This window comes from Cyrtonyx montezumae, unplaced genomic scaffold (assembly GCF_038088225.1).
Source record: "Cyrtonyx montezumae isolate F1298 unplaced genomic scaffold, pur_monq_1.0 scaffold_3, whole genome shotgun sequence".
NCBI classification, from domain to species: domain Eukaryota; kingdom Metazoa; phylum Chordata; class Aves; order Galliformes; family Odontophoridae; genus Cyrtonyx; species Cyrtonyx montezumae.
The window spans coordinates 94,664,970-94,718,547 of NW_027072034.1; the positions used below are offsets into that span (position 1 = coordinate 94,664,970).

The 53,578-nt window shown below is 38.6% G+C and overlaps 1 protein-coding gene across 3 annotated transcripts; it reads right to left on the reverse strand.

Annotated features, from left to right (window-relative positions):
• Positions 1 to 8,853: 8,853 nt before the first annotated feature.
• On the reverse strand, positions 8,854 to 42,337 carry BMAL2 (basic helix-loop-helix ARNT like 2). Of its 3 annotated transcripts, none has more exons than XM_065742429.1 (17): positions 42,216 to 42,337; positions 34,185 to 34,329; positions 32,918 to 32,953; positions 29,219 to 29,257; positions 26,664 to 26,821; positions 24,145 to 24,224; positions 23,298 to 23,390; positions 21,748 to 21,865; positions 20,789 to 20,920; positions 18,940 to 19,180; positions 17,827 to 17,933; positions 17,083 to 17,233; positions 15,874 to 15,929; positions 14,986 to 15,094; positions 11,964 to 12,051; positions 10,197 to 10,305; positions 8,854 to 9,298 (listed from the first exon to the last, which is right to left on the reverse strand). In XM_065742429.1, the coding sequence occupies exons 1-17, from the start codon at positions 42,295 to 42,297 to the stop codon at positions 9,165 to 9,167; spliced, it is 1,878 nt and encodes a 625-aa protein (XP_065598501.1). In that variant the 5' UTR covers positions 42,298 to 42,337; the 3' UTR covers positions 8,854 to 9,164. The 3 variants fall into 3 exon arrangements, with proteins under 3 accessions (XP_065598501.1, XP_065598499.1, XP_065598502.1); XM_065742427.1 differs by having other exon boundaries at positions 20,789 to 20,932; XM_065742430.1 differs by lacking the exon at positions 32,918 to 32,953 and having other exon boundaries at positions 20,789 to 20,932.
• Between the last annotated feature and the right edge of the window lie 11,241 nt (positions 42,338 to 53,578).

A 53,578-nucleotide genomic window follows, 5' to 3' on the forward strand; every position in this document is an offset into this window, starting at 1 on the left:
CGTTCAGGACCCGCCTGGACGCCTACCTGTGCAACCTGGGCTAGGGAGCTGCTGTGGCAGGGGGTTGGAATGGATGATCTCTAAAGGCCCCTTCCAGCCCCTACAGTTCTGTGATGGCTGTTCACAACACACTGATTTTTGACAGATGAGCAGATGATTGGTTACCATTAACCATGAGCAGATGTTGGTTTCAGGTTGCCTCCTGCTGCACCTCCTTTTCTGAGGCTGGAGTTGCCCTTGGACCAGAATGGTTCCTTGTGAATTCCTGCCTGTGTTACTTGCACAAGACAGAGAAGCAAATTCTGCCATAGCTGTTCCCATGTGCTTTCTAGTAATTGGGACCAACGTTCAGCAGAATTAGAGAAACTGACACACATTCTTCTGGCTTGATGTGAGTGCTGTCTTTGTCTTCTGAATACTCTGGGTGACTTTCAGTGACGGCACAGCTCAGCTCAGTTAACTGGCTTGTGTGCAACTCTGATGGATCTGAGAGACCTCTGTAGCCTTCATTAATGTGCAGGGACAGTGAATCCACAGCTGCCATCAACAATGTGCTGCACTGCAGAATTACATCTTCTGTGCATCGTTACCCGGGGCTGAGCACACAGCTACATGGAAGGCAGCTGGGTGGGCTATTGTGAGACAGGAAATACTATAGATAGCAGCACTGCACTGTGCTCACTTTTAGCACAAAGCACATCTTCACTTGCCATTTTCTCCAAAACCTTAAAGACATCAAGTCACAGTTAGGCTTACTGTCGATCTGACAAGATTTAAATATAAACAGCAATTGCTGTAACAAGTGTATGGCTAATGTGCACACAAGTTCATATTTTCTTCAGACAACCACAGACCAACTCCATATGCTCGCTTCCTAGCTAACAGCTGTGTCCCAGCTATTGATTAGACTTTAATTAATCAAGCTGAAAAACTGTATTTCTGCTTGCAAGTGCAGTTTCAGGTCTGGTTCACTGTGCTTATTCTGCTGTAGTTACAGATGAGTTACTAAGAAAATTGTTAGGAAGGGAGATTTAGATTAGATGTCAGGAGGAAATTCTTCACTCAGAGGACGGTGAGGCGCTGGCACAGAGAAGCTGTGGGTGCCCCATCCCTGGTGGCAATCAAGGCTGGGTGAGGTGGGGCCCTGGGCAGCCTGAGCTGGTGGGTGGCAGCCCTGCCTGCAGCACAGGGTTGGAACCAAGTAGGTTTTATGGTCCCCTCCAACCCAAGCCATTCTGTGGTTCTATGCCTGTACCATTACTTTAAGTCTGCAATATTCCTCATCAGGTAAGAACCAGCAGCATCAACTTGAAGTCCAGCCACTCTAGTGTTATCCAGTGCTCCTTTGCATGGCTTTAACACATGGTATAACACATGGTACAACTCATTAACAAATTGGCAAGAAATTTCCATCCCATCAATCCCTGGCTATGAAATCAATTTCTTTACATTGGAACGACAATAGCTATCTACTCTATACACTGTTCATAAATGTAGCCTCCAGCATGACAATAATTAGATTTCTGGCAATTATTAACTCTCCACGTCCTGCTTCCCCTGGCAAACCAGCAGAATAGTTCCCCTTTTCCTTTTGTGCTTTATAGTCCCTCATGCCGTACAGCAGAGAGATTAATCTCCAGAAAAGGCCTTTGAAAGGTGGAGTACTTTGAGCCTGGATTTCACTAGTAGCAGTGAATTCCAAAGGTTACACAGGCTGCCTGCAGCAGAGCAGCAGGTCTACGCAGCTATCCCAGGCACTGGCTAGGTATTTAAAGTGGATGTTTGCTGAATCCAGTATCCTTCTACATGCAGTGTAAGGCTGGATAAAAATAGAGTGACGGAAGCACTCACTGCAATCTTCCTTCTTTCTCTACGGGTTTACAAAATCTTCTGCATCAGTGTCTATCTTTGAATACATTCATTCCTTTGTCTATAGCAGCCTGCTGTAGGTCTTGTGAGGCTGAGGACAAAGAAGTGAGGGCAAATGAAGTTCTAGACACAGCAAAGTGCTGGAGTCCATCCATCTGACTATCCCTTGCCAAGAAACAAAGCTATGGCACACAGGATAAACCCCACTGAATCCCTTTACCAAAAGCACAGGATTTTGTGAGCAGTACAGTTTCTCGTGGCGATGGTTTCAGCCTTATTAAGCCACGGAAAATAGCAAACAGGTTCTTGACTTCGGCTCTAGATTCTGACTGGCTTTGAAATAAGAATCAGAGGAAACATGGTCCCCAGTTTCCCCAGTTTCTTTCATCTCAGCCCAGCATTTTCAGTTCCCTAAGATGATGAGAAGGAAAGGCCTCAAGTTGTGCAGAGGAGGCTCAAGTTAAAGCAAATAATCATATGCATTTTGATACACTGACTAAGCACAGTCCTGTGAACAGCAAAAATATGCCGCCATTTTGATAAATAGCTTTCAAGATTTCAAAAAAAAAACCATCTTTTTTTTGGTATATTTGTGACTCCTTTTTCACTGGATATCCTGTTCGCTCAATGTGGCCCAAGAGGGCAAAAAGACAGGACACCCATGGTCTAAAGGCACACCAGTGTATATTTTTTGTTTGATTTTGAAGAATTACAAGAGGGATAGGCCTCCACTTGCCAAGAACGTATGGCTAGAGGTGGCACCCTGCTCAAAACACAATGCAAGTGGGGAACCAAACTCGCTCCTCTTTCGTGGAAGGCTGAAGGAGAGAAGCACATGCAGTGATGGTGATGTAAACCTCAACTCATCGTTCTTCATTTTCTTTACAATTTAGGAGTACGTGCTAAACTCATCGACTTGAAAAAGAGCAGTTTCAGCACTGAATGGCCAGCCTTCACCTCAAGCTAGATTACAGGTCCTGCGGTCATGTCAGGACGCTCCCATTTGTAACAGCACAGCAGAGAATTGTGCTCCCTTCTCCATTCCCATTTTGGCCTTGTGGATCTAACTACTAGTGGCACGAGTTGCAACAGGCAGGACTGGAAAATGTTTTCATTTCCATTTATAGGCTGTAGGAAAGAAAGTTAATTTAATTGCTAAAAATACACAGCAATAACAACTAGAACACTGAGAGCTAAGAGGCAAAATTAAAAAGCCTCAAAGTGGGATCTTGAGCATACAAAAGGGAAGTCACATCTGCCTGGTAAAGTTTGCAGCTATTTATGTACAGCTCTGCTTAAGCTAAATGATGGCTGAATTCACATTTGTCCTGGTTTTGCTCTTGTGCCAAGTTTCCTATTTCCATACTAGAGGCTCTGCTTAGCCAGTCATTACTGTTTGCATTTGCTCTGAAGTTTCAGCAAGCGCCTTCTGAGCTACATACACAAAGAAGAGTTTGCTGAAACATGGTCACAAGAAAATGCTATTAATCCCTTTCCTAATGTTAACGAACGTAAGCATTTCTTTAAGACAAATTTAACTAATATAGTTGCACTGGAAGTTTTAAGGTAAGGTTTAAAATTGAGGTGCAGATCACTTCTATCATTTTAAAATCCAATTTTACCAATATCTCAATGTGATTTTGAAGCTGTCAGCCTCTGATAAAACATTATTTTTTAATTATATTTTTTTCTCTTTTTTCTTCATTTATTTGTTCACTTTTTGGTGGCTTTTTTGTTTGTTTGTTTGTTTTTCTTTTTACTCTACTTCTATCACAGAGTTACTGTGCTGGCGTAAAGCAGTTAAAACTTTCACTCAACCATTGACTGAAGAGGCAATTTAATCTGTGGGGTTTAACTCTACGTTACACGCTCCCAATGCAATTTAAAAACCATTCATAAAATGACACAGAACCCCAAGAGAGCACAACACATCCTCTGCAGAAACAATGAAGAACCTTTTTGCTGTTAACTAAGTCACGTGAAGTGTGAGCTTATTTTGTTATTTTGACATAAATATTCTACCTGCCTTCAGAAAGAAGTGACAAAGCTTTGCTATGATGATCTCATCTGTAGCATATATGAATTAAACGTGTATGTTTATTTATATATCTTGTATATATCTATTCATACATATAAGATCCATATATTATTCTAACATTAACTGCAGAGAAAGAATAGATTAAAAACTACAGCCTGGCTGTAGAAAGGATTTAGGCCCAGGCAGTTCTTCTTCTTGGAACTTTAATTTCAACAGTCTTGCTGCAATTACTCTTAATAGTGATCCTGGTCATGCTACATCCAGAGGCAAAGAAATTCACTGATGGTTGCAGAGTCAAGTTTGCACTCAGATGTAGGTAGTATAAATCAATGAAAATGCTGAAGTCCACTAAAAATCCTACAAGCTTGGGCCTCCATTCTCAGTGAAACTCAACTTTCAGAAGAAACAAAGTCACAAGGAACAAATAAGTCTGCTCATCACAGCTCTTCAAAGGGCCGTATGAAGTCTCTCAGGTTGTTTCACTGCAGGAACAGCTTTACCACACAACGCCATACACGAGATTGCGCCGTTTTTCACTGCATTATAGACAGAAGTGCTCACAGATTTCCCTGCGTAGCAGTGACTGAATTAAAAATAGCTGTTAATGTCTGATTGCTTAGGAGGAAAATACAATCCCATTATCCCCTACAGCCCATGCCCAATCCCTGCAGCAGTATGTTACTTCATGACACACAGGCAGACTGAGCTGAGTAGCAGAACAGATTATAAGTTCTGTGATGATGACAAATCCCTGCCATGAAAATCTCATTACTGGGCGATTTCGGAGTTCAATCTTCCAGAGCTCTGAGCAACTGTGACTCTGCATTTGTTTTGGTGGAACGGTCATTGGGATTAGCAAATGTCTCAGCAAATCCCAGTTCTGTGCACCTTGTTCCCTATAACCCTGACTGTAGGCTCTCCTAAGCAAGGTACCAGCATCAGACTGAGGGCAGCAAAATGGGGAGCCAGAAGTGGTAATTCCCACCCCTTCAAAAAAGGGCCCCCTTTATGACACTGCTCCAGGAGCACAAGTTTCAACCAGCCCAGCTCCTATCTCTTTTCAGACTGATAAGGTTCAGATTCCCAAATCAATCATTACAAAATGCAATTGAGGGTGGATTAGTGCAATAGGTTTGACTACTCAGTGAAACTGATTGCGTGAAAAGGCAGCAGCTGCTCCATTTTTCTCCTAAGGGAGAAAAATGTCCAGCTTGGTACTTCAGAATGTTTTCCCCTCAGATTGCTACCAATAATCCTCTTCAGCATTTTTAAAATTACTACCCCTTATGCTTATCTAAAGCTGAAGTAACATTCAAGTGATTGCGATAAGAAAGCTTCCTGGAATCAGTAAATAAAAATCCCACATGACCAAGATGGAGACAGAAGAACCAATGACCCAATCTCCTCTGCTTTACCACAGCCACTGAGATCCCACTGCACAGCCCCAGCCCCAGCATTCCTCGCCTGCAGCATGGTAGAGAATTACATTTTAGATTATTAATGGCAGTAGTTGTCCTGTCTGCTGCCTTCTTTTCTTTATTGAAAATGTATTTTTCCTGCAACTCTATGTGGAGATTCACTTCATTTGATCTTTTTGTTTATCTGCACTCTCCCGACATTGGACTCTTTCCCATGGCTTTCCACCAAAGCAACTGTAAGAACTCTGAAATAATGACCTCTGATTTCTGAGATACATAACACATGTTTTTATACTGGAAACTCGATGTTCCTTCCAGAACTAGGATATAAAATGCCCTAAAGGTTATAACAGACTAAATACATGTTGTTTTTTTGCAAAGACAACCTATGAACTTGCTGCAATCATTATAATAAACCACCGGCAAGATGGCTGTAAAGAACTGGGATTTAAGATTGAAAGCTGTAGGTTCATAAAGGGGTACCACCATAAAACTCTGAGAAGTCATGAGAGAGACAGCAGGGACAGGAGAGAAGACTGATTGCTAACATTGCCAGAGCAAGAGGCAGTGACCCACAAATGAACTAGTAATCCAAAAATGAAGCTAGCAGGAGCCAAAGCAGATAAGAGCAGCCCTTCCTGCAATAGCAAGGATGTTTCCATGAGCTCAGCGCAGGTAGCTCAAATAGATGCATTTGAAATACATCCCTTGGGGTTTGCCAAACAGATACCAAGTGAAGCTGTGGAAAGCCCCCAAGCTGAAAGCACTTAAAGCTGTCACTGTGCTTTTCCTATTCTTCATTTTCTTTAGGAGTCAGCTCGTGCCCACGGCTGCTCCCTGAACAGGGCAGCCCCACCCAGCACAGCAGTTCTGGTGCCCCACACAGAAGGAAGCCCAACCAGCCCTGTGCCCTACAGAACTCATTTCTTCAGCACAAGTGTTCAGCAGCTGACTGTATCTTGCTGACCCAGTGCTAAGTTCACCTGCCTGGTTTGGCATGGCTTTTTTTCCCCAAGAATAAGAGATTTTTCATCTCTTTAATAATAACAAAAGCATCATCTGTTCCCAGGGAAGAGGTATTCTTAAAGGCTTGACAAATCAGATGAGCTCAAAAGTATGAGGATATTAAGTAACCACTTTGCTTACTATCCCATTTTGATAAGACAAAATCTAAGCATGGAGCCACTCCAGTTGAAGAATTTGTATCAGCAGAATCTAAATTACTTTTTTTGTAAATCTTAAAGCCTCAGTCTTCTACGTAGTTTAGCCTCACCTATATATAACACTTATGAAAGAAGCAGCCTTTGAAGTTAGATTTGTTTAAAATCACTACAAACTAATTGAAATGCTGTAGTATTCAAAGATTCAAAGTGGGCAGACTCACAGCTGAGCACAATAATATTTTATCAACCCGATTTAATCTCATCTTCTGATAACCTGTACCATATCAAGCAGTCTGTCATCTTACTAGAACAGTGTTGTAACACAAACAGAAATGAGCATATAAGTTATCTCCGCTGCATTCAGAAGTGCAGATCAATTTCACCTCTTCCTACATCATAAATATCTACAAATGGCACTTTTTGTTCTAGGACTGCTTTAAACCAGAAAATTTGGAAATGGTAAAGGGAGAATCTAAAAATGAATTGTGACACACAATGCTGATTACTGACCGCAAATGATTTCCTTACTTTTTGGTTGTTGTTGTTTTTATTTGTTATGGAAATGCGATAAGAATCCAGAAATAGTGGCTTAACCCTGTTAGATTATATAAATCTTGTGAAAGAACTAATATGCTTCTTCAATAACAACACCTGCATCATTTCCAAACTAATTGGATAAGAAAGAAACTATACTGAAGAGGCTCTGTATAGCTGTAAAGTCATTTACCTATTTCTCTGTCTTAGCCACAGTACTTGTTTTATTTAGAATTTATTTTTACCTCAATGGTCATATTCATAAAAAACAGGAAACATTTCACAATGGCAAAACTTGAAATTCTTAGTTGACAATTAGTACAAATGCAGTTCTAACAATTATTAGAAAATGTCTGTGTTGCTGTTCTTTTTTTCTCCATTTTGCTGCATGACACAGCCCCAAAATACTTTTATATGAAGAAATAAAACAGTTTATTCCAATAAAGCTGAAGAACAGATAATTTTGGCCCCAGGTCTTTAAAAAAAAAACAAAAAAAAACTGTGAATGCAAGAAGTCACATGCAGGGTCAGTGCAAAATATTTACAGAGAATAAAAAAGAAAAAAAGCCCTAATCCAACAAACCATTCTAGAAAACGCAGACAAGGTATCACCAAAAATTCATCATTTCTGAAAGAATTCATATCTATAAGATATAAAGCTGCTTTGTGAAAGCATAACAAGTCGGTGCAGACGCATTATGTGCTCATTCATGGAAAGGTGGCATCCGACAGTAGAAGCGTGACATCTGGCGGCTGCTTAGAGAGAAGCCATGGGTTTGTTCACCCTTCATCCTGCCTTTGTAAGATCTGAATGGGCTACTTTCCTGCCTCCCACCTTTAGACTTCAAACAAAGGTGACAGTGCTTGTGGCGGTGCCTACGGTTAAGTTTTAATATTTGTATTAAACAAGGACCACAGATACCAAATGCCTTTCAATGCTTTCCTTTTGTTACACGAACTTAAACAAAAAACTTTCAAAAAAATCTATGTTCTTATGATATATAATTCACACACAAGCTTGTCTATACCATTAATAAAAAAAATCAATGTTACATATTTATGCTATATTGTTTTAATGCAATCTATTAATTGCCATGTTCTTGAGTAATCTGCTGTAACTGGGATACTGGTCTTAGAAAAGCTGTCCCTCAAAAGAAGACTATTTCATATAGCACTACATTACACGAGTCCTTTAGAAAGTCAGAGACTTGGAAATAGAAAACCACCCTAATCTCCCAGAACAGAAATACTAGACAGGATAGTACAGAATTTTAACTGTTTTTCACCAATAGTGCTACCCTCATTCTGGAACTAAGACAATCTATCCCAACTTCTCTAGTTAATAAATAATCTGTGAGGAAATCAAAATGCTCTATTACAGCCACAGCGTTACTTTCCTTAGGTTCTACGCACTGTCCCTCTAATAAAACATGAGAAATAATACAACGTAGCAATTCCGATTTTCTCTCTCTTTCCTCATACCCTTATCAGGTTTGTGTACTGGAGAAATGACCAAAATGATTCTTCCCAAAGCCTTTTCTTCGGATTGGTACGATGATCTAATCATAATCCATGATCCCAGACGCGTATGCTTCATTTTCACCTTTGACTACAAAAATTGCACTTTAGAAAAGAGCGAGGAATCAAAAACTGCATCATTTCAGAATTACAATACCTGATTGTAAAACTATACTGTGTGCATATCATAGTTCCAATGAAATATAATGGTTATAAATATTTTTAGACTCTAAGTACACTAGGCTCTAGAGAAAGAGACGCAGATAATCCATGCTGTCCCATTCAAAGCAAAAAATAAATAAAAGATTCAGTGTTAAAACTAAGAAAAATATTTCTGTATATTGTACAGTACCTTTTGGTTAAAGCTTCTTAGAAAAAATATACGCATTCCAGTTACAGACAGTTCAGTATTAAAATTTCAAAGTTCCCATCATGAAAAAAAATATTGCATTTTTTCCATAGTCGCAGCAGAAACTGTCACTCTGTGAACAAGGCTTCAGTCTTTAAAAATATATTGATAGTACATAGGAATTCAAATGAAACATTACAAAAAATACAGTACTGAGGATGTTCGGTTGTTGTGCATTAAGGATTTTAAATTCCTTCTCATTCCAAAAATTGAAACTAGAGAGCCCATTGTATATCACTGAGTTCAGCTGGATCCCCAAGTCCTCCATCGGCCTCCAAGTAATTCATGAGAGCAGTCATGGCAGTGTCATCATTTTCACATATTGCAAAGTCCAGCTGAGAATTGCCACCTAAAAATTGAAACATTTATGTATGCAGTACAAAACATGAATAATATGGTAACTCTCCTAACAGATTTGTTTTTAAACACCATCTTTCTCTGAAGTTCAGGCAAGCATGTACAGTAAACGTTACAAAAAAAAAATAAAACAGAAATAATGGCCGTATGCAGACAGTTAAAGTCTAGCTACTGTAACTGGTTATCCATGCAGTGAAGTTCATGTCGCTGAAGTAGAAGGGTGTTTCCTACTATGTTGCCTTGCCTATCTTGGGTGAACGCTCTTTCAAATCCTTGTTTGAAGATCATAGCTCAACTGGAGGAGAGTTCTAAGTTATAAAGCTCCAGTAACTGATCATAAATGACAGATGGAAAACATTCTGAGAGCTGAGGTACAGGACAAGCACAAGTATGACTGCAATGGTACTTTTCCCTTTCACATCAACAACAGAATACTATATCCACACAAACTGCTGACTTAGTGCATGCTCAAAGGAGAGATGAAAAAATTCTGACTCTTCATAGTTAGGAGTTAAGAAAGAGATAATATACAAAAAGGATAACAGTTGACAAATTTCAACCATCTCTTTTGTCACTGCACTACAGTACCTTCCTTTATCCATCTCTTTCTTCCACAGAGAGGACTCATCAGTACACTAATATGGTGGAATACAGGAAATGCACAGCACATTTCTGTTGAAAAATGTTATTTTTGTCATGAGAATTAATAACTGATAAATTTTTGCTGATCCTCTTCTGGTGACATCCCTGTTAAGAGTCTCTTCAACTTAAGAAGACACTAACAAATCTCTCCAAATTTTATAATTTCTCCATGGTTGTTTATTAGTGCACTAAAAAATGTAAAATTATTATAAATATCTCCCCTGCAGCCAAAGAGAAATAAATCTTACCAAGGAGAGGCTCATTACTGGGAAATGGAATAGCACCTTGGTTTTGTTCTGAAGTCTCCAGGACTTCTGCTTCTGAAGGACATAACTGAATCAACTCTTTATTCGGCACCTGAAAGAACAGAAGTAATTCTAAATTTAATCATAATTATTACATTACTGAAGCAGTAGGAACACATTATTAAAATAAAAAAATATTATTAAAATTAATGTAAACTGCTGCCAAAGCATTGAGAATAAAATAAGAGTCAGTAAAACATATGCATCAAGGCAGAGCTATTACATATAAAAAGCTTTTTTATTCCCTTTCTTTTTTAAACTAGAGTTCACATAGTCCCAGCCTCTGCTTAAATGAAAGGTGGTACTGTCAAAGCTACCTCACAGTTTTGGCATCAGCTCCACTGAGTGTTTAACAATCAGTAAATAAAGCCAGCCCAAGATGCACTCCGTATACAATCTCAATGTCTAGTACCGTAAACTACAAATTCCCAGTGACATCAATCTGTGTCAGTATTGACACACTCTTGCTAAAATATAAAAACTCGTATATCTTCTATATGTTATGTGCATTATGCTATATGAATTATGAACTCAAGTATCTTCTATTACTACTTTGCATCTTGTTACTATAGGGATGGTGGAAGTCATCCAAATACAAATGTATCAGCAAAAAAATATTTTTCAATTTATTTCCATGTAGGACTCATATATACAATTTAGCAGAACAGATGTCTTGGGTTGCCTGCCTTACATATATTCTGCTAGGAAATTATAATAAAAGTTGAAATGATTTACCAAAGCATTTTAAAGCAAATAGGATATCAAAGCTTAGAACAAAGGAAAATGTCAATGAATACAACTAAGTTATCCTTATGATGAGATGCTGTGTGCCAGAAAGAGTTCAGTACACGCAAGTCAACTAATTCTTTGGAAGACAGATCTGTAGTAGGGAAAAGGGAAACTGAGCATCATAAAAAAAAGGGAGAAAGCCAAAACAATCCCTAGTACAAAACAGCTTTGTTATGCAATGAAAGAGCAATGGAAGGATAGGGTGGTTTTAAATGGAAAGAAATTGACATTCAAAGAAGCGTAGATGTTTGTTCATACTGTGCACAACATACTAATAATGATTCACAATACATGTAGGTAACAATAAATATTTCTTACATAGCTTTAGCCAGTAACGATAATGGATTTAAAACCACTATGTTCTATCTACTTTTTTAGAAGACCACTCGAGTTCCTTCTAAGTACAATTTTTAAACATTTGAAAACTGGGAACATAGATTTTTCAAAGGGCCTTCAGGAAACCAAAGGTTAGAGCAGAGAAAAATTGTTTGAGGAAAAAGCAAAAACTGGTATTTTACTTTTAGGTTGTCAAACTGAACTCCAGCAGGTAAGAAACATTTTTTCATGATTGCTCAGCAAAAGTTTTAAGGCAATACAAAGTTCAGAAGAGCCCTTACCACGTGAATCACACACATCAAATTAAGCACACTGTATAGTTTCAGCAAAGATCCTAGCAAATGGGCAGTGACTGCAGTCTTCTTAACTTCAGAGAGCGGCCCCTTGAGGTTTGAAGTGATGTCCCAGTAACTAAGGCTGGAATTTCTGCTGCTGTCACGTCTCATAAAAGAAATTCTCACAGTTGCCATGAAGTTGGCAGTACCTAACACAGTCTCACAAAACCACAAGTCAGAGTACTGTGTTTTGGGCTTTGAGCCATCAGGCAGTAACCCTTCAGTTTTTTACAGACATTGATATACTCACATTGCTGCAGTTTACAGTTAAAGCTGGAGATGGTGACTTTCTCAAGAGATGCGATGGACTTAACTCCCCAGGTGGTGAAGAATGCAACCTAAAATTGAATATGTACATCTGACTTACCAATTTACCAAGACACATTGATCATGAAATGAAAAACAGCCTGCTGTAGAACCTGCCAGATCTCTCCTCCCCAGTGATGAGGCATGAGCCAGCAAAACTGAGACGATATCCTAAATTCTCCTGAAGATTCTAAATTCTCTTGCTCTTGTTTTGATAATGCAAAAAGCAGAAGAGATCAATAAAGTCCATTGCTCTTAATTATTTGAGCACACTTTTTTTTTCCTTAAGTCATCAACACTGACAAACAAAGCAAGGTTTCACTTATGCACACTGGAATAAATAGGTACATTTGAAATACATACCAAACATAGACAACATAAGCAAGTTCTGCTAAATGGTGGAGGGAAAACTAACAACACATTCTCTCATCCTCCCTTACTAAACATGCCAGATATGAAAATAACATTGGAAATGCTGTACCAGGGCCATCTGGGTTTTTGTTCCTGTCTCCACTTGCCCTTCCTGACACCCAAAGGACAAGGCTGTAGAAGTGGGGCACTCTGAATGCTTCAGTTTCCACTCAGGTGCAAAATGTAGTAAAGAAGGAAAGATGGGAAAAAGGTGAATAAACAGCCTACTTAAAGTAAGCGTTGTTGCTTGACTAGAATATTTAATAGTCCCCTGCACTCCTAAATCCACTGTACAATTTGGTAAGCTGCACTGCTGTCTGTAAACGCTGGGACAGGAAGATCAGATTGAATAACTTCTAGCATTGCTGAAACTGAAGTGATCGTTCCTCAGATGCTAAACCAATTCAGATATGCTCACAAGTAGAGGTGTAGATGTAGCCCCTATATTTTATTAAACTCGGTGATACTTAATGCACAGTTCTAAAGTCATCTGTGTCTTATGGATATAAAAATGAGAAAGGAAATTCAGATACTATATGATTATGTCTGTAGTCACAAAATTACTTAAAAGAGCTGATGTTAACTTCTTTTGTCTAGCTTTATTTTCAGCTGAAGTCAGGGCACCTAAACCAAGAATATAACGCTGATGTTAGAAGCTCTAGAGTAAGTGTCAAGACAAGATCTATGCTCAGGCCTAGACATTTGCCATCAGAGATGAGAACTTCTGCCAACTTACTTTGGTCTTCAAAAAATTTGACAGAATGACTCTTTCCCTTTATAGGTGGTACTGATTGGAAGACATAAAGAATGGTATTACTAAAGTGTAACATTTTGCCTTCGATGTTGATGCTATCAGTAGGATTTTCTGGGGGTTGTCAGTGCTTTTCCTCCTCTTTTGCGGATAACATCAGTAACCTGTCAACGTGCTGCAGATGGATTTGTTTTTATCGCTTCTGATGCATTTATTCCTTTCTTCCTTTCATTCAGAAGGAAGAAGTGCCTGTGCAATTTGGCTATTCTAGTGAAGAGATGTGACTTCATTGCTGGAAAGTGATACCGAACTACGGGAAACAGAAAAATCTACCACTGTGACTCATCACATTTTCAGGCTCTGGACATGGTTTTCACTGTTTCAGAAAATTAAATATTGTGTTCTGATGAAGAGACAGCTGAGAAGACAATCACATTATGAGGAGATAATTGTAATCATGGAATACAGCATGCCAAAGAGGAAACCATGCTTAAACAATCTGATAATCTTTTGCAGTAAGGCGACTAGCTTGGTGGAATGAAGGAGCTAGCAGTGAATGCTCTGACTTTAGTGAATTTTTAACACTGTCCCCCATAACATTCTCACAGAAAAGCTGACAAGTCAAGACGCCTATGAAAGTCTAAGATAGTATGCAAAATAGTAAGCTAAGGCATATTAAAACTATTCCTTACACCTCTACCATTGTTTACAAAGCTGGTGTACTTCTCACTGGAAGCTTTAATATTACTGCCATCCTTAAGGCGTGATCGTAAATGTGCTGCTGGAAAAAAAACTACACGGGATCTTGGAATACACTGCATTTAAAAGGTTTCCTGTCATTTCTTTACCTGGACCTGGAAATAAGTGATCTGAAGTCAGAAGGATGGCTTCATTAGCCAAAGCTACCATTTAGATGACTGCTACTATCTTGATAAGATGATAGTACCATTATGCTACTATACCTGACCTTAACAAAAGTGGTTTGAACTTCTGATGAAGCCTCGATTCCTGAAAGCTGTGCATGTGAACCCCAAAAGCTCTGGAATTAACTGACTCAAAGACCTTCTAAAAATATTCTTAAATAACAAATGCCAATATAGTGTCATTGTTATAATAACTCTTTGTCTATAAGCAAACACAGGCACCAATGTGGATGCAACATACAAAAGACACAGAATATATTCGCATTAAAATTATGTTTCTTCCTTTGGAATTCATTTGGTCTGTGGTGAAACAAGTTAGTCTTAAAAGGCTCAGTCTTTAATTAACAGCTTGAATATGGCATGGATTTCCATTTGGAATGATGCAGTCATTTTTTTAATCTACAGCTGGGTACTGGAGAGCAGTTGAGCTATCACTTTAGTCTGTTCAGGACAGCCAGGAAGAAATAAAACAGGCCATGAAAGCACTCCACTGGGTACTGCTTCAAAGAAATCTCTGTTTGCAGAGTGAAGCTATCAGAAAAATATAAACAAACACCACACACAGGCAAATAATTTTCCAATCCCTAATGATTCATCTACTCATTTTAAATTCAAATGAAGGACCACTACAGTAATACTTTTGAAGTCATAGTTATATAGTTCTTTTATTATTGCATCCCTAGGACAAAGCAATTTATCAAAGCCAGTGATGTATTAGGCCATACATTAGCTTATAATTTGTATCATATAATGCCATTGCTCAACCAAAACATATTTTACGTATGTAATAAAAATAAAATTTGAACAGTCCCCACATAATCACATAACTCTTCTCCATTTTTACTTAAAACCCTAACATACGATTATTAAGTGTTTATTACCTTTGCAATTCTAATATTTCATTTGCAATTTCAGTTCCTATACTTCCAGCACCAAGAACTGTTCCAGAGGACATTCCGGGTACACTCACTAAAGGCTGTTTTACAGCACCTACAGTTAATAAAATAAAATCTTAAGTTTGTAGCAGCTTCATTATACAGCAAGGAACAATCACCTTGAGGATTCATTTTAAACAGGTTTTGTTCTAATCACTTATTGTCAGGAATGAAATTCTATAAAACACTAATCCTATGGGAACTGCTTTAAGTCTTATTTGAAATACAAAGATAAGCGAATAATATTAATTTGAAAACTGACAACCTTCAGCAGCATAATTACTAGCTTAAATCATTATCTCTATTCTCTGTCAGACAATTAAAAAAATGATGAAAAAATATTGTATTTTTACAAATGTTATACTTCAAAAGCAAATATTTTACAAAAACTTAGTATCAAGATAAAAGAAAACCCCATAGAACCACAGCACTTATGCAGAGCAGAGAACTGTTAACAATATATATATGTTACCCTTTATTCTGTAGCTAAACTCAGCTCACCTGCATTTCTGCAGAAAACCAGAAAAAGCACGAAGAGACTCTGTGATAGAAGCATCATGTTCTATCAACCAAAACCCAAGTCATATCAGAAGTACTAGAGGGAAAAGACATGCTGCAAGCCTTTCTTATCACAGTTACACAAATGACATGAATTAGAATTCCACAACTAACTAGAATTACTTTTAGAATTACCTCATTAGAATTACCTTTAAAATTATTTTCCCTTGCATATTAACTTAGCATTAAAAAAACAACCCTGGACTGAATAAACCTGAAGTTTCAAGGATTGCTCATTTCATTACACCTATGATAACTGGGAGAAGCAATACTTGCCTTCTGCAGGCTGGGAACCATAGGAGATCTGTTCTTCATCAGACTCATTGTGACCTCTAAGATTTAAACAAAAAAGGAAACAAAAAAAAAATCAAACAATTTCAATGGTAAAATCCATGTATTTCTATTCTATTTCAATCAGTACTTTACAAAGGAAAACTAACATACTCAATCTAGTAATAAAATGAGATATTCCTTTCATATTTCAACGTTCAATCCTTTCTACATTTCTTTCTGAAGCACTGAGTTAAATACTAATTTACACTCATTCCCAAATGATAACTAAGGCCAATATAGTTGTGTATGTTTCTTGATGAGAACAAGACTACCATTTCTACTTATAGAAGGGAGAGCCATTAATCAGAAACAACTGCTAATAGGACAGATCAGCAGCTGCCTTCTACCAACAGCTGCTGCCTACCTCCCCTCCTCTAGCTGCAGATGCTTGGATCTCCAAGGCAGGCAAAAGTGCCTTCTGGCTGTTGGCAGCACAGACTGCTTTAACTGCTCTTCTCTGTATTTGTTGGGGAAAAATGACAAGGGCAAAACAGATAGGTAATATTGGCTTAAGACGTGAACCAACTATAGAACGGGCAAAAGGCCCCCCTGACTACCTGGTCTAATGGAAATAAAATCACCTTTGTCTCCCTCCAAAAACCAGACTTGTTGATAAAGATGCTCAGCATCATCGAACAATTCAAATTATTCTTCCATCACAAGGCACAGGGAATAAAATGTAAAAAAGTAACGATGAAACACACACACTACAACTGCCTTATGGGCAGCTCCCAGGCAACCAATTTGGAGGGTATCTTTTTGTCCTGAATTACATTTCCTATGATCTACCAGTTATGCTTCTCCTTATTCTAACACATGCAAACTTAAAAGCTCTGAAGGAAAAAGAAATAACGTCACTTTTCCATTTATTTGTACCTATTCTCTTCAAAGATCTTTCTTCCTTTAATAAGAAACTCTTTCCTCTAATTTTTCTATTAGTAAATTGCACAGCTTTCGTAGTTAAATTCACAACCTGAGCCTGAAATCAAAATCAGCTGGTGCAAATGCAAAAGGTTCTTCCACATGACTCAACATCTACATGCACTGTTGGTACTTTCTAGTCCTGTTCTGCTTAAATGGGTTGTTTTCTATTAATGCTAATTGTTATTAAGACAAAAATAAACACGAGGAATCATATAATGAATTACTTACAATACTACAGTGTTGTTTGATACAATGTACTCCAGTTCTTTGGTCCACGGATTCATGAAACTAAACCACTGACTCTTTAGAGTAATAAAACTTCCATCTTTCGCTCTAAATTTGTAGGAATTTGTAAATACTTTTTCTTTATTCTGCAACACTAGATAAGAAAGAGGAGTTATAATCAATATATTCATACTTCCCAAGGACAGAGTTGAGCTGAAAGAAAAAAATACCTGTTCAGTGGTATCATAGAAACAAAATGTTTTTGATAATCAGAAACTCAAATTAAATGCCAGGAAAATGTTCAGGATAAGACCTCAAATTAAATTACTGTTTTAACAATGCTACTAATCTTAAATGAGAGCCCATGTACTAAGTCTCTGCAGGCTCCTGATTTGGTGAACTTTCATCCATGGTGTCTTTAATTACACAATTAGGCACATTTGCTCTTCAGGACTCCTTTATCCTTATAATAAAGAACTGAAGCACAGGGTTGAAAGAAGCATTATTCCCTTGCAATTAAAGCACTGCACCAAGATTCAAGACAACAGAAGATCGTCTTGACAAGATCCTTGATAACAGAGAAGAAACTCCCTGGTTTTCTTACACACTTTATGAGGGCACGTCTTAATGCAGACACAGAAAGGGGCAATGCTAACACTGTTTAACTTCATTAATTCCCAGCTTCTGAGTTTTTGATTTGCACTGTTTTCTCACAGCAATTACATGGGAGAAGCAATCATTATGTACCTTCTTTATGTTTTTCAGCTAGATGATTGTGATCATCTTGATGGCAATACTCGTAACATGAAGTTCCTAGAAGCTCTTGTGGCAGATACCCTAAAATTGCTGTTGCACTGTTAGAAATAAAAAGATGAACTGCAGTGGATTCAAACATTTGCAAAGCTTGATTTCTTCAGTATCAGACAAAGCAGAAAATGAATAGATGGTTATGTTCGTGTTTGGGAAAAGATACTACATGAGGATAGCTCTAAAACAATAGCAAATAGATTGCAGTTTACTTTGGATCTGTTTACAATGAATAATACAGGATAACTAGATTGTGTAATGAGTATCAATTCAAAGACAAAGTAACAGTGTTTTAAACATAAAACTGTTTGTATGCACAACTTAAATGAACACAAAGTACTTTTGTAAAAAGTAAAAGATTATTATCTGTTCCAATTAGCAATCAGAGTACTGAACCCACATAATGAATCATTTAAAAAATTAATAGTTTAATTCTGCACTACTATATTAAGGAATAGGTTTGAACTGACACTTTTAGATACGCGATGAGATGGCTAAAAGCAAAAGTCTTCTGGTGACAATGATGAAACTCAAAATGTGAAGAGGTAATAGTCTGTATGACAAACAAAAATCTGTTTTAGAAAAGTTCAGAAAATAGGAACTTGGCTTACACTTTTAATGAAATAATTTTGTAAATCATTTAATGTAAGGTATTTCTCCAAATATTAAGACCTAAAGTAGCAGTTATTTTTTGGTGAAGGGCTTATTACTTTTTTTCTCTGTCAGTGCAACTCATAAACAACTATAAGTTGCAGGTATAGCGATGACACTTGAAATTTTTTATTATGAATACTTAAATATTTGACTGTCAGTTACAACGCACTTTCATCTCGCTAGCTTACACTTTTCTAAAGGACAGTACCCTTATTTCACTATGTTATGTTTTATGTTTAACAAAACAAACCCCAAGGACTAAGACTCATGAAAAAACTCTTCATGTGTACAGCATCTAGAAATTCTATCCTGCTTGAAAAATTGCAGTGCTTTCTGAAAAAAGTTTACAAAACTTAATTAAGTCATGTTATTTTCTCTTCGTGAAAGGAGAAAACTTACCGCTGGTCTACATAAACAAATTTTCCATCCATGGCAAATCGTGTAACAAATTCTGTTGCTTTGACTTTTATCTCTCCACTCTTTTGTGGAACAATGTAAGGGTGTAACCTCCCAATTGCAACAAGACAGTTAAAGTTACTACTGTTCTTTTCTACATCATTTTCCTCTTCTACTCCCACCTCGCTAGGAGGCCAGTTCTTCATATATCCAGTACAGTGAATGGTACAATACTTCTTGTGATCTAATAAAAAGAAATAAAATATGCAGTCATGGTTCAAAATGTAATTAAAAAAACTTTCACCATATGAGCAGCTATCATATTTTATGGATACTTACAACAACTGTAGAAGGCTATGGATAATTTTACAGTGCGTTTTAAAATTAATCTTGTACTACTTAATTTTGGCTTACCTGAAGAGAGCACTTCTAACCCTATATAAGATTTAGGAAAATAAATTATAGGCATTGGCAGTGCAACATCACAGGAAACACAACAACAAAACAACAACTTGTTTCTCCCTTATTCTCTCCAATGTTTCTCCCTTATATGGTTTATGTGCTGTAAATCAAAATAAACTAAAGAAGCATTCTGTAGCTTCCAAATCGATTTATCTTAAGTGAATGCTATGATCTTAACATACTTTTATTACAATTACTAAAAGAATCAACGAAGAGAGCAACCCAAAATATCCTAGATTACTTTCTATTTATCTCAGATATTTGAATTCCTCAATTTTTATGGAAACATAAATATTAAAAAACATTTAAGTTAAGCATACACTATCATTCATTTCTATGACTGGTAGAAACTTTTTGTCTTATACGATATCCCAGCACTCTCAACATCCACAAAGATGATGTATCCTATAGTTACTATATTTCCCCAAAATTGGCAAGGTAATCTTAAAATCTGTATTTTACCAAATTATGATTGACATAGATATGACTGCCTTGACTCTCTATGGAAAACATCAATCAACTATGTAAAATGAAAAACTGAGTTATCCTACTGCAAATGTCAGTTCCCCAAATTTTTAATGTGATCACTCTAAATACTATCTCACCAAGTTACTTAACACATCAAGGGAGACAGAATTCCTCTGACTTACAATGACAGACCTATTTCAGAATATATTCTTGTATGATATATTTCAGCAGAAACAGGTTACATCAAAATAAAAAAATAGGAAGATTTCTGCAAGCTCATTTGTTTGGGGTTGTTTTTTTTGCCAAAATTGATGCCAAGATATTAAAACAAAAGGAAGTTACATTTTTAAAAAAGATTCAGTCACAGAAAACTTGATTAGAATATACTGCTCTACAGGCATACCAAAAACTAAATTTAAACTATGAACTAAATTGAAAGTATTGGAAAAATAAATATAACTATACTGATAAACTAACTTTATTATTACAAAAAAAAAGTCATAATTTGTAAGAACACACAATACAGAATGTAAATCAGATAAAGTTTTTACTTGCTTTTTTTCCTCCAAAACAGCAGATTTTGCAGGCCTGATTCATATAGTTATCTTCAAGACATATGTTATTTAGTTTAACTCTTCCGATCTGCTCCAGTGCTTTCAAAAATTTGACTAGAACAGATCATGTCTCCTAAACCAACAATGCAACCCAGGTTCCTTCCTCCCTTCCTCTTCTCAGAAGTAAACGGGGAGGAGAAAGAGTACAATTAGGCTATTTTTCAAAACATGTCTCCAGTACGTACTTATACTTCTCTACAGCTACTATGTGAAATCAGTCATAATTAGAAGGGTCACACTAACAAACTTAAATATACCGAATTTCAAGACAGAAAGCCCCCATCATTTCAGCTACGCTGTTTGAATACCTTTCTTCTTTGGGTTGGGCAAGCACTCCTTCTCTTCTTTGACTGTGGTCCTACTACATTTTATCCGACAGAAGAAGGAACGTCGAGCACCAGAATTCAGCCGAGCTGGTCCAGCTTGAAAATCTGTATGTACTTGCAAGCCAGCTTACAAAAATTTAGTAAAGTAGTTAAAGAAAACAAAAAAAAAAAAAAATCCAAGAATAAAACTCTGCTGAGTCCAAGGCCTTATCTTCAGTTTCTCATATGTCTTCCTTACTGTTTAGTTGCCTAAATTTTGTCCTTATAATTACAAAAGAAAAAATGCCAAATAACTTTAAACAAGGCAAAGAAAACATGGCTGTCATACAGATTTCAAATCTAAATGGATTTACAAAACTGAATTTAATTTGCAGTTAACATTTTGAATCATATTGTAATAAATATGCTTTATTGACTTTCAACTTCTACTTGGTACACAAAAAAAGTGCAAAGATGCCTACAAAAGCCCACTATAAAATAGTTAATAGCTGCAGAGTACATAATGCTTTCCACATTAGAAATAACTGTAAACAGATTTGGTTAAATTAGGATTGACACTTAGCATTTTCAGAGAAGACAGTGATTCTTGATACTGAAGTATTTTATTCCATGTTCGACTACATCAGGTCTTTTGTATTGACAAGACCTATCAAATACAAGAAAAAAAAGTAGTATGCCTGGTAGGAAGAATATTAGACTATAACGTGGTTCAACAATACTAAATTCAATCACTCTTACTACCTAAAGTTCTTTTCCATGCTGATTTTCAAACTGGAAGTGATTTATAAGCATCAGATGAGCACTAAAATATGTTTTTTCATAGAAATTCTATTTCAAGCTTGTACAACCATACATACATGATTGTTTCCTTCATAAGAACTGTTTTACATAACATCTCTTTAAAAATAAAATAAAATTGAGTGCATTCAAATATGACTTACTTTTGCCATCTACAAGCTTTTCTCTGGGAGAGATATCTGAAGACGAAAGTTGCTCCTTAACTTTGGCAACATCTTTTGGATGTAAGTAATCAAATAAACTTTGTCCAATTAAACTGGTCTATTTATAAAAGAAAAGAAAAAACCCCACAGCTTTAGAACATGGCACTGTATATTACAGATCTCACGAAAACAACATTCTGTGCTACTGAAAAAAAAAAAAACTACCTTGTAAAACATCACCTTATTCTTAACTTTTATACATCAATTTGCATTTAATTTTCCATCATTTTATTATTATTTTTATCAAAACAGGGTAGAAAAATACATAATCTCTACCTTCCCTTTCAAAAAATACTCAATTTGGTTGAATATTCAAAAAGATTGATTGTTGTAAAAGAGAACTGTTTTTTTCTTATGTGCAAAATAACTACCTTCACAGATTATTTTGGGGATGGGAGAATAAGGGGAAGAAATAGGAAGGAATCAGTGGTATCTAACAACTCTGAGCTCTCACTTAGTTGGACAAAACAGCACTGTAAAGTCAGGAGTTGTCTGGAAGCTCCAAAGAGCTTCTACCTCTGCACTTCTTCATTGAAGATACTCATAAAGATCTCCTTAGCTGGGATCCTTTCAACCTGCTGATTCTGCTGACCCAAAGCTGGTCTGCTGCACTACTGTAAGCACTACTATCATCTTTTGAAACAGGAAGGAACTCTCAAAGAAGTGGGCAACCTTTTTTTGTTGTTGTTTTTGATTCCTTACCTTCTCCATAGCAGGTTAACTCAAAGGGTAGGAAGGAGCTGTGTTAACGATCAGCATTGTAAACTGAAACTGCAGCTCATTTTGTACCCTTGACACTTTCTACATGATCAGTGTGTAAAAGGGGAGCACTTCTCCAATAAACTAGAGTCAGAAATGGACACTGTGTAAAGCTTCTAAGAAAGCAGGATAAACATCCAACCTCTTTCATTTACCCAGTCTCTTAATGCAAAGGTTGCCCTTCTCTGGACACTCTCCAGAGCCTTGATGTCTTTCTTGTAGTGAGGGGCCCAAAACTGAACACAGTACTTGAGATGCAGCCCTGCCAGAGATAAGTACAGGGTGTCAATCACTTCCCTGCTCCAGTTGGATACACTAGTTCAGATACAAGCCAGGATGCCACTAGCTTTCTTGGCTACTTGGGCACACTGCTACATAACTGGTTTTCCTAAGGCTTAAAAAATAAAAATTAAAAATTAAAAAATCACCATTTAAAGGAAATCTCTAAGGGATAAAATAAGGACATTTTCAAATTTTCCTTTTCCCTCAAACTAGCAATTCTACAGTACAGTCAACTGAAATCCAGTTATTACTCAGGTCATAAGCATTTGATGGCACTTTGAAATATTTATTTTGGGAAATTCAGCCCTAACCTTAAAGAGGTTAAACCAAGATATTCCAAGAGATTATACAAAAGGATAGAAAAAGATGCAAAAAAAAAAAAGTTTAAAAACTTATAAGTAAAAGAAACTGTAAGGCAAACACAAACCAAGAAACTCAATTATAACCACCTGATCATAATTAAGTATTTTGCAAACTGATTCTGAGACAAATAGAATTTTTCCTCTGTTACATCCAACGACAAAGAGGAATCCATCCGCAGCCTGAAAATATAAAGACAGCATCTTTAAAAACATGCAATTAAAATATACAAAGAATATTAATGAATATAAGAAAGTACATTTGTATGCTTTTTATTAAATAAATTAAAAGTCACAGCAAAAAGCAATTTAAAAGATTGCATGGACCAAATCAGTCCTTCAAATACAGACAGCTAGAGTTTCCTAAACATAGCTTTGGGAAAAAGAAGGCCAGCTGCAAAACAGCTTAACATGGAGTCATCTTACAGATCTTGCCAAATTGTGTAATTGCAGAAAAGGAAAAAGAAAATAGCTGCAAAAGAGAAAGGGTAAAGGGGAGTGGCTTTATGATTTTACACAAAAACAGGAAGAAAGATTTTCTTTCAGGTATTATTTCTTAATCGTTTCCTAATTACATTGCTAAGATTTTAAATAAAGCACATCAAACAACTGTACTTATACATAACTATCTACATTCTTGCATGTAGATTGCAGTATTGGTATTAAAAACATTTTAAATATTAAACATGCAGAGTGTATACAATTTATTATCCCTTGAAGGGTTGCCACCTGCCATCTTCTGTATCTCTTCATGAAAAATCCTGTTTCCTGTACAGAGGTCATAAATCAAAACTACTAAGCGCATCAAAGCACTTGCTTGAAGATGGAGGGGAGGCAGGGGTGGGAAGCGCTCTCAAACAAAAAACTCTCTCAAACTAAAAAGTTAACTACAAGCTTAAAGAGGATGTAATTTCACTGAGAGTTGCCTTCTACTTACCCTAAGGATTAACTGTCTGAGCTCATCGTCCTTCAAAAACGAAGGTTTATACCGGACTTCAGTGTATGAGCTAGTGGAACCTGGAAAATAGCTTATTTGTAGACATACATAGAATGTCAAAAGACACATTTAAAATTCAATTTTAACAAAATCATATTTATTATTTGCTCATTATTTTGTAAATTCTCTTTGCAATAAGAACAGATGAATAAAAGTTTAAATATATCTTTTAACCAAGCAAGGCTTTTAATTGAATTTGGATGTACCACCAGATATTTCCATGCTTTTTATTTAACACACAACAAGGAAACTTCCGATCAAATCTCTTTAGCACACTGCTAGAGAAATGGTATTATAAGATCTGCATTACATAGATACATTCTGTGTACCTGATCCAAAATTCATTACATTTACTGAACCTGAATAATTCCCACGTTATCAGATGCTTTCTAGCATGAGTAAAGCTTCATTGGTACTCCATATTCAGCCATCAAAAAAAAAAAAAAAATCACTCCAGGTAGTTAAACTGAAGAGGTGCTGAACATTTGACTCAATACATTTACTGTCCTAGTATCTGTGGCAAATACTCTAAAATCTTTCTTAGCCATTTTAAGTATTTATGCAACTTTTTCTGGATATTTTTTGTGAGTATTTCCTATAACTCCACACATTACCCAATACTGTCTTAAAGCATTTGTTTTGAAGATACATGTAACAACTGTGCTGGATGAAGTAGAGTTTTCATAATTCACTGTTAAATCAATGCTGTTTGAGCTAAAGATTTTTGTTGTCGTTGTCAAGATGAAGATGCTTGTTTAAACTCCAAGTGCAATGACTACCCTGCTAATTTGTGATATTATTTATGCAAATTCTTAGCTACTTGAACATAAAGACTTCCAGAAATTCATAGAATCCTTGGAGTTGAAAGGAACCTTTTAAAGACCATCTAGTCCAAGTCCTCTGCAATGATCAGGGACATCCACGGCTTGATAGGTCACTCAGAGTGCCAACCAGCCTGACCTTGAATGTCTTCAGGGATGGCACTTCCACCACCTCTCTGGGCAACTTGCTCCAGTACATGACTGTAAAAACTTGTTTCCTTACATCCAACCTGAATCTCCCCTCTTTTAGTTTGAAATCATTTCCCCTTGTCTTATCATCACAGGTGCTGCTAAACAGTCTATGATGCCTGAGGATTCCCCAAACCTAAATGTTTCTGAGTCCATTACTAAGACAGTCACATAATTCATTTCCTACACTGCTTTGACTTAAGGCTAGGGAGATTCTAGTCTTACACTCTAGATGTTTATCCACAATCCATTTTTTTTTTGCAAGGCAGATAGTCTTTGCTTACTGAGTTACCATTGACTGAATTATTCTAAAATAGTGTTGCCAAAACACTTGAAATTTTCCGTGTAACTTTTATTTGTATACAATGTTTCTTAGGTGAGAAAGAAAACCCTCAAACTTACAGAAAAAGGAGATGGAAGAATATATCCTGGTTAGACTCTGATATCTACACTAAATCATTCACTGAAATCTGTGAGTACTTTGTAAGGTGACTCAGAATATAAGCTTTTCATAACACTTTTTTTCTGGACTCAGTTTATAGGGTTTAAAACTTGAATGCATTTATAGTTATCATCTATTCCATTAAAGTATATCTCATTGTTCCTTTTGACTACTGACAATTTTTTTAATCTTTTTCTTCAGTTTTACACTTCTGTTTGTTTTATGAAAGTATACTGGTAAACTACATTATAGAAAAGGTAACTTATTGCTGTAGCTCTCCCTGAGCTCCCCTACCAGTGACTATTTAGATTGGTTTCTTTAGGTAAGCATTAGCATGGTTTCTCACTGTTTAGACAACTTTTTTTCTGAACTCTGACTAGACAAACAGCTCATCAGAAGTATTCAATATTTCAAAAATGATCTGGCCTTCAACTTCATGCCTTTACAGATTTTTTTTAAAGGTCTTTCTCAATGATGTTCATGCTAAACTCAACTGATAAACTATAAATTTCAATGCAGAGACAAAAGGCTGATGCAATCCCAAATACTGCAGTAACAAACAGGAGTATGAAGAATGTTTTCCTCTCGTTATTACTTCAGCTAATAATTTCAGTACAGCACCACATATATTATCGTTACAGAAAGTATGAAGGAAAATGCAGAGATCACGAAACATTTAATTTGAGCGTTAGAAAATAAGAGAAGATGGAATTGCTTGATCTCTATAATTTCAAAAAATAACTGAGGAGCAACTTGACTGCAATGCGTATCTTTAGCAAACAAGATATCAAACACTTAAGCGCTCCTTAGTATACCAGAAAGAAGAGCCAAAAAGAAACAAAATTCTAGAAACTACAAGCATATCAGATTAAATTAAGAACAGACCCTGAACTGAATTCAACAAGTAAACAAAACAGGTGAACCTAGCGTTATTTGCCATTAAAGAAAATATGTAGAATAACTGCTGACAGACTAAGGACTTTAAGTATTAGTTTCCTAAAACCTACCTTTTAAAGATTTTAAGTGTTGCACTGCCATCCGTAATACTGTAAGCTTGTCTAGTTTTCTTGCCATAGGATTGCACTGAGGTATCATAGCAGAGAGTTCCTCTATCAAATTATTCATTTTGTCTCTTCTTCGTTTCTCTGTTTGACTGTGAGCCTCTCTAAGGAGAGAAAATATTTTAAGAAAGGTGTAGAATACACAGTTTTCCTATAATATTCATCAATTTCATTTTGGGAATGTAATGTATCACAAGAACTATTACCACATTTAAACAGTTTTTTTCATACACCACCTCTATTTGACAATTCAATTGGATTCACTTGATCAAAGTAGCAATGGACTCAATCATTATGTGAGGTACCAAGAAAAATCTGTCAAGTAACAATGCAGAGTCACAGAATCATGTTCACAGAAACTTGATTAGATGTGGCAGAAAACAGGACACCACAGAAAATTACAAAACTGAAATTCTTCATGTAAACCCTGAAGCCAAGTGAATATCCTGATATCTTACTCTATACCAGATATTTGATGTCAGTAATTGCTGGAAGACATTATTCTCCCCAGTTTGTGTAAGTAAGAAGAGGTATAATCCTAATACTTCTTTATTTTTTTAAAGTGCTCTAAGCACTTTAAGTATCTCTGAACTCGATAATCTGAGATAAGTGACATCTTCTTGCTATTTAATTACTTTGAAAATGACTCAGATTGAATAAAATCACAAACACAAGCATTAATTCATAGCATAGCACAAGCAACAGACAACATATTTACATTTGCTTAAAAGAGATGCTGTGGAAACTGAAAGAAAAAGCTGTACCCCAACTATTTTCACTGGAGGTACATCAGTAGGCTTTCCCCTTCATTCACCTGATAAGGTGGGCAGGAAAAGGATTTAGCCACTGCTCATACTCTGTGTCTCAGACTTTCATCTCTTGGCAAGCCTCAATCCAAGAATTCAACCACAGAAAAAGAGCTTCTTTTAAAAAAAGTTTTCATCACAATATCTCTTCTAGGGCACACGACAGTACATTTCACAAACGTATTTATAACACAGGTCACCTTTTCTTTAGTTATTTCTAGTAGAGTGTGTTGGCTTTTTTCAGCCTACCCAAGAAGACAAGCTAGCCGCTCAATTAAATGAGGATGATTATTTCCTTTCTCACTGAGACCAGACACAATGCTGGTAAATCAAACTGATCAAACTGACAGCGTAACTAATTTTTTACTAATATTTTTTGCTAACTGAACTTCAAAACTCTTCAGACATACTGTAACAAAAAGTATTAAAGATAATAACGTTAACTAACTCTGGCCTGATGGAAAGAAATAGAAGACAAGATCTCTAAAATTGTACTTATTATTTTATTTTTCTTTGGAGGTGTGAAAAAGAAATTCCCCTTCCACACAAATAACTTGGGATCGCTGGTAGAAGCAACTTGCTTTTCTCTCTCTAAAGCCTCTTATAAAATTTACATTTAGCAGTTATTCTTGGCTTTACAGGTTCACACATTTTCTTTTGTATCAGGTAGAAACAGTCAGGTAAAACTGTGTATGCTCCTTGAACTTGAACCTCAGGAAAATGAATACAAATATCCATGGAAACAAAACAGTCTTCCACATTTCTAAGATTCAAGAAGAATTTATTGATGTAGTGATGACTGGATAATTCAGAAAGCCCACTGTTACGCTCCCCACATACAAAAGGGAAGGGAAAAGAGTAAGATCCCCAATAAGCTTGTGAAAAGAAACACCAGATAGAGATAACCATTGAACAAACCTTCAAGATGTGTTCCAATATATACTTAAAAAGAACCAAACACAATGAAACAAAACTTAAGGAAAAGAAATTAACAATAGAACATAAGTGTTAGCAAAGCAATGTACAAAACAGATCAACTTGCACAGTGATCTGGAATACTCATTAAAGAAAAATGAATTTTTGAGTTTAATGAAAAAAACTTTAAGCACATTTTGGAACACTTTCATTTCCTCCATTTAATTTAAATTACAACAACGCTTTACAATTATTAGTTAGCATACTGCACAAATAATGCTTTTGCCAAGTGCTTTCTGTGAATTTCAATTAGAATTAAGACATGAATTCACAGTTCAATGGCAATCCTTGAATAGTTCCATATACAAGCACTTGTTCCAGAACAAGAATTCTTTGTCTTGTTTTTGCTGAATCCACTTCCGTGTGGGATAATTCTTAAATGTGCAGACAAATGCTGAAGAAACAATTCTTACATTCATGAGGACTGAGGGCCAGCTCCTTCATGCATGATTTGAAAGCATTTCATTTGATTCTCACCTTAACAATTTTAATCTCAGCCTTTTCCTAAGTAAGAGATATTCTGCAATATAACTTTGATTAAAATTAGTAGAAAATGAGATCCCCAAGGAAGCTCTAAGAATTAATACAAAATTAGACGGAAAAAAAGTCAAAGTTTACTGTTAGACATTTGACAGTAACCAACAAACTGCTGTAGGTGAATCCTGCTGTAGCGAATCCTAGTATTTACTAGCAAGACATACTTTTCCTTTAAGTTAGTACCTGAAATCTTTTATCTTAAGATGTTCATCATCTTCGCTCCTAGAGAAAACAAAACAGACTCTTACATGGCATATATAATATTAGGCACTAGATGTAGGAAACGCTACAAATTTACTATCACTCCAACAAAACTAAAACTACAATAATTCCTAATACAAAAATTATCTAGCAAGCGATGCATACTGCAAAAAGACCTAAGCATATTTTCCAGTATTCATAGTAATGTGAACACATTTCAGGGATATTTAATGATAAGTCTGTTTATTTCTGAGAGAAAACAATTAATAAAACATGCAAAGTCCAGGTTTGATTTTAATTTTTCAAGTGTGATTCTCTATTTGCCTTCTCTCTAAAATTTTATTGCCAAAAGATAAAAAAAAAAAAAAAAAAACAACCCTGGCCTAGACTTGTCCTAAAATACAATGTAATTGCTCAAGGACTGAAAAATTGAAGGAAAACAATAAAACATTTTCCCACACCACATAGCAATGACTGGAAAGAGTCCATATGAAAAACCTGTAAGTGAAGGACAATCATAGTGCTGGTACCATGATAAATACTTCAGCAGCAGGAAAAAATAAACAATTCAAGCAAAGACAATGATGGTTTTTCTTCTCCAAGATCACTGCATTTCCCCACCACCACCTTTAAGAATCTCAGAAAATGGCCTAATAGATGTCTTTCCAACTGAGCACATGCGATACAGTACTTGAAGAGAGGTAGTTTCCATATTAATACTGGCAACTGTTTTCTTTAAAATAAACTGATACAACCATTTTTAAATGTTTATGGCAGTACTGCAGATTTTTTTAATTCAACAGTGGAGGCATCTCCCATAGTACTCTAAGCTCCACTTCAGAAATGAGGCATGCTAGCTTTGGGATCGTTCTAGAAGAGGTATATGTTGTAGCAGAAGGATTAGAAGGACACAGGTCCATCAGTCACTGGCTGTTTCATGTGAGAAAACAGAAGTAGGAAGCAGAAGGACAGCTGGAGATCAGAGCTTTAGGAAAGAGTTCAAAAGATGCTTCCACTTATAAACAAGCACTGACTCCAGTAAGGATGAAGCAGACAGAGCCAAACTGGATTTCAGCTTTTCAACTCAGGATTTTACTAAATCCTATGTATGGCCCCAGGCAGACTGATAAATCCAAATGCAGATTTAGACAAGATAATACCTACATTTTTTTCCTTCATGTTTAAATAAATTTTTACAAGGAATAAGCATATACTATGAACTACACTACTTAAATCCTTTTTTGCCTCAGACTTCACTAGCAAGACCAGCTGTTCCCAGGACACCCAGCCTCATGAGTTGGAAGACAGTGACAGGGAGCAGTGACCTACTACATCATTTGAGCAGTCATATCTCTATTGGGCTGTATGGGATTTATCCACAGGCACTGACAGAGCTGGCAGAGGTGCTTATCAGGGTACTTCCAACAATTTACAAGCAGTCCAACTGAGGAAGTTCCAGTTCACTGGAGGTTAGCAAGAGCAACTCCAATCTGCAAGGACAGGAAGGAGGATCCAGGGAATTAAGACCTGTTAGTCTGACCTAAGTACCAGGGAAGGTTATAGAGCAGATCACCTTGAACATCATCTCAAAGCACATATCAGAAAATTAAGTGATCAGATGCAGCCTGTACAAGTTTTTGAAAGGCAGATCCTGTCTGACTAACCTGATATCCTTCCAGGATAAGATGACCTGCTGAGTAGATGAGGAAGACTGTAGATGTTGCTTACCTGGATTTTAGTAAAGCATTTGACATTGCTTCTCAAACTACTTCCCATGACCAAAACAACAACAAAAAAAAGACTGCTTGTGGCTGGGACAAGTGTACCTTTTGCTGGATGAAGAGAAATGGCTGGATGGTTGGGTTGAAAGAATCCTAGCAAGCAGTGTTCAACCCAGCTGGTGGCCAGTCACCAGTAGCATTTGCCAGGACTCAGTACTGGAGGCAGTTTTGTTTAACGTGAGGAATGGATAAGAGAACTGGAGCTATTTAGTCTGAAGAACAGGAGACTGAGGGGAGACCTCACTGCTCCCTAAAGGTACCTGAAGAAAAGATGGATATCAGTCTCTTTCACCAGCTGCCAAGTGATAAGACACAAGCTGCAGCAGGGGAAGTTTTGATTGGATATGAGGAAGAACTTCTTCACAGGAAGGATTTATCAAACACTGGAATGGGCTGCTCAAGGAATTAGAGTCTCCACACCTGGAGGTATTTAAGAGACATGGGGCTAGGGCACTGTCCTCTACAAGTACCTGAAAGGAGTTTGTGGTGAGGTGAGATTTGGCATCTTTTCCCAGGTAACAGCAATAGGTCAAAAGGGAACAGACTCAAGTTGTCCTAGGGAAGGGATATTCACAAAAAATTCTCCAGAAGAGTAGTCAGGTGCTGGAGCAGGATGCTCCAGAAGGTGGTTGAGGCACCACCCCAGGAAATGTTTGAGAAACATCTCAATGTGATACTAAGGAACATGGTTTAGTGGGCAACATCGGTGGTAGATGGATGGTTAGACTAGATGGATCTTAGAGGTCTTTCACTAAGGTTGGAAATCTATGATTCTAAGGAGCATGAAAGAGTGATAGAACTCAGCAGGTCCAATTGATAGTTGGACTTGAACTTTAAGGTCTCTTCCAGCCTTACCAACTCTGCACGCTACCTTGTCTGACCAGAAGAGGTGAAGTGAGAAAGTGGATCCAGACCACCCACAGTCCTGCATGGGGCCTCTTGACTACATCTCCTCCTCCCTCAGGACCTCCACTTAGGGAAGGAACTAGAACAAGTCTGCTGCTCAAGCAGTCACAGTTTTTGATAGATTCATATACCCTCTGTCCCAATAGCTGTGCTGTTACTGTTTAAAGTAGTTAAATTAAGGCAAATGACAGTCTGATTAATGGCTGTAAGGTAGACATATTTATTCTGTACTAGCAAAAACAAGAGTTGTATTATTAAAAAAAAAGTTAAATGAGAAATTAGAGGGAAAGGATTACCTTTATTCACATCTTTCCATAATAAGAACCATGGAAAAAACAAAAATTAATTACATTCAGGAAAAGATCTTAATGCTACCCAATAAACCACACATCAAACACTGACTAAGAAGGATAAAAGTGAATAGCTACATACAAATACACATCTAAGGTACTGAGGTGCAGAAAAAGAAGTCACAACAATGTAATCATGTAAATAATAACTATCCCATAATATGTGCACAGACCACAGCTGTGCCAACCCAAAAGAAAAAGCCTATCTTAATTTTAGTTTGTCACATTGTCACACTAGATGTAGTAGTTATGTTTTAAAAAAGCAGGTTGACAAGGTTGGGAAAAAAACAAAAAAAAGTTTAAATGCATAAGCCCTGAAGAATACAAGACAGTCTCTTCATCCCTTCACTTTTATATGTTATTCTTCTTTCTTTCCTATTCTTATCTTTATTTCAATAAGTCTGGTAAGCTTATGAGCAAATCAGAATGTCTTCTTTGAAAGAAACAGTAGAAAACTAACACTGGATGGATTTATCCACCCCACTAACTAGATTCATATTAATCAGCTTCACTTTTTGCTGTACAAACACACGTCCTTAGACAAACACTCCTTAAGGCAAACCACACACTCTAGAAATCAAAACAGAAAACTGTGACATGGTTACAACGCTGAAAATAGAAATAGGTTCATTTATAAAAAGTACCTTTTTTGAGGATCTCCATCAACTTCAGCAGTATCCCTGTAGGGATATGAGTAATGAAGTAAGCAGAATGTACTTTGAAGCACAGAACAGTGACAATATATCCAATGAAAAAGATGCTGCAGAAGAAGTTCAGTGGAAACCCCACTTGACTAGTTATTTTCAGCATGAACATTAGTTTTTAGTTTTTAGGAACTATCAGTTCTTATAAAACATAACTTTATCAACTGAATATTTAAACTAGATTTTTTTTTTCCTGAAAGAAGTTTCATTAAATCAGGGATAGACCCAGGCTTCAGGGAAGCACTATTGATGAAGCAGTATTTTCAGTGAACAAGTAAAATCAAACAGTGCTTTTGAGAAACAATCTTTTTCCAAAGTTATTGTCCTCCTGAACATTCAGAAATCTAGAAGATAGACATGTGAGACTGTGAGTTGACAATTACATCAATATCTACAGCATGGCTAGGTTCTGTGGATCAATTGACTACATAGGTAAGAAGAGAACTGCTCTAATAATCATAAAAGGATGTATATTTCCTACACACATTTTTTCAGATGCAGATTTTACACACTACTTTGCAGGTACCTGTAATGCAGATCTGCCCACTGCAGTGTGTCCTTACTTCTGACTGATAAATATAACTATGAATAGATAATTAAAATTACATGTACATTAAATGGCATCTTCTTGTCAGTTATAAAATAAAATAGTTGACTGTATTATCTCCACAATAAATATGACCTGCTTAAATAGACTAAGTTCTGCTGAAGAAAGGTACTCATTTTAAGGTCACAGTACTCTCTGGATGTTTAAATGGCTGCCCTGGTCACTGAAACAGCAGTTCTGATTCTACACAGTATAATATAGAATATATTATATGGAATATAATCTTAAAGATTATATTCTAGCAATTCAAGCAATTTAGTAATGTGCAAACAGAACATGTCTTTATATGCAGGGAAAGAAAAATGGAGCCAGGTCTGAAATTTTATCATTAAAAGACAAATCCCCCAGTCTTCCCACTTACAGAATTCTACATACACCTCTTGAAACTAGAAAAAAAAAATAATCCTTTTATCCAACTACTCAAAACTGTTGAAGAACACATTTGGAAGAAAGTAAAATAAATAATTTTTATTTTAATTATTAAATTTATTTAATTAATAAATTATTAAGTAATATATAAGAGGATTCAAAAGTTACCACATCATTGAAATAAGAAACAAGCACCTCAGATGTTTTTAGAAACCGAATCAATTTACTTACTGGTTATCAGAATCACTTCCTTTGCGCTTCCTTGGTATCTCAACCATAGAATTGTTGAAAGAAGTGGTAGCAGGCTTACTTATTGGATTCATGAGGCTGGGGACTGCAGAAGCAATGCAAGAGTTTCCATCTACTGGGAAATTATCTGTGAATGAGGGAAAGAAACAACAACAGTGTCTAATCAGAGACATCATGCATTCATTTTGGTTTTCACTTGGAAAAAAAATGAAATAAACCTGCATGGGTGCCTTTCATAGATAAGATTCAAAATGCACATAACTTGCACTGCAAATATCTATGTACAGAAAAAAAAATATCTTCACATAGTCCTATAAAATTTTCATCAAGTCATTCGGCTCACCAAGGCAATATAAAACACACCTCTCTTCCTCCTCTCTCAGTCCTAGCAGATAACACTCAAATCTCCCAGCACCTCCAGAATCCTGATGCAAAGTCACAAGATGCAGCCTTAGCTAGCAGATCAAAATACTAACTCTAAATTCAAATTTTAAAATATATATGGCAAATTATGCTTTTTAAGCAAGCTGAACATCAAAAAAAAAGTCATGGTTCTGACATAAAATCTACAATTACTCATAACATCAGCCATGCAAGCCAAGACAGCCTTGAAAGCTTGTCAAGCTCTGCCTCAGAGTTCCCTTTGAGCTCTTCCTCTCAAGGCAGACTACTTTGTTTCTGGATTGGACAAAAGAGAAGTCACAAGCCAAAATAATCCTAGCAACCTATTTGGGAAGAAAAATATTCTCGAAGAATTTAAGTACTAACCTTTTTTCCCTGTCTCAGTGTAAAACTATCAGAAAGAACTACCCAGCTTAAAGAAATAGGACTGACTCTGAGAAAACACAGGCACTTCCATACACTTCCTGAGCTAGCAAGGGAAGCATCCAAAGACATACATCTCAAAACAATAAAGGATTAATTCCACGAAGCAGCAGAGGGTGGAATAACAAAGGTCATCTAAGGAAGTGCATGTCTCCTTCAGCTGCAGGCAAAAACCAAGACAGGCAACTTAAAAACCCAGCATGAAGAAAAACTGAATACTTTACTGAGAGCTTTCTTTTATTTTCATTATTATTATTTTGTAAATGTGCTGCCTCTAAATGAGGGATAAAAACCTGAAAAATGAATGATACGTAGCATACAATTTTTTCCTCTTAGGTGTAAGCATATCTCATACCAGAAAAAATGAAATCCTAGGTTCTCATTTCCTGTAGGGATATTACCCTGAAGAGTTAAATCAAAATAGGCTAATTCTTGAACCAACATTGTCTGGTCTTCCACTAATCTTCTTTCTACCAAGTCAGACTACACAGACTCAGCCCCTGTTTTATTTTAGAAATCTCTTTAACTCATTAAGCCACAGCAGAAGTTCCAAAGAAAATTCAGTAAAAGTGCAAGGAATCAAGAAACATTCATCAAATAAGGTATCTGCAAGAGAAATATAGTTATTTCAAACAGATGGCATATGCAAATTAGGGTTATTGAAATGAATTTTAAAAAGAAATGACATCACATATATAAGCACACAAATGGTAAATGTTTGAACAACTTTTCTGATTAATTATCACTATATAATAATCTCATTTGACATTTCCCCCTCCCACAAATTATTGCAATTGTAAAAACAATTAAAAGCCTCCAACAATTACAAAGGAAGTTCTTTTTGTAAAGAATAATTTTAGCTCTCCTATTAAACATCGGTATACAATCACTACAGCAAGTTTCTGAAACGCAATTGTATGCATTCTGAAAAGAGTACCTACTAAATAGAAATCTAAATGTACCAAAGGCAAGAATGCTTTCAGCACAACAGATCCTTTCAGCCTTCAATAAAGCAGGACAGAACAGACCCACTGACCTAAATACTCCTTTGCACACAGATGGCCAGCCTGCTTTCTAAACCACTTCCCTTAAAGAAACAAAATGAATTCAAACGACGTATCATTTACAGCCTTTCCAACTTATCCTTCATTTTACCAAAAATAACTAACATTTTCCCCAGCATTTTGGCAATAAATTCTGAATACTTGCACCCATTTAATCTGCGTTTCTCAGTAACACCCTTTTCTGTTTTTCTTAACAAAAACTTAAGTGTTTAGATCATCAGCAACAATGACCCATTCAGAACTTGTCCATAAAAATGTTCAAGCATTCAATCCATTGCCTAAACAACATTACTGGGAACCCTGAAATTAAATATCACGTTAAATGCCACCTAGATTTAACATAAGGAAGACAGGAAATATCAAGAACCTGCATTGATTCCTGCCATGTACAGCACACAGCATATATACTTTGCATGCATTTGCTGAGTCTCAACAAATAAATAAATAGGAAAAAAAATCTAAAGCTATAGAACTACCAAATTTAGTATAAAAGTAATTATTCTGAATTCAGAATTCAACAGACAAGGGTAAGCATTTCTCATACCTAGTGCTCACTGAACAAGAAACTGACTGAAGCAGTTCATAAAGCTAGGTCAGCTTTAAGAAGTCAGCAAAAGTGCTTTAAAATAACCCATCGTGGCTTTCTGCAATAGCTTTAAGTGATTCCAAAGTGCTTGCTCTCTCCCTGCAGAATATCTTCATCTCTTTCACTCCGTGAGGAAAGATTCCTGTACTTCTCTGACTACAGCGTTCTAGGAGAAATGGATAAAGCATTCAGAAATCATTTGGGTCAGAAAGAGCACGACCTAGAATACAGTCCAATAACCAGGAACTGCCAGGCCAATTTTTAAATTACTAGTATAATTCAACTGGAGACATTTTGTCTTTCCAGCCCAAATGGAATTGCTAACACTAGCTTGGTTTGCAAATCTAACAGCATTCAAACAGAGAAACAACACTTTAAGAAAAATTAATATCACTGTCCGTTTCACAGTTTTATTGAGGCCTTGGTATATGAATAACTAAGATTTAAAGTTAGGTGAATAGTTCCTTGACATCACATGCCCATATATGAATCCTGTTTAGTACTCAATATACACATATGTATCTGTTGTAATGCTATAATAGGATAGAAAGTACCACGATAACAGCAGGAAGGCAAAGTGGGAGGTAAAGTCTTCATCTGCAGCAAACGAGAATGAGCCCAAACACAGCAGCCACAAACATGAAGGAAAGGAGCTGCTTACCCTTAGAAGGCCTCAAGCAGGCAGGGACCACCAGCAAGGTATACCCTCACTGCCACTGCCAACCCTTAAATGAGGTTTGGAAAGGGGTGGATCCTGGCTCCACTCCTTCCAGTTACTCAGATACACTGCATGCACCTGAGCTCCCCTGGGTTGGCCCTGCCTTCCCACCAGGTGCTCAATTGCTGCTTCAAGCCATGACTTAGCATTTCTACTACACCTATCTACGCAAAACTACTGTCTAGGGTTGTAATATGAAGCAAGGATAATCTGTATATACCAATATACTCCTATATTAGTAATTGTTCTGTGCAAACTACATGCAATGTATTAAAATATAAGACTTGGGAGACCTTCTAGATCTAATTACTGACTATTTCCTAAATACATGCCACATTTCTGAAATTTTCACCACTCACAGTTCTAAGGTTTTCATAGAACCACAGAATGGCTTGTAGTGGAAGGGACCTCAAGGTTAGCAAGTTCCTACCCCTCTGCTGCAGGCAGGGCTGCCAACCACTAAATCCAGCACCAGATCATTCTGCCCAGGGCTGCATCTAACCTGGCCTTGAACACTCCCAGGGATGAGACATCCACAACTTTTCTGGGCAGTGAGTTCCAGTGTCTTACCATCCTCTTAGTGAGAAATTTCCCCAACATCTAATCTAAATCTCTCCTCTTTCAGCTTAAAACCCGCCTTGTCCTATCACTATCCACCATATTTTTTGTTGTTGTTTTTTCTTTTTCAAATTTCCTTCCTGTTTCTAAGCTCCCTTCAAGTAGTGGAAGGCCACAATGAGGTATCCTCTGAGCCTTCTCTTCTCCAGGCTAAACAAGCCCAGCTTCATCAGCCTTTCATTGCAGGAGAGGTGCTCCAGCCCTCTAAGCATCTTTTTGGCCTCCTGTGGCCCTGTTCCAACAGCTCCATGCCTTCCTTGTGCTGAGTGCATCAGACTTGGATATGACCCCATGAGGGCAGAGTAGAGATGGGCAATCACTTTTATCTCCCTGCTGGCCACACCTCTTGTTGCAGTCAGGATGCTGTTGTCCTTCTGGGCTACAAGCGCACACTATGAGCACCCATTAAGACTATCATCTACCAGGACCCCAAGACCTTTTCTCCGCAGGGCTACTCTCAAGGACTTCTTATTCCAGCCTGTACACATATTTGGGGCCATCCCAACCAAAGTCCAACACCCTGCACCTGGCCTTGTCAAATCTCATCAGGTTTACATGGGCCCACTTTCAAGCCTATGCAGGACCCTCTGGGTGATATCCTTTCCTTCTGCCATTATCAACTGCAACTGCAACACTGAGCTTGGTGTAAACAGCAAACTTGCAGAGGGTACACTCAACCCCATTATCTATGTCACTGATAAAGATGTACCAGCCACAAGCCAGACCTGTGGTCACCACTCATCACCAGCCTCCACCTGGACATAGAGCCATTGACAACAACCCTTTGGTTGCAACCCTTCTACCGATACCCGCCAAATAGTTTGCCCTTCAAATGCATCCCTCTCATATTTAGAGATAAGGGTACAGTGTGGGACCATGTCAAAGGCCTTGCACAAGTCCAGGTAGATGACATCAGTTGCCCTTCCTTTGTGCACCAATGCTGTCAGTTCCTAAACAAAGACTGTCTAGCAGAAAAGAGTTACGACCAAACTCCATCACCCATAAATAGCGAGACTCATCTAAGCAAATAAGCATGTCCACATCTGAACTAGCCATTCTAGTTTCTCTTGGAGAGTAGAAGACATTTCTAGAGTGATTCATCTCAACCCAAAATAGATTCCTACAATCAGTTTGATGAAGTACATTTCTAGGGTGATTCATCTCAATCTAAAATAGACTTGCAGTTAGATGAAGTACAGTTCAAGAGTGCCTACCTCCTTCCCTTCAGTAATTACTCAAAGAAGAAAGTAACTAGCTCAGATGCCAATATCTACGCCCTAGCTATGTAAAGGTAAGTGAGATGAATCTCACGCAAAGTATCCATAAAATTATGTTGTAACAACACAATTGTTACAATATAACAGCCACAGACTGCCGCTGTTGGCCTCACATACAGGTTTAATTTCAAGACAGCCTTACAAAATCATTGTCTTGCTTGTGCGCTACTACTTCATGGCCCACTCTCCCTCCTCTAATGTTTAGCTTTTGGCTAAACATAGGTTTACTCCTCACAGGTTTTCCTGAAATATTAACAAAGTTATATTAATGTATTAATAAAAAAGCTGTCAGCTCTCGTTTAGACAGTTTAAAAACAAAAAACAAAAGAACATCTAAATCCATCTAGCAGGATATTACCACAAAAAATATCCATTGATATTTTCTAAATACTGTAGAAAACAACAAAACAAAACAAACAAATCCAAACCACTATGGGTGGCACTCTGCATACTCTGAGGATACAGGTACATAACAGACTTAGAGAATTACTCAGCAGCTGCTTAAGTTATCAATGCAGTAACTCTATCACAATCTTTCTAAGAATAAGGATGTATTTACAATCCAGCTTTCTGGCAGAAGGAGAAAGAAGCTGCTTTGAATCGAAGTTTCTAGGACTACAGACACATTTTTCCAATCCTTCGAAAAACATTCTATAACAAGCTTTAAATAATCAAACTATTAAAGTGAGTATTTTGCAAACATATGTTTCCCTGGCATGCACCAAAACCATTAGCAAGAAATTCAAGCTTTGGCAAGTTTAAAGAACTCAGAATTGTACTAAAAGTGGGTGTAGTTAAGATGACACATAAGCGGTCGTTCCTCTATGTAAATGACTTACTGAAATTGAAATGCATCCACAGCAGTTACTAGGCTGTATCTATGTTAGTAAAAGCTATAGTACAGTGGCAACAGGTTAACGGGTTAACGGAGAGAAGCAGGTTGTTGCAGCAGAAGTCCCTGGTCCACATTCTTAAGTAGTTCAGTGAGATTATGTTAAATCCTGTAGTCTGGCTCACTGGACCAAAAATCCTTACAATACACACGTCCTAAAGCTGTCTGAGAACCAACTCTTGGTTCAGTTCCTTAGGTCTGAAGAATATTTGGCCTGGAGTAGCACTCACCTTGCGACAGCAAACTTCTGTTTCAATTTCTTCTGAAAAGAGTTTAATTCATTTATACCAAAAACGTGCTGCAAGTCAAACCAGTGAGCACTAGACAAGGATGGATGATCGCTTCAAAATAATGTTGTTGCTTTGAACCAGAATGCTAATGCACACACAGTCTCTGAGTACTTACTTGCTTCAAGGGTCTCAGCCTGAAGCCCTCCTGAGTGCTATCACACAGAGAAGCAGAGGTTTTCTGCCACCCATGCAGAATGTGCACACTCACACAAGACAGCTGATGATTCAAAGAACTTCAAAAAGCACAACATCATGTAAATCTAGGCCACAGCCCGCTGTATACATTTATTTAAAGTTGTGACAACCATTTTCATTTGGGTCAAGCTGTGAAAACAGTAGAAATCTGCTGCATAAAACAGATCTGGTTTTTTTTTTGTTTGTTTGTTTGTTTTACATTGCATTTTATAGGCATTCATGAAACAGGAGAAAGATGCAGATAGTGGTGAGAAAGTCATCTTATGCACAATACCAAATAGAGATTAGCTTAAGAACACAGGATTGGTTATTACTGTCACAAGTTGATGAAAAGAAAAATGCTAATATCCCAAATTATAGAAATGTAAAGCTAATATTAATATGGGCAACTGACAATTTTCTGTATTTATTTTTACCAATCACGAATCATAACTAATTAAATAACACTTCCATTTAATAGACCTTAAAACACCAATTATTTGCTCAAAACTATTAGTGTATTAACTGTAACTAGCTAATGTAAAGATACCCACAAGCCCTTGCAAGATTACCCTGCTTTCATCGTCACTTCCAGGCTCAAATCAGGTCACTGACAGAAACTGAGAGTCTCATATATCTCCATTTATTACTGGAGGAGAGCACTGGAAAAAAAACAAACAAACAACCAAGAACAACAATGTAATTTTGCAACCAGATACTGCCAAAGGAATGGAGGATCGCTGTTCTCTTGCAAGTTTTTGTTCAAAGCATTGCAAGTAAAACACTGAGTTCCTGACTCTGCTGCAGAACCTCCATGGTTTAAGCGAGCCCTGGGAACAAGTTTTCAGAGCACCTCATCACTCCAGGGATTTTTAACCTTGGGGTGAGGTGGTTCTTAGCTGACACGAACTGCCCAGTTAAAAACGTTCAAGTATACTAACAATAACGTGCACCTCAAGCGAAGAAACAGCTAACATCACTGTGGATCTATTCCCCGCAAATGAAGATAATTTCATCTTTAAAAGACTGATTAATCATAATCTGCAAGAAGAAGAGGTGTAACCATTGATTAACACAGAAAAACAAGAAGTAAGGTTTCTTTCACTTCAAGACATAAAAGCCTACGGTTCACTGCTTTCCCACTTGGAATTGGAAACTGCACTAAGTTTCTTGATTCCGATTGCTTCCTCCTTACAGTGCACGCATCATAAAACACACACAAGCCAAAGCTTAAAACGACAGCGGCTAAACCTCGAGAACCGGTGCTAAGCGATCAGAGCTGCAGCGACGACTTCTGTCTCCCAGAGCCCCGAGCCCTCGTCCGCGCTGGGATCAAGCCTTCCGCCAGGAGGAAGCGGCACGCAGGCTGCTGAGGCAGGAGGAGCGCTTCACAGCCGCGGAAGCTGATCCTAAAACACTCAATCCCCATTACCCGCAGAAAGCAACAGCGGGAGTGAGCAGCAAACCGCGCGTCAGGGACGGAACGCCGCGAAGCAAGCCGAGCGCGCACAACCCTCCAGCCCAAACCCCATCTGTAGCGTGAACAGCGAACGAGCGGAGCGCACCCACCTTCAGCGGCCCGCCGCCCCTCCTCGGTCCCCTCGGCGCTCCCCGCTCCCGCCTCGGCCATGGCGAGCGGCCCCGGCGGCATGCGGGAGGTGATCTGAGGTGAGAACGAAGGGCCCGTCCTGCCGGCCCGGGGGCGGGCTCTCGGGCGCCCAACCGGACCACCCCGCCCCCCACGCGCCTCGCTGGCGCCGCCTCAGCAGCGCCCGCACCGCCGCCGTCCCCCTCCCCTCTCATCTCGCGAGATTTGGGGCCGCGCGCGAGCGGGGTGAGGCGGGTGTCCGCCGGGGTGAGGTGAGGTGAGGCGACGGGGTCGTGGCTGCCGTGTACCCAGACAGACGGCGGCTGAAGATTCCCCTAGTTGCTGGGGTTGTTTTTAGGCTGGCGTCAGGTGTGCGCTTTTCCTAGAATCGTTAAAGTTGGTAGAGACCTCCAACCGACCATCTCCAATCAAACCACCAACCCTTCGCCACCGTGCCCACAAAAACACGTTCCTCCATGCCCCATCTACACATATTTCTTCCAGGGCTAGTGCATCCACCGCCTCCCTTTGAAGTGAGTTAGCCTGTAACCTTCACAGTGTTTTGGCTCACATCCTGGAGCAGCACTGGTGTGTGCAAACTGTGCTCCTTTAGCACAAGAACCTCAAGTTGCATTTGTAAGGACTCAGTCGGCAACTGCTTCATGGTACCCCACTACAGCTAACCACTAAAGGGCATAGAGAGGCTGCTGGCACTGCAGCAATACTTGTTTTTCTCTGCAAAACCGGTCCTGCTGTGCTGCCCTGCTCATTAATGGTGATATTGCCTCTGCTTGCTCAGTTCTGGCTCTAAGTGCTGTAGAACAAGCTCCTTACCTGAGACATGAAGTTATCCTGTGCAATAGAAACATCCTTGGCTAAAAAAAAAAAAAATACATGACTCAGTAAACAAAAAAAGACCACCTTGGTTTCAGTAATAGCAAGAATGTTATCTCCATAGGTATTTTTTCATAATTGATGGCATGCAGCTGAGGGAAAATAAATATATACGAATGCTACTTATCTGTCCAAGTTAGAAGTTGCAAACATACAAAGGGTTAAGACAAACCTGCGAGTAACAAGACTGCTTTTGCAGAATTGCTTAAAAGCTAGTTTTCTGAGCACCTTTTTTCTTCAAAAAGATAGTCACACGTGGCCAAACAACGAGTCTAGAGCTGCAGAAGCAGTGCAGAGGGAATCTGGTGGTAATAAATACTTCACCACTGCTGATAAAACTACAAGTATTTAAACTATTTGTCAAATTACAGGAGACTGTTCGTTGCTGACTTGCTTAAAATATACGTGTATTTTTCAAAATGAGGAAATGGTGAAGCCCTACAAATATTAAAGCTTGATGTACCTGGCTAGACAAAAAGCCACGTATGTACAACAGCTTCTTCTACGTCTGTTTTCTCTGTGTAGGAAAGTTAATACTTTATCTTGGGGAAGCCAGTACCCTGAAGCAGAAGTCTCATCAAATCTTTGCTTCTCTTCTTTCTTCATCCCATCCAAGACACCAGATCAGTACTGTATTTGCTTTTATTGTGCATAAACATATGTTTGCCCAAATACTTTTAAAAACTTGAGAAAGTAAATCCTCACAAAGGGATGTGGGTTAAATATATTTTTATCTTTATATATTTTTGATCTGCAGGCAGAAAATTAGAAATGCTAAAGCCCAGCTTGAAATTAGGCTGGCTACTGCTGTAAAGGAGAACAGGAAACCCTTTTACAAATATATTAACAGCAGGAGAAAAACTAAGGAAAATTTCCCTCCTTTACTCAACAAGGCAGGCAATATAACCACAGATGATAAGGAAAAGGCTGAGGTTCTCAATGCCTTCTTCACATCTGTCTTTAATAGACAGGACAGTTATCCACATGGTACTTGCCCTGACCTGGAAGTCCGGGACGGGGCGCATAATGCACCCCCTGTGATTCAAGCAGAGACGGTCAGAGATCTTCTCCTCCATCTGAACTGCCACAAGTCCATGGGGCCAGATGGGATCCACCCAAGGGTGCTGAGGGAGCTAGCAGAGGTGATTGCCGAGCCACTTTCTGCCATCTATCAGCATTCCTGGTTATCTGGAGAGGTCCCACAAGATTGGAGGCTTGCCGATGTGACTCCCATCTTCAAGAAAGGCCGTAAGGAGGACCCGGGGAACTACAGGCCTGTCAGCCTGACCTCGGTATCAGGGAAAGTTATGGAACAGATGATATTGAGGGAGATCACACGACACGTGCATGGCAATAAAGGGATCAGACCCAGCCAGCACGGGTTCACCAGGGGCAGGTCGTGCTTGTCCAACCTCATCTCCTTCTATGACTGGGTGACCAGACAGGTAGATGAGGGAAAGGCTGTTGATGTAGTCTACCTGGACTTCAGCAAGGCCTTTGACACGGTCTCCCACAGTATTCTCCTAAGGAAACTGGCAGCCCGTGGTGTGGACAGGTTCACTCTTCTCTGGGTGGAGAACTGGCTGGAGGGCCGTTCCCAGAGGGTAGTGGTTAATGGAGTTAAGTCCAGCTGGCGTCCTGTAATGAGTGGTGTCCCCCAAGGGTCAGTTTTGGGGCCCATCTTGTTTAATATCTTTATTGATGACCTAGACGAGGGAATTGAGTGTACCCTCAGTAAGTTTGCAGATGACACAAAGCTGGGAGGATGTGTCAAACTGCCTGAGGGTAGGGAGGCCCTTCAGAGGGATTTGGATAGGCTGAACAGCTGGGCTGAGCTCAATGGGATGAGGTTCAATAAGACCAAGTGCCGGGTCCTGCACTTTGGCCACAATAACCCCATGCAATGCTATAGGCTTGGGGCAGAATGGCTTGAAGAATGTAGAGAGGAAAAGGACCTGGGGGTGTTGGTTGATGCTCGGCTCAACATGAGCCGGCAGTGTGCCCAGGTGGCTAAGAAGGCCAACAGCATCCTGGCCTGTATTAGAAATAGTGTAGCCAGCAGGAGCAGGGAGGTGATCATCCCCCTGTACTCAGCTCTGGTACGGCCGCACCTCGAGTACTGTGTTCAGTTTTGGGCCCCTCACTACAAGAAGGACATTGAGGCCCTGGAGCGTGTTCAGAGAAGGGCAACAAAACTGGTGAGGGGCCTGGAGCACAAGTCTTATGAGGAGCGGCTGAGGGAGCTGGGATTGTTCAGTCTGGAGAAGAGGAGGCTCAGAGGAGACCTTATTGCACTCTACCACTTCCTGAAGGGGGGTTGTGGTGAGGAGGGGGTAGGCCTCTTCTCCCTGATAAGTAATGACAGGACGAGAGGGAATGGCCACAAGTTGCGCCGGGGAAGATTTAGATTAGACCTGAGGAAGCATTTCTTTTCTGAAAGAGTGGTCAGGCACTGGAATGGCCTGCCTAGGGAGGTGGTTGAGGCACCATCCCTAGCGCTGTTCAAGAAGCGTTTAGATGAGGTGCTAAAGGACTTAATTTAGTAGTTGGGTAGAGATAGTGATAGGAGGATGGTTGGACTAGATGATCTTATAGGTCCTTTCCAACCTTATGAACTTATGAACTTATATTTGTCCACCTATGAATTTAATGCAACGTGATTGAAGATTGCTAATTTTCACAGGCGACGATAAAGCTGATTAAAGAAAAAAAAAGCAACCCAGAAAAAGACATATTTTGTTCATAGCTTTCTAACGTTTATGCAGGATTTAGTTATCTATAAATCCAAACTATGATCTTGACAAGTACTTGGTTACAGTCCTGAGCTCTGTCCAATCCTTTGTAGGCTGAAGCTCCCAAGATAATTCAAATTCTACAGGGGCTGCTCTGAAAGTAATTCCTCCAGTTCTATGATGTGTGCCCACAACATCAGAAGCTGATGTTGGTGATATGGCAGTAAGGGTTGAACCCTCCTACCAATATTCTGTTACATTTTGTTGCTGCACCCATAGCCCAAGGTGTGTTACAAGTTTTCTTCTGCTGGACTCCTGAGGCTCATGGATTCCAGGTTCATTAAAACCTGACTTACATACTCTTTGACATGACAGCCTGCAGATACAATTGCACAACTGTGATTCTGATGGAAATCATCCAGCCCAAGCAGCAAAGTGCTTACCAGGCTGATGTCAGCTTCTGACAGGCTGCAGGAGATGTCATATGTAATCCAGTGTGAAGTTAGAACAGGATAATAGCTCCACGTTTTCTGGCATAATACTGACCAGTTAAAAGTTTATTTTTGCTGTAATCATGCTCCTACCAAATGAGCTGGTCATACTTCAGGCCTTTGTACCATGTGGGTGTAGCATTATGCATCTCGTACTAGTTGCTCTATAACAAGATTTGCTCTCATTTGGCTTTACTGTAGGTGTCTGCAAAATATGCTTGCTAGATGAAGCATGTGGAAAAACAGAGAGGGCGAACTGCTCTAACAGAATATGCTTACCTGGCTGGGGAGCAGTGGCTTTCAGCTGGGGATGTTGATGAGCAAATGCAATTGCACTACTAGGACATTCTCAATTTATGCTTTTTCATAAGGTATGTTTTCCCCCTTTAAGCAGTACAGAATCCCACAGTCACTATTACAGTGCTGTATATGTTCCCCCACGCTGCTTCAGTTGGTCTCACAGAATTTGTATCAGAGAAAGCAATTACAAATCTATTCTATCTGACACAAAAGAAAAGGCAGTGGAAGGAGCTAAAAGACAGGAGTTATATAGTACTGACATCTTTCAGAAAACCAGTACAATTTATTCACATATTCATTCAATATAAAACTGATACTGAAAAATGAAAATCCAAGGGACTGTTCATGGGAAGCTTAGATATCATGTGTGGCACTGCTAAAATACTTTTGCCCCAGTTTTGAAGTTTGGAGCTGCTTCTTCCAGGTTTGCATCACAAACAGACAAGAAAATGTTAAGATTTTAGAAGGGTGAGTCAACTGCATTGACTGAAAATGCTTCATAGAAAATGGCCAGTGCTATAAAGCAAAATGAGTTAAAGATCTAAATGGTTCCAGCAAAGTGTTCGTTAAGCTATTAAAAACAAACTCTCTCCATATGGGAACATTCAATGAGAACATTCAAGAAGCAGTACACTTCTTTTTTTAAGTGACTCACTAGAAACAGAGCTAATGTATCTTATTTGCATGTTATTTAGTATTTTTAGTGCAACAGTAGCAGTACTTGTAATTCAGTGAATGCAGATTTTTCTGGTAGATTATGATATATCTGGGCCAGAAAAACAAAAATCCTTTAACAATATTTCCACCTGTCATGCTTTTGTAGTAGCTTTATATATGACCTGCATATTTCACCTTCTTGGTCAATATCAGATTTCCTAGCACTTAGAAAGCTTTTGAAAATACGATACATTGCCGATTCATTATTACTCATTTTAAACATAATTTCTTAGATTTGTTTCTTATTCAAAGGTGATGGGTTGGTCTTCACATTGGACATTTCATACATGACAGTAACTGTTGTTTTTAGCAGATAGCCTGGAGTCTTGAAAGAGTAGGATCCAAGTTTACATAAGGCCACACTTGATATATTTGCCTCTTTTAGGTGAGCACTTTCCCTTGACTAGCTTTTAGCTATAAAATAGAGAACAGAATGCTTTATGTAAGCAACAGATAACCTCTTTTTTTTCCAAACAACTTATACAACGATTTGCTAAAGGGGGTAAAAATAACAATCAAACCTCAGAGCTGTTAAATAATAGCCTGCAACAGAGCAATTAAAGAGAAGTAACTGCAACATCCCTCCTTCTTCATGTTCTGTAAATGGTTAATAGCAGCTGAAGCATGGTGTGTCTTGGAGATGCAAAAAGCATCCATCAAAGAGCATTTCTCTGCTGTACCATCCTGAAGAGAATGTCCATTTCTTTCTGGGGCAACCTAGCTCCATCACACTGCTCTTAAGTAGACCCATTGTATAGGATGGAGAAAAATAGCCTTCTGAGGGCCACACAGTACCATGGAGACTTATAATGCTGCACATAAAACATACTTAGGTGATGGCTACCTAATTAACATTTTACTTTTTTCTTCAGAAGTTAAAACCAATATATTGAAAGTACTCACCACACCTTTAAATGCAAGCACAGATTTTTCACAGACTTCTCTCCCAGAACAAAGTTGTTTTCATGGTTTCCTCTCAGGCTAGGACACTATACGTCTCAGAGTAATGTAGAGAGCAATACTTGAGTAATTTTGTAGAGCATTTGTGAACAGAATAGCTAATTAGAAGAGTATGAATTAAAACTACTTCTCAAAAGTATCTTATTTAGTCTGTGGTTTGTGCTTGGAGGCCTTTGGGTTACTTCGACATCACAAGCAATTAGTTGACTTCACTATACTTTCTATGCATTAGTATACATTAGTAAGATGTGCCATCTTGTTGAAGCAAAAGTTCTTCCCCAAATCAGGAGAGACTTTTGCTTCAAAACTTATGTAAATAGCATAGTCATACTGTAATCAGCCTATTTAAGAAAATATATTTTGAAAATGCCCTTTAAACGATTTCCACTCAGTAACTGTTACAGAAGCCCTTTAAGGAAGCAAAAATGTAGCACAAAAGAATGCAAGCTGCCCTAACACAATACAGTGAATGAAGTATATGGTTTAAGGTATGCACTATGTCAGATCAGATTGTGATAGTGACAGTCTGGCTTTAAAGATCCACAAAGCATTCCTTGCATGATGAAACAAGTTACACTTAAGAACAACTTTCAACTCCTACTTGCACTCTCTGTAATCTAAGCATTGGAGCAAGTAGGACTATCCATTTACATTGAGGTTTTCTAACCAAATTAAAGCAAGTAAAAAATATGGGAATTTTCAGAAGTGTCTGTGCTGCTTAGGAGCACTGTCTGGCAAGATTTGTGCCTGCAGTATAATCCACTTGCTTGTAAATCTCTTGCCTAAAATTCTCTCAATCTGATGGCACCACTTTCAGTTTAAAGACAAAATAAACTTAACTTAAAGAGTCTTTTCATCGCTGGCAGAAGTTTGTATTTTTGGAACGTCTAGCTAGAGCCTGATGTCTGATGTCTCTGTATTACTTTAGAGATCTCTACACAAGGACAAATAAAGCTGCTTAGGGAGCCTATTGAAAATAAAGCACGACTGAAACGTGCCCATGATGTACAAGTGGCAGCCCTGAGGCTGAGTCCTGACTCTCTAGGACCCTGAGCTCCAGCACTGTTAATGCAATGGCTAGAAGAAATCAAATCCAGCTGAGGACAACACTGAGCTCGCACACAACCAGTGTTTGAACATTTGAGCTGCGACAACTCAGGCATCCATCTTTGCCTATAGAGAAGGTTCAAATGATCTACCACAGCACTGTCTGAAAGTCATCTCCTTGGTTAAAGCAGGTTTGCCATCTGTAGTACAGATTCCTGGGCTCTTCTGGTGTTAACAGCCTTTGAGGGTCTGGAACACAAGTCTTAGGAAGAATGGCTGAAGAAACTGGAATTGTTTAGCTTAGAGAAGAGGAGGCTTAGGGGAGACCTTATTGTTTGCTATGGCTGGTATGGATGCAATCAAAGGTACGAAAATGTAAGCCCCCTTAAATCTGGGCAACTAAGTCAAGAGAGGATTAACTGAAAGCAGAGCCTCAACAGTCAAACACTGTTGGCCCTGTTTGTCCAGCGTCACTGAGCTGAAGCACACTGACTGAGTGAAACACATCCATCATTCACTGATGGAACTTAAACAGAGGAGTTGCACTAAACTGTCTGCTTCCTAAGATACACAAAGTCAATGCTTGGGCTCAGCCTGGGTTAAATCCAACAGAGACCTGCTATGCCTTCCTCAGGAAAATGCATTTAAAGAGATTGTACATTTTGTGATGCTTCCTTGAGGCATCAGTTTAATTTTATCAAACTACATAGGTAATATTTTCTTCTTACTAGTGGAAGTACCATGCAAGTCTCTCAGGTTTGTCTCTGAAGCCAAAAAGCATCCTCTTGATGTACTGTTTTTCAATGGTCTGAAGTCTATAGAAAGAAAAAATCTTTTTTTGTCTCATTTCTAAAGAATGCAAAAGCATGGCATCAGCAAACAGCTTGCTTTTGAAGCCGTACTTATTCACCGATTTCTCTGTGCTTTAGATAGGGATCTTCTGCTGACAGCGTGAATTGGCTAAGAGCTCAAAGGCAGCCTGCTGGACTGAAAACCTTGAGATACCTTGTCTACTTCAACAGTGATTCACTCTGACCTGGCCAAATAGTCGTGGAGGGTCTTATCTGATCCTTTATTATTGAAGCCCTATGTGGGGAAATCAGCACCCAAGATAAGTAGGGCCAGCGTAGCCTTTGGGTAAGGCACTGGAGAAGTTATGTTCAGATCAGTGCCACCTTTTCAGCACTTGGCTTTGCAGGTGGGCAGCAATGCTCTTGCCTCCTCTTTGAGTTCTGAGTCTCAGCTCCTACATCCATAGTGACGTGCGCATTCTCTGTATATCCCTAGAGGGAAACAACATATTAGGCACTCTTAATGTGTATGCAAGACTTGCTGTCTGTAATTGACATCTCTTTTTCCCCAAACACGGCAACAGGGGTGGTGGTTACACCCTGCATTTACACAACAGCCTCAACGTTACAGCTCATCTGTGAGTTCCCCTTTCAACATCATCCAGTTTCAGGGGAGGTGCACCAGCAAGGGCAGACTTGGCCTTCGGTAGAGGGAAGGAGATGTGGAGAGGAAAGGGCTGCTACCACAGTGGAAGGTGGGCAGCCTGAGGACAGTGCAGATGCCACGTGTTCCTGCAGGAGAACAAAGCCACAGCAGATGGTGGCTCACTAGAAACAGATTAAAGCATCTGGTACAGACAAAAGACAGGCCTTCGAGGGCTGGTTGCCATCAGAGATGAGCTGTTCCCTAGGTGAGCTTTGACTTGATTGGAAAATGAGAAACCTAGGTTAGCTTCCCTGAGCATGAGGAAGTTCAAACCTATGTGCCCACTTCCCCAGAAAACAGCAACCTCTGTGCTATCAGCTAATTGGGAGAAGCGATGGGAGGAGGAGGTGGTGCTGAAATGAACGTAGATTCAATTTCCCTCACAGAACTGCAGTAGTATCCTGTGCAACAGAGCATTCAATTCCCAGGGCCAAGAGCAGCAGCAGCAAGTAGGATAGAATGGGGCTGTTCTGCTTCACATTGGAGGTACTCTGTTCCAGCAGATGGTCCTGTGTGCCAGGCCCTGCTCTGTGGAATAGTTTTTCCCTTCAGACAATCACTAACACTGTAATGACTGGAGATTATTATACTTCCAAAAAAAAAAAATAATAATAGGAAGGGCTGAAGCACAAGGGAGTGGAAAATTAAATTGGTAACTTAGAATATAATGAATTCTTTAAAACCTGCTTAGATTTCAGGGCCAATACCACTGACAAAGACTGTGCTCGTTCTGTTGCATTAATGTGCCCTTCTCCAGCACTGAGCTGCCTCAGTAGCTGATGCAGCAGGTGTCTCTCAGACATAAGCTCTTTGTACATACTCGTTCTGTAGCAGAGCCCAGCACAACTGACAGTTACAGCACACTGGTATGCACATTTCAGGCTATCTTTCATTTGTGAAACTCAGCCATCGGATACAACCCCTGCGATAACTCCAGGTTACATACAGAATAAATAAAATTACCTTAAATAAGTACATTAAGAGCTGCCTGAACATGAATCCTTTCAGTCCAGAGTTGGGAATCACAGCTGCTATCACACCATATAGCTGCAATAACTATAACGATATCCCTACTTTCTCACTTCATACAAAACAATGAAAAACACACATTGGAAATCTGCAGTACTGCTTTATAAGCACTATTGTATGGTATATCAATAAAGGAATGGATAATGCTAAGTAGTATTGTAACCGATATATTTTACAGATGAAAAGAGACGATCAAAATGAAGCACTCACCCATATCCTAGGCTCACAGTAAGAAACCCCGCAGGAACAGCCTCCAGAAAGAGACCCTTTCCAGTGGTGGTCAGCCCTTAAACGGGGTCTGGGAGAGGTGGAGTCAGACTCCACCCCTTCCGGTCACACAGTGCATTGCCTTCACCTGTGCTCCTGCGGCTGACTCAGTGCTCACCTCAGGTGATCCATCAGTGGTTCAGGCCCTGATTCAACAGTTCCCACACAACTATATTCTATTTTCTTAAGTTCTTCAAGTTAATTTCAAAAAATGGTTTTGCACATGCTTGGGCATATTCTTTCTATTTGTCATTAAAGCACTATATTTTTCAGAAAAACTGGATTTGGTAGTGTAAGAAGAGAAAGAATTGGGGCTGCAGTTCTTTAGCTCAGTGTAAGGTAACAGCTGCTGCAAAAAAGTGTAGTCCCATTAAATAGAGTTTGTAAGACTCTCTTTGCATCAACTTGCTGAGAGTAGCGTTCAAGCACAGGGCGTGCACTGCTGGCTTACTGGGATGGCCGCTCAGCAGGTACCAGCTCCAATTTGCTTTCAGCTGCTCAGCCCTTGAAGTGTTTTATGTGTCACAACTGCATGTGCTGCTGCCACTGCTCTAAACTCAGGAAGGAACTGGGAGCAGTAGGACAAAAACGTTTCTGTAGTACAACTGTCTGTGGAAGCCTTTCTTGGCTAAATTAAGAGTCTATGGGGAAGGAGATAGGAAGCCTCTAGGGAAGAACAATAATCCTTTTAGAAGCAGCTTCATGTAGCTCCAGTTGTTGGTACAGGTCAGGTAATTTTTGCTGTCCAAAGATCTGACTGAGAATGGGGATTTGGGGTTTCCACTGTGGGTGGGTTCAAGATAAGAATACACAAAGCAGTGTCTCCACTCATCAGAAGTCTCCTGTTCCAGAATAGAAACCCAGCACAGCCATGTAAAAAAATAAAAACTGCAACTCTACAAAAAGAATGCTACTTTTATTTTCAAATGCTGTAAAAAGCCTCATATAAATTTTTATAATGCTTCTATGTAACTTTCCCAACCACAACTAATGAAATAGTCTAGGAAAAATATAGCAGTTGCCATTTTGACTCCAAGAACAAGCTGCTGTAATATATCAACATTAAAATGACAACATACAGTATGTTACAACACTTGCAACTGCTCGTGTTATTGAAAAAGTGAGAGCACTTCCTAAGCATTACAGTACAACCGGGCTGAACAGCAGTATTCCCTACTTGCTGTCGCAGAGGAGTAAAGTCACCTCGTTACAGGGAGCCAACACAACGCCCTTGTACTGCTTATGCCCATTCCTCTTAGCAGTGTGGAGAGCTTTCAGCAAGCCCCTTTGCACTTAGGTGAATTCACCCCTATCATGCTGTTATTCCATACTGTATCTGACAACTCAGGTGTTTGACAATTGACCTATAAAAATAACACTTACATAATTCTCCAGCAAGGCAAATTTAAC

Coding starts and splice junctions, on each gene's coding strand:
- BMAL2 (XM_065742427.1), bottom strand. CDS start 42,297: ATGCCGCCGGGGCCGCTCGCCATGGCCGAGGCGGGAGCGGGGAGCGCC. Junction 24,225..26,663: donor ACACTTAAAATCTTTAAAAG/GTAGGTTTTAGG, acceptor GCTATTTTCCAG/GTTCCACTAGCTCATACACT. Junction 19,181..20,788: donor GCCCAACCCAAAGAAGAAAG/GTATTCAAACAG, acceptor TCTTTTTATTAG/ATCACAAGAAGTATTGTACC.